This window comes from Aulonocara stuartgranti, assembly GCF_965226115.1.
Source record: "Aulonocara stuartgranti genome assembly, chromosome: 22".
NCBI classification, from domain to species: Eukaryota; Metazoa; Chordata; class Actinopteri; order Cichliformes; family Cichlidae; genus Aulonocara; species Aulonocara stuartgranti.
In genome coordinates, this window is record NC_138957.1 from 23,058,441 (window position 1) to 23,130,529 (window position 72,089).

General features: G+C 39.5%; 6 protein-coding genes across 6 annotated transcripts in view; 5 read left to right on the forward strand and 1 right to left on the reverse strand.

Annotated features, from left to right (window-relative positions):
* Nucleotides 1-8,658: 8,658 nt before the first annotated feature.
* LOC309699659 (kelch-like protein 10) lies at nt 8,659-16,350 on the forward strand (the record flags this gene model as incomplete). The annotated part of the gene is made up of 5 exons (XM_082522777.1): nt 8,659-8,814; nt 10,166-10,649; nt 11,322-11,936; nt 14,445-14,594; nt 15,988-16,350. The coding sequence occupies exons 1-5, from the start codon at nt 8,663-8,665 to the stop codon at nt 16,348-16,350; spliced, it is 1,764 nt and encodes a 587-aa protein (XP_082378903.1). The 5' UTR covers nt 8,659-8,662.
* Nucleotides 16,351-20,959: 4,609 nt separating this feature from the next.
* On the forward strand, nt 20,960-26,650 carry LOC309698131 (kelch-like protein 10; the record flags this gene model as incomplete). The annotated part of the gene is made up of 5 exons (XM_082520447.1): nt 20,960-21,138; nt 22,399-22,882; nt 23,295-23,909; nt 24,740-24,889; nt 26,288-26,650. The coding sequence occupies exons 1-5, from the start codon at nt 20,987-20,989 to the stop codon at nt 26,648-26,650; spliced, it is 1,764 nt and encodes a 587-aa protein (XP_082376573.1). The 5' UTR covers nt 20,960-20,986.
* Nucleotides 26,651-31,293: 4,643 nt separating this feature from the next.
* LOC309698313 (kelch-like protein 10) lies at nt 31,294-37,036 on the forward strand (the record flags this gene model as incomplete). Its single annotated transcript, XM_082520642.1, has 5 exons — nt 31,294-31,445; nt 32,706-33,189; nt 33,602-34,216; nt 35,132-35,281; nt 36,674-37,036. The coding sequence occupies 5 exons, from the start codon at nt 31,294-31,296 to the stop codon at nt 37,034-37,036; spliced, it is 1,764 nt and encodes a 587-aa protein (XP_082376768.1).
* Nucleotides 37,037-39,185: 2,149 nt separating this feature from the next.
* LOC309698453 (kelch-like protein 10) lies at nt 39,186-44,959 on the forward strand (the record flags this gene model as incomplete). Its single annotated transcript, XM_082520900.1, has 5 exons — nt 39,186-39,364; nt 40,625-41,108; nt 41,521-42,135; nt 43,051-43,200; nt 44,597-44,959. Exons 1-5 carry the CDS (start codon nt 39,213-39,215, stop codon nt 44,957-44,959), a joined length of 1,764 nt encoding a protein of 587 aa, XP_082377026.1. The 5' UTR covers nt 39,186-39,212.
* A 2,179-nt stretch (nt 44,960-47,138) lies between these two features.
* LOC309699139 (kelch-like protein 10) lies at nt 47,139-52,914 on the forward strand (the record flags this gene model as incomplete). The annotated part of the gene is made up of 5 exons (XM_082522013.1): nt 47,139-47,317; nt 48,578-49,061; nt 49,474-50,088; nt 51,004-51,153; nt 52,552-52,914. Exons 1-5 carry the CDS (start codon nt 47,166-47,168, stop codon nt 52,912-52,914), a joined length of 1,764 nt encoding a protein of 587 aa, XP_082378139.1. The 5' UTR covers nt 47,139-47,165.
* Nucleotides 52,915-70,681: 17,767 nt separating this feature from the next.
* LOC309698546 (transcriptional repressor scratch 1-like) overlaps nt 70,682-72,089 on the reverse strand; it is an 11,173-nt gene continuing 9,765 nt past the window's right edge. The window contains exon 2 of the mRNA XM_082521069.1: nt 70,682-72,089. This exon is cut by the window's right edge and continues 2,463 nt beyond it. The gene's annotated coding sequence lies outside the window, so the exon portion shown is untranslated.

Consider the following 72,089-nt stretch of genomic DNA (forward strand, 5'->3'; position numbering starts at 1 on the left):
ACCTTTATTGTGAAAATAATCTACTTTAGACTGTGTAAAATAGAGAGATCTGTGAGACTGGATTGTGTGGGAATGTGAAGTTTAAAAGAAAACAATTATGCACTCAGCCGCCATGGCATGTATGCACACTCACCAAGACTCCATTGCTCATGAAAAACCATGCTCGTGCTCAGTTTACTAAACAATATTTAGGCAAGCCTGTGAAATACTGGGAGCATACGGTCTGGTCAGATGAAACCAAAACTGAACTCTTTGGATGCCATAATACACTCTACATTTGGAAGTCAAAAGGAACTGCATGTCATCCCAAAACCCCCATTTCTTTGTACTTGATGATTTGATGGGTTGTTACCAATATCAGGTAAGAATTTAATGTCAAATGCACTTTTAGAAATATAATTACTTGGAAAATTAATGATTATTATTTTACACACTGTATACACTATCTACTATCTATACTATACTACTATTTGGATCAATTCACAGGGTTTATGTGAGTATAGAAATTCTGAGATGGTACAGAGAGTGACAGAGTGAAACAGTTGGTAAAGAAAAGCCTTTCCTGAGTGGAAGTCCATTTACTCCAGCACCTACTGTTTTGGACTTCAGGGCTGTGTTGATGCTACAGTTAATGTGAGCAATGACCGATATATCAGGCATAACCACAGCATTACTCCAGCACAGCCGTCTCCTCTTGCAATTAAGCGCATGCTCACAAACAGACAGTTATTGGGATAATCATGGTTCTAAGGTCCACAGGTGACTGCATGGGTCAGCCCTTTCAACGATGAGATATTTCAAAGACAATACAACAAATTAACAACCCATTCCACCCTCACATGCGGTAAGAGCCTGTTAAACAGTGGGAAACTGTATAGCAAATTTGCTGCCCTACGCAATCAGAGACAATAAATACAGCTGTGCATCCACTGGCTCTTCCACTGCTGCCCACTCGTGTAACAATCAGCCGCTGGATGCAAATCTGTATTTATTGGCTTTGATTGCATAGAGCAGAAAATTTCCTATGCTATCTTCCAAACAGCTCACACACGCAGTCCAGATGTACTGATCTTCATTCATAGAGACTTTCTGGAGGAGAAATAAACTGTTGCATGTCTGGGTTGTTTTTTTTACTGGTAATGCATGTGAATAATCTCTGCTAAAAATGACTGCCCATAGAGCACAAAGGCAAGAAGTCATTACTTAATCCATACCTCATCACGTGTGGAGAGAAACAGAGAAAGACTTTTGCAGTGCCACTGCAATGCAAGTAAGGGCTGCAGAGAGGTGCAACATGTAGTTTCTGATATGGAGCAGGCATGTGATGCACAGTAGAAACATATTCCTCACTCACAGACTCACACAGCCACGGGAAAACCCTTTAACTACATATTTATGCAAAAAAGACTGGTGGGTGCTCCCTCCTAAAAATGAGAAAATGACTGATCCTTCAAAGTGCATCAGCAGTTGTAGAGAGGTCTCTAAAAACAAATTGAAATATGAATATGGATCGAAGTATACTGCCTGTTCTGCCCCATCAGCTTTTCTCTTTTTTAAGAAACATCGCAGCACTACAGACCTACATTTCCTCTTTACACTGCTGCATAGTGCACCACTCTGTCTTTTAAACCCATGTAAAATTGCTCTGAGCAGAGAAAAAACAGATTATTGGAAAACGGATATTTGTGCTGCTGATCATTTCTCTTCTATGCGCACTACTCTAATAAATACGCTGTCATTTTAATTAAAAAGGCAAAAAAAGAGAGAGAAAGAAGCAAAGCCAGAAAATATGCAACAAGAAATGCAAGAAAAAACCCCACTGCTGTGTTATGATGTTCATAAAGCAGAGAAAATGGTTTTAAAATGACATTTATTTTCTAGATTAAGCTTTTTCTCACTTGGCTTCAGGGTTTGGTGTGTATCAGTCATGAAAAAGCTGCAGAAGCCATCCCTGGAAGAAACCATCAGTGGTGTCCTGTCTCAACTAAGTCGGATGTTTTGTGACCCATCAATCCATCCGAACCTCCTCCTGTCTGCACATTTTCTGGCTATGTAACGTCACATCAATTCTGATTGAGGTCACTTCACTGTAAACTTGGTTTTCAGCACTTCCTGATTTTCTGGACAAGCCGACTTGGTTTAAGGCTCAACTTACAGGAAGTCTTCCTTTTTAAAAATATGAATCGAAGTGTCACTTGTCGTGCCTTAAACTTTTATTAACGCCTGACTTTAAGTGACTTTATTTTCTTTCAAATGTGGGTCTGCGTGTTTGACAATAATTCTGTTTCATTTTGACTTTGCTGCAGAGACACAAAGAGTCAAGGCTGCCTGCAGGCTGTTCTTCACACAAAGGTCAGGAGTCGCAAGAGCTTTCTTGTTCCCAGATTTTAGTGACAAGCAGCAAGGTTTGGACCAAAAAAGTAAGGAAAAGAACTGTGTGGAATAGATTGCAATAACTGGTATGTCTCTTTTAACTGCATTTGGAAGCAACAGTAGCTCAGCAAGGTGATAAAGAAAACAGTAATCCGGCGATAATTTATGAATCAGCAGGATGTTGTAATGACACATAGATGCACAGACATGACACGGGTGATAGAGCAATGGAGGCTTTACCAGCTGAATAAATTGTGACTGACAAATGTAATTTTTTTCCTACTCGCATTTATCAAGCTATTTCGTAGGCACTTTAGAGCCCAATGAAGTCCGTTCTCCCGGAGTACACACACACACACACACACACACACACACACACACACACACACACACACACACACACACACCCAGTGATCTGTATTGGCAGCATACATCTTCATTAGTGTCATATCTCTGTTCCTCTCACACTCTGTGGCTCCAGTTTCTTTTGTTTTTTCCTCATGAATGTTAAAATCTCTGAGCATTAACACTCTGTCACATTTAAGCGTAATGACTGAGAGAACCTCGGAGGATTGTTTAGTCAAAATTCCAGTTAATCGTGGATACGCTCGCTTAAACTCACGCAGGAAAACATTCTTGAGAGAGCGAAAAGAGAGAGACACAAATGATGAATATGGCTCTATTTCCATTTTATTGCAATAAGTAAAATTTATGGCAACAATTCTTTTTTGACCGATGTTGCGTTTGAAGGCAGATAGCTCAGGCACAAAACAGCAGATTACGTCTATAGATATGATCTTTCAAATGATTTGCTAAGAGGACAAAAAGCTTTCTCTTTTTTTGCCTTTGAAAGAAAGAGCTTTGAGCGGTTTCACGAGGGACAGGAGGTAACGGATAAGCCTCTTGACAGACTAACATTGTCCCGCTCCGTGTTTCATTAAAAAGTGAAGATTTCTGCAGCTTTCACAACCAAATAGCTTTCCACAGAAACTGCCAATTATCATGTCAGACATTAGAATAAGACTTCAAATAGACACACATCAGTGCTCACACAGCACAAAATCAGACCAGAAAATATGGCAGGAAACTGGCAGATAAAAAAAACCCAAACTAATACGTAAATGACCAGTATAGTGGATTTTTTTTCTTGTTTTACAGTGGACTCTGTGTTCATATTAAAGTCAATCTGGAAGTCCATGCCACGAATAGCTCTGGCTTAACACTGTATACAGTGTTACTTGACTGATAAATGTACTGATAGTAAAAAGAAAAACAATTGCTTCATATCTGAGTTTGCAGCATTTAGAAAATATGCTGTGCCATAATCACTTTTTCTTTTTTTTGTTTTCTTGTTAGATGTGGTAGTCATAAAAACACTCCCAATATAATACTATCATGAAAATATATTACTGTATCACGATATAGAAATTCAGCCTGAGATAAATATAAATCTATGTTATTATACATATATTATACATTATATTAGACATGCCCTAACCCTAAAATGCAGACAGAAGGAATTTATTGACTGTTTATTTGCTGACTTTATGTTGATATTAGTGCTTATGTGTGTGTGTATTATTATTTTTATTCGGTTTTATGTGTGCTGAGTGCTAAATCTGTGATGTTGCGGTGACAACCAGTCAGAAAGACCAAATTAGAGGCTTCCAGGGGTTCACACAGGTGGTTCTACTCCTTTAGACAGAGGGCTCTGGGTTGGGTCGGGATGGGTCTTTTTGTACATGGTTTATGCATGGTTTATTCTAAAATATCGTAGAGAGTAGAAGGTACTGCTGTAGACCTCTGGTGCTGAAACATGGACGAAACGCAAACCCTGAACAGTTAAAACTGTGGCCACTCTTCTGCCTTGGCAGCATATTGGAATTGTTTAAGATGTGAAACAACAGCTGTGCTGCTGAACCGGCTTCTCTTTAATCCTCACTAGTCCTTGAACACAGCCAGAGTTTCTTCCTATAAGTTGGTCACAATTATCGTGCTCTCTTCTCAGTATTTTTTTTAAAATCCAATCAGAAGATCAGTTTTGCTCGAGGGCTTTACATGAAAACACCAAACTCCATTTGAAGACTCAAAGGCTCTTCCTGATTTCAGGTTGTTTTTCTTTTCATCATCTCTGGCTGTTGTGAATTTAATGTGGCAGTTCTCGATGTGATTCAGACTTTTGTTGAGAACGAAGAGGAGACATTTGGTCAATATTTCAGCACCAGAGTGCATCGCCGAACACTTAGATTCTACTATGAACTACTGTAGCCTACTATAGCCACAAGCTAGTTTACCTATTCTTATATAAAAGCACTTCCTCTTATGAATTATAACCTAAAACCTTTTCTTTCAAAGATAGTAGCACAATGAAAGAGTTTAGATTCAGGTAGACGATGCCTTGTATGTAGAAATAACCTCTTTCTCATTTTTCTACTACAATGATTCAAAGAAACAACAAAACAACAAATATGCTGATGTAACACAGGCTGTTGTCCTACACCACAAAATACTGTTAAAAATGACACTTTCAGTATGTGCTGTGTCATTTTTCTTAATATATTTGTGAACGCATCTACACCACACCTTTTTTAGAGTAAATAAAAACTATTTTGCGTAAATAAGCACCGATGTGACTTTGGAGTCTCATTTCTACAAGTGATGATGATGGTGATGGTGATTTGGGGTGCTCATTGTCTTTTTATGCTTTTTGTTATCATCCTCATCATCCTCTCTCCTCTGGTTTATTCTCAAAGCTGATTATTTGCTGAAGGTTTGCTGCAAAAATTTAAACCCAGAGAAGCCGAAGCATGGCAGCTGCTTTATTTCTTCATTGCTGCTATAGCTTTGTTCATTAACCATAGGCTGAGTCGAACCTGGTAGTACATTTCTGAGTCTTGATTACTATTGGTTTAGTTTTTCAGGACTAGTTTTGATGAAAAACCTGAATCCGAAATCCCATTATGCAGCTGATTCGTGTGCTTCTTCCTCTTCTTTGTTTTAGCTAGGGCTCCTGTCTCTTTTGTTCTCTTTGTTCTGTTATTTGAGTAACTGTATTTCTATCAATAAAAGTTTGTTGAAGGGCAGCAGTGCTTTAGCATCTCACATGTTTCTGTGGAACCAGCTCCTGGTTTGGATTCAGGAGACAGACACCCTCTCTAATTTTTAGATTAGGGTTAGGGCTGGATCAGGTGAGCCTGAATCCTCCCTTTGTTGTGCTGACATAGGCTTAGGCTTTTCGGGACTTCCCCAACAGATCGTAGCAGATGGCCATCCATCCCCGAGCCTGGTTGTGCCGGAGGTTTCTTCCTGTTAAAAGGGAGAGTTTTCCCTACCCACTGTCACCTGTGAGTGCTTGCTTAAAGGGGGTTATTTGATTGTTGGTGTTTTTCTATTATTGTAGTGTCTTTACCTTATAATATAAAATGCTTTGAAGTGGCTCTTGTTGTGATTTGGTGCTATATAAATAAAATTGAAATGTTGGGTTTCATTGAGCCATGAATTTAGGCACCTAAATAATGATGGAGCGGAGGAATATAATTGATTTATTTTCTGGTGCTTCCTTTGTTTAGAACTGTCCCTCTGAGGCTTTTTTGAGACCTGAAATGGCCTGTTAGGAACAATATAATGAACAAGATAACACTGGGCATTTTGTTTCACTTTCTAAGGCTTGGTCAAAACGTGGTGTCAACATTATGAAAGCACAGAGCCGTCATGTTTGCACGTTTGGTCAGTCTTCTCCAACCTTTTGCGTGCAAATGGTGCAGTGAGGAAATTCATCAGAAATCTTTCAGTCATGCGTATTGATGAGGCACCATATCAGCCGCATGCAGTTATTTATAGCCACAGTTTTTGCTTTTGGGCCTGTAAAAAAAAGAAAGTATTGCCCCTTTAAATATTCGTCTCACGCTGTGTGTCTGAATGTTTTGACATCTCACTCTGAGTTGTTTTGCCTTCGAGACAGATTAGTGGGCCACTGAATTGAAAACAAGCACAGCGACCCCAGTAAATAAGTTCAAGTAGTTTTGATGAAATCTGTTTGATTACAGTCATTCTTCTATGCTGCCTGTTTGTTTTTTTTTATGAATACCTCCTCAGACACTGTCGTATCAGAAACAGCTTTGTTTGGCAGAAATTCATCAGGACAATGCCCTCTCCTACTGTTCACAGCCGCGAACGTTTCCCCTTTATCACAGCAAAATGTCACGAACTGAGATCTCTGATTTATTTCGGATGGGGTCTTTACTCAGTCAACCAAAGACTAACTAGCTAATTAGATCTCAGGCTACCTGCTGTGTTTGCCTTTGAGGAAGGCAGTAGTATAATAACATGGAGTGGGCACAGATTTTGGGGGTGATAAAGCTTGAGCAAGTGTGCAGCTGCATATCTGAATGCCTCCGTGTAATGATGCGTGTACATGTGAGGTTGGGAGAATGTATTAGACAATCTGTGTGTGAGCTTTAAAAAAAAAAGGATGTTTTTTTTAATGAGTTTGTGTGTGCGAAATAAAACCAAAAACAAAATGTGGTTTGTGTTGAATGTGTTTGCAATAAGATGCTTTATTACCTACTCAGGTGTTCAATCACAGCTGATAGGTTTAAGGGAAGAGAGACCCGTTCCCATTGTTTTCTGTCATACAGTGAAAGCTTGACGGAGCTACAATGGCCTAATTTTCTGCTTAACTTTATAAATTATAACAAGTTCCGCTTTAGTGCTATACCAGTCAGAAAAACAAACAAAAACAAAACAAGGCTTATGTTGCAAATGCAATAAATTGTCAGTCTTTCTTTTAAATGCGTTTCTTAGTACATCATTTTAATATTGTAGAGAACCCAAACATATTCTGCGAGCAGTCTTTGGTTCAAGTTGAATGATTTTAGTCAGTGGCGGGGTTGGGGTTTCTTTGCCAAGCCCAAATAAACTCACTTGTACAGCTCAGAATAGGTTCAAGTTAATGCATTCCCATTCGCGCACACTCATATTCAGACTCCTCAGAATGCAGAAGCCAGTGATCAAGCCACTGACCTGCTAATTTATTGACCACCAGATGTATCTTGTAAGCCACTGCCATCGTGCACACATGTGGCACAGTGGTGCAGTGATTAGCGAACAAAAACGCATATGAGGCTAAACTGGCAATTCTTAATTAGTCATAGGTGTGAGTGTGAATGTCCTTTCTGTCTCTCTGTGACAGACTGGCAACCTGTCTGGATGCATAGACGGGTGCCGCATTCTCAAGGCACGAGTCTCAATATTAGAAGCAGGTGTATGCCTTATACTGTCATCACTGCCACCCTGCTGCATCTGACTGAAGCATCCTGATGCCAGGCTGAGCATGCATGACGCATGATCCCACGTGATCCCTTGCATGACCATCTGACTGTTCTTGGTGGAAGTGACTTGACAGAGCTATCGAGATGAAGTTCTCTAACCTGTACGACAACCCGGCCTGTGGCAGTTTGAGTGTCGCCTCCACATTGCCAGAGATCACTAGCATATCCAGACACTTCCTTGGCCAGCATTTAGTGTTGATATCTCTCCCACTGAATATGCCTGGGTAATTTTGGGCTGGCATGTTCATTAGAGGCAACCAGAACCCATTGCAGCTGGATGCTGCATATATCTATGAATGGAAAGAAATTGCTCAACAACAGATCTGCAGTCTGTGCTCAGACAGGTGACTGCTTGCACCTGTTTGAGGTAATACTGTCAAGCACCGTCATTATAACAGTCTTGTACTATACATACAGTGTATATATGTGTTTTGTTTGTTTGTTTCTTTCTTACTACTATTGTACATCAGTAAAGTGCAGGAGCCCATTTTTCCAACTAGATAAAAGTCTAATACAACCCAAGAAAACAGCTTAGCCACACTTTGTATTATCTGTGTTGGGATATTACAAAGTCATTTTATTAAAAAAATGGCCTATTAAGGTTAAATGTGAGCTAAATATGATATTGTAGTCCATTCGTAAGAGTGTTTTGAAGTGCTTATTTTACTAGTTGACCTCTGTGAGGCAAACATACAAAATGCTGTATGCTATCTGTGAGGCTCATATGCATTTTTTTAAATCCAAATCAAATCAAAACAAAGCTTTTATGCAATGAAAGGTTCATTAAAACAATGTAAATATACATTTCAAAACAATTCTATGGGGCAACTGTTGCCAAGTCATGATGATGTCATAGGCTCCATTCCCCAAATTCCACAGTTAGATTTGATTTTGTGATCTGAACACTTCAAGACAAACTTCAGACAAAAAAACTAAGAAAAACAGTCACAAAACTCAAGATGAGTGAAGAAGGCCAGCCGCCATACAAGTCGAGCTCAGTGTATAATGAACTCCGTTCGGAGGGACAATTTTGTGATGCAATCATCAAAGTGGAGGATGTTGAATTTCCGGTCCACAGGGTCATCCTGTGTAACTGTACGCCGTACTTCAGGTGAGTTGCTTACCTGATAATGTGAAGGACAGTTGACTGGTTTATACCTGTGAAAAATGTAATTCATGTACTTAGTCTGTGAAACAGTGCCAACAAAAAGGAACGGGCTGAATCATAAAACTTTTGTGATAGAAAGACTTTGTCACGGTCAACTGACAGATACACCCAAAACATAATGCAAACATTTGCAGATTTCATCTTTACCTTCACAGAGATTCCACTTCAGTAAATGTGCCATTTAAAAAGCACTGTGAATCACTTGGTGATTGTGTGAAGTCTAATTGAAGTGTTTTATTAAGTTATATTAATATCTTCCCCACTGTTTGATACAGTAAGACACACCAGACTTCCTGATACTAAAAATGTTGAATTTTGTTATACAGTTATACGCTGAGCAAAAGTTTTGAGTTGCCTCTCATTTTTTTATATTTTGCTTTGAAACAGATGATTTTTTAAAAGTCCACTTGAGCAATAGTTCTCAACGTGTTTTTTTGAAGACTTGTAAAGGTTTCGTTTGGACATTTTTCACCCTTTTTAGTCCAGTGCTTGTACCCGAGGAATGGTTTTGTTTTTGTTCATTTGTTTATTTGTTTGTTAAGCCATTTAACGCAGATATATGAATCATTCAAGCATAAAAAGGACACTAAAACTCAAAGGATGAACCATTATTGTTTCTACACATAACGCATACTTAGTGAAGAACCAATTTTAAAGACAAATGGTAAATGGCCTGCATTTGTATAGCGCTTTACTCAGTCCCTAAGGACCCCAAAGCGCTTTACACTACATTCAGTCATTCACCTATTCACACACACATTCACACACTGGCAATGGCAAGCTACGTTGTAGCCACAGCTGCCCTGGGGCGCACTGACAGAGGCAAAACAAGGAGTAGCACGTATTAAAAAAAGTAATGTTCTACAGCAAATGAACAGTATCTGAAAGTCATGTCCTTAAGAAAAAAGAAAGAATGCAGCAAATTCATGACACATTCATGAAACAGACTGAGGTATGCAAAATTATGCAATAACTAGACTAAATATCAGGGCAAACTGGCCTTATGGAGTTGATTTCAATATTTGTCATAGAGGTACAACAGTGAGTGTTTAGAGTTAACTTTAAAACACAGTGGAGGCTCTGTCATGGTGTGGGACTGCATTGTGTTTGGCAATGGCTTCATAAACATGGTGCCAATGTAATAAAGACATTGAAAACCCAACAATCAAGCGCACTAAACATGTACAAACTCTGTTTTGGAGTTACTTGGAGTACTTGTGCATGACATAGTTTATTATCTTGTTGCCTCCACACCTTTTAATATTCTCTACTCTGTCTCCATCTCTACCCTCAGGGCTCTTTTCACCCACTGCAGCGACCCAGACAAACAGGTCTTCAACATACCTCGCGTGCCTCCTGAGATGATGGCACTCATCATTAACTTTGCATACACTGGCTCAGTTTCCATAACGGGGGAAAATGTAATGGAACTTCTCATGGCAGCTGATCAACTCAATGCAATGGACATTGTGAAACTCTGCTCTGACTTCCTCGGGGAGCAACTGTGCCCAGAGAACTGCGTTGGCATTTGGCAGTTCACAAAAGTATGCTTATCACCCGAACTACGCGCCAAGGCCTACCACTACATCATCAATAACTTTAAGCAGGTTGTTCTTGAGGAGGAGTTCCTGCAGCTAACTGTGGAGGAACTTGCTGACATCCTTGATAGAGACGACCTCAATGTGCAGTTGGAGACCACTGTGTATGAAGTGCTTACAAAGTGGATTAGCCATGTACCTGCAGAACGGAAACAACACCTCACCGCTCTGTTGCCCAAGGTCTATAAACTTTCATTACTACATTTAGTTTGGACTTAAATCTTCAGCATTTAAGTCATAGATTGAGTCGATCCATCTGGGTATAAGGATGCTTTAATATCTTGAGATGTTGCTCTTTTCAGCTGTAGCCACACCACATTTAAGAAATTCTCTTCAAGAGCATTAAAACCGTATCAGATCTCTACACACATACTAGCGGGGCGACCGTGGCTCAGGGGGCTGGGAAGCGTATCTGTAACCGGAAGGTCGCCGGTTCGATCCCCGGGCTCTCTGTCCTGGTCGTTTACCCTACCGCCTACTGGTGTTGGCCAGAGGGGTCGATGGCATGATATGGCAGCCTCGCTTCTGTCAGTCTGCCCCAGGGCAGCTGTGGCTACAACCGTAGCTGCCCCCACCAGTGTGTGAATGAATAGTGGCATTGTAAATCGCTATATAAATCCAATCCATTATTATTATAGAATAAATTATATTTATTAAGTATAGTTGCTAGGGCTATGACTAAAAACTGTCCCTGCTGACGAAAAGGCTAATGGTGTCTGACTTTGGTCGCTCTCTTGCTAGCAATAAGAAAATTAAACAACATTAGGAGCATTATCCTAAAGAAGCTTGAGTTTACTAAAACTGATGTAGTTGAAATTCATAGTCATATTCTCTTCTGTCATCTCTCTATAGGTCCGACTGGGATTGATGACGTCAGACTACCTAAAGGACAATTTGCTGTCTAGTGAGCTGGTGGGGGCCAATTCTGAGTGCGTGTCCATGATAAGTAATGTCATCTTAGACATACATGGTCTAGGAAGCAGACCCTTCATGTCTGGCTTGTGTCACCCTCTTGCTCGTCCCCGCCTGCCTCATTCCATCCTGCTGGCCAGTGGGGGGTGGAGTGGTGGTGATCCAACTAACGGCATCGAGGCCTACGATTGCCGGGCTAACCGCTGGGTAAACGTAACGAACAACCTTGAGTGTCCTCGTGCTTATCATGGAGCCGCCTTCCTCAACGGGTACGTCTACTTCATTGGTGGCTTCGATGGGGTGGAGCATTTCAGCAGCGTCCGTAGGTTTGACCTGACCACTCGCGCCTGGAATGAGGTGGGGCCCATGCACTCCCACCGCTGCTATGTGAGTGTGACTGTGTTGAACGGGTTCATCTATGCCCTGGGAGGCTTCGACGGGCATGTACGACTCAGCAGTGCAGAGCGCTATCAACCTGAAATCAACCAGTGGAGTCTTATTGCACCGATGCACGAACAGAGGAGCGACGCCAGCTGCACAACACTTAACAACCGGGTGGGTGAAGTAAAAGAGTAGCAGAGAAATAGAGTAGGGTCTCAGGCACACAGGCCTAGAGACCTGTCAGCAACCTTTGGTAACAACCAGTTGCTAGGGAAAAATGTGTACTCCTCAGCTGGTTAGGCAGTGATTGTATGAAAGACTCTACAGATTTCTACAGCAACTAGTTTGTGAGTATTTGCAGACAAGTCAGAGTACTCCATGCAAACCTCAACAGTCTGCTTACGACCAAAGGAAACACAAGGAGGCTTGTGGTGCAACACCTTCCTGGTTACAATTTCACAGTAGTGACAGCCATCAACCTCCAGCAACCACTTGCCAACCAGTCAGGGAATACACATTTTTACAGTGAAGCGAGGTGCAAGATAGGTCACAAACTGGTTTCTATGTTCATGTTTTCAAATTCAAAAGTATAGTTTAAAAAGTTGAAAAATATACTAATATATATCTATTTTGTTTCTAACTGATCACAAGTGCATCTTTGCATTTATGTACAGTACTTTAGTTGAGTTGACTTGTCAACTAAAATCTAACAGATATTAAAAAAATAGTAAAACACATCAATATTTTATTATATTAAGATCCCAGATTACAATTATTTATCTGCATTCCTGAACAGAAAAATTAGCCTTATTGATTGAATGTTATGTTTGATTCATTTCTGGCTTTCTGACTGAAAGAAGTCCCACATACTCAGGTAAAATTTGGGTGCATAAACATGTTTTTATGACAGGTAATTGTAAAACACACACATTTGTTATTACCAGTGTTGGGTAAGTTACTTTAAATTAGTAACTTAGTTACATTACTAGTTACTTCTATCAAAAGTAACTCAGTTACTTCAAGTTACTCGTTACTTTCAGAGTAACTAGTCACTAGGGAAAGTAACTTTGGTTTAACTCAGAATTCTCTTGTTAATGCGTTGCTTCCGTAACTGGATACCCAGCAAGATTGCCAGTCTTCTAGCTTGCTTACTCACCACAAGTGCACTGTGCCACCTACCAATAGAAAGGAAAAAATAATTTGCACATTTCCACGAGAGAAATCCCACGCCTGATTCTATCCTAGATGTAGGTAACACCAGACTGCAGATGAGCTGCATGCAGAGCTGGACTGGGATAAAAAATCGTCCCGGGCATTTTGACCATTAGGAAAAATCATAAAGCCTTTGAATGAAAATAAATGCTGTTGTGACAGTGATGTACACTGTTCTGATGGTATATATGTATCAATCTATCAATTGTTTGTTGCAAGACTCAGATAATTATTTTTTTAAAAGTGAGACATTTTAAATGAGAATAAGAAAGTATTTCCTTGTGCCCCCCTTTCCCTACATGCCCTACATCAACTCATTCATGTTAACTAAAAGGTAAACCTGTTTCTCCATCACAGCTCTGATGATTCAATAAGGACATCTCCTGGTTTCATCTTCGTGTTTCCCTCTCATCACATAACCAAACCGATATCATGACCAGCAGCTTTACAGCTGTGGCTCCAGCCAACATCAGCTGATACTAGAAATTAATATTAAATAAATTCTAACAACAGCTGATCAAGCTTAAAAGTGCTGTTGTTGTTTACCGCGACATCCGCTGGTTTCCTCTTTCTGGCGCAAAGTGGGCGATAAATAAACAAGAGAGAAAAGCCGATCAGCTGATCATTGATCAGTTTCATGATTGAAGTAGAAACAGGAGAGGGACTGTGAGAGGATGAGAGAAGAAGAGGCAGCTGTGCAGCAAACACAGAATAACTCCAGCTTTGTGTCTTTTTCATTGTAGCTGAAGTCCGGGACAAACTGTTCCTTTTCACCTCAATACGAAACGCGTAATATTTTCTCTGAATACGAGACGATTCAGTTTTTTACGGGACGGTTGGAAACTCTAATAATTAACCTATGAACAAAATAAAGTTCAACATCAGTAACATCATAGCACCCACCCAGCTGTATAGAAACTCCATCATGCTAGCTAGCACGCAGTACGAAAAAGTCAGCACAACGAAAATAAACTCCACCTAAACTTGGTTCATATCTGACCCAGATGGACTGCAGGTTATAACTTCTTACCTGAAGTTCAGTTCACCTGACACTCTCGGACCAGCGGCTGCTTCGGGTCTCTCCTCTTGCCTCCCTTTTCCTTCATCCACCTGCTGGCTTCCACCACTTGCTAATGTTATTGAATCTGTGGAAGCTCCGCGATAGCCACCACACGAAGTAACGAATAACGAGCCCATCTAAATCCCAGTAACGCGTTCCCGGTTTTGGCATAATAACTAGTTATCGTGCTCGTTACCACAATAATAACGTAGTTACTGTAACGCGTTACTTAATAACGCGTTAGTCCCAACACTGGTTATTACACATTTGTATTTTCAGTTGGACACTTGGGTACTGAGTATCGGTCTTACTTCACAAATGATGTGGAAACATTTCACTTACAGGTAACATTGTTTCCAACTGAAATCTAAGAAATGTAAAGATATTTAATGTCCCTTTTTTGTTTTCAGATTTACATTTGTGGTGGATTCAATGGCAACGAGTGTCTACAGACAGCTGAATATTACAACCCAGAGAGCAACCAGTGGACGATGATCAGTCCCATGAACAGCCGCCGCAGCGGGATAGGTGTCATTGCATATGCGGATCATGTCTTTGCAGTAAGACCACAAAGTAGTGCTGACACTCACGTAACATACAAATCAAATCTGTAATGTGCTTCGATCAGCAAGGCTTAACACAGATTTGGCTGACACAGAATTTTGTTAACTTTGTTTTGTATTTATCAATGATCAGATTCCTATCCTGACCACAGGTTCAGAGAAGGCATTCTTACTCATTCTATGTATTAATTTAACCGATTAATGTTTCTGCCTCATTTTTTTTTCATGTGCCTCATTCCCAGAATGTTGTGTCTTTAATGATTTCACTGATGATTTCACATTTCACTCAGTACAACAGAAATACTTATTCAAAACCAACATTGTCATCCTCATCGTTCCATAGAGGACATATGTTAGAGACAATTTCAAACTCATCCTGCAACACCTTTAGAAAAATGAGGGAATAAGCCAAGTGATTAGAACTCATCCTCTGGGGACGGTAGGCATTTTAGCTATAAATTTTATCTTGCTATTTGCCTTAAAACCACTTATTTAGTTGTTTTGCAGCTGCACCCTTTGGTAAAAAGCAAAGATTTTAGTCTCACCTTCTGAGACACCCTTCTTTATTTAGCTAGCTACCGTTTAGTATTTATTTTCTATTCAGACTAAGTCTCTATTCAAATAAAGGAAAAGTTATTATCAGCAGAATGCAGTGACCTTACCCTGGTGCTGACCTCAGGGTCTTTGATCAGGCTTTTAGGCCCCAAGGCCTGTCAGGGCTACTTTAATCTGTTATAGGAAGAAAGGACTGGAACTCAATGTTCCTTTTTGGACTAAAGGCAAAAGAGCTGTGAAGACATTTATACTGAAAACACAAATACTTTTTGTCGAGGGCTATTCATCTTTGTTGATAATAGCGTGGTGTGATAGACAACAGTGCTTTAATAGCTGTAGTTGAGGCTTGAGTGAAAAAAGGTCTCATACAGACTTCCTCAACAGCTGGCTTCTACTTTATTTTACTTTCTCCTTTTAATTCAGAAGTCATTTTCACACACCACTGCACCCTGATCTTTTCTAGACATTCCCAACAAATGTGGGCCTGTGAGGATGCAAATACTGGGACATTAATGGGCCTTTTTTAAACAATTTTTATGTGTAAACTCCATATAACAGCATGAGAATATGTCAGGTGTTCGCTTTATCCAGGTAAAACCCTAAACCAATCAGAGTATTTCCAGTAGTCAGATCACACCTAAGGTAAACAATCTCCTTGTATCTGCTACATATTAAGGGAAACTTTGGACAGTATTGCAACTTAATTCTTCAGTCATTTTCTGGAGTATCTGTGCAAAAACAGCTAAAGACATATAGCAGGTACATTTTCTTACAGGGGTACGGTGAAGCTGGTTACACTTACATTCAATCATTTGACCCACGTATTTACTTTTAGGTTGGTGGCTTCGATGGAAACAACCGTCTGCGCACCGCTGAGGCTTACAACCCACATTCCAATACGTGGAACCTCGTGTCCTCTATGCTGACCCCCCGCAGCAACTTTGGCATTGAGGTAATTGACGATCGCCTCTTTGTCGTCGGGGGTTTCAACGGCTTCACCACCACTTCGAACGTTGAGTACTACGACACTTTAACCAATGAGTGGTATGAGGCGTGCGACATGGAGATTTTCCGCAGCGCCTTGAGCTGCTGTGTGGTGTCCGGACTTTGCAACATGACTGAGTACACCTTTCCTCGTGACTTCCTGCCACTTGCCAATGTGCCAGAAGAAGCAATGGAGTCAGCAGAGTCCACATAACATCTTTAAAGTGCTGTACTGCCATGTGTTAACATCTGAGACTCCAACATGAAGGACTGAAATAAATCTTTAGAGCATTAAACTGCTGGTGAACTGGACATTTTTTGTAGGTATCTCAAAAACTTCCAGTAGGAGAGCCTGCACTGTAGATACTGGGTTTTATTAAGAGAATGCAATTGCAACAATAACAAATTGAAAAGATTTTTTCATTCCCTGTAATGTATGGCTGCTGAGTAGCCATACCAGACATGCACACAGGGTGACTAGATCACAATAAGCCGCATGTCAGACTTTTCAACTCTTGCTAGGTAAACACAATAAGAATAAAGGGAAGTTTTCACTCCCCCTTGTTATTTCAGCTGCGCTTCTGTCTGGTAACAGTCTATAGGTTTGAGTAAGGATGTATCCATAGGTCTTTTTGGAGCACTAGCTGACAATTTATGAATCTTTAGCCAAATATCACACAAATATACTGTGTCGCTTCACACCATTTTTTCTCTTATGTGAAACTGAAAAATAACTCTATTTCTCAGTATATCTGTCATCTGCTTTGTGGTATTTTCCACTATATTGCACAGAATGATATATTTGTTCATGATAAAAGCACCAACTTTATATGTACTGAGGAAAATCCAGTGTTTAGAAAGGTGGATGTCCTGCAGAGCCTGTAAAATGTGGGACATTGGTTCAAGATGTGGGAGAGGGGGGAAAGCATAAAAATGCTGTGCAGTCCCCCTTATAGAGGGACATCTGATCCCCCAACCTGCACAACATGAAGGTTGAAGCAACACCAGTAACACAACACCTTATGGAGGTAAACGTGTAGACAGTGATGTGCAAAGCTGTTCATAGGAACATCCTCCATCCATGGTGGTATCATCTTTATTCTGATGCTGAATTGATTGATTTATGAATTTACTGTAAACATTTCTTACATTTTTCTTATTGCAAGCAGACAAACCTGTCCCAGGATTGTTCCTGCTGCTCCATTTTATAAACACTCTAAATCAAACTCATTCCATTATAATTTTAATTTTAGGATGATGTTTTCATTAAATGCTCTACATCTGCATCAAACCAGGCTTGTCATATACAACCTGCTTTTAGTCGTATATATTATATCTTTGAGCAATTGCTCCGCAACAGAGTTGGACGTGCGTGCAGTTTGTGCTCAGACAGGTGACTGCTTGCACCTGTCTGTGGTAACACTGTCAAGCACCGTCATTATAACAGTCTTGCACTATACATGCAGTGCGTATATCATATTGTGGCTCTATAAAAATCTATTTAGATCATAAACCTGTGTTTTGTTTGTTTGTTTGTTTGTTTCTTACTACTATTGTACATCAGTAAAGTGCAGGAGCCCATTTTTCCAACTAGATAAAAGTCTAATACAACCCAAGAAAACAGCTTAACCATGAATCACACTTTGTAATATCTGTGTTTGGCACTGTCATGTATTTTTAGACTCATATGTTTAATAACAAATATTTTGGCTTGTGTAGTAAGGAAAGTACAGGGGGTATAATGAAGTGTCCACAAAGAATTTTTTCCAATGACCTAGCATGCATAAAAACAGGACCATCACTAATACACAATACTTTGACTCTGTTCATGTTACAGCATTGTGTATTAAAATGTGGGTAAAAACTGATGGTTACAAATGTTTATTTGTGTGTTTGTAGTTTCCTGGGGAGATAAACTGGATTGCATTTTTGTTGGGAACTGTTATTTCAACATAACGGAGTCTAGTACAGCACGTCCCCAACAACTGGAACCTCAGTAATAACAGAGCCAACACACGAAACCATAAAATGCAGAAAAATCTGAAAAAACGTCCTATTAACGTTGAATATGAGCTAAATATGATATTGTAGTCCATTCGTAAGAGTGTTTTGAAGTGCTTATTTTACTAGTTGACCTCTGTGAGGCAAACATACAAAATGCTGTATGCTATCTGTGAGGCTCATATGCAATTTTTTAAATCCAAATCAAATCAAAACAAAGCTTTTATGCAATGAAAGGTTCATTAAAACAATGTAAATATACATTTCAAAACAATTCTATGGGGCAACTGTTGCCAAGTCATGATGATGTCATAGGCTCCATTCCCCAAATTCCACAGTTAGATTTGATTTTGTGATCTGAACACTTCAAGACAAACTTCAGACAAAAAAACTAAGAAAAACAGTCACAAAACTCAAGATGAGTGAAGAAGGCCAGCCGCCATACAAGTCGAGCTCAGTGTATAATGAACTCCGTTCGGAGGGACAATTTTGTGATGCAATCATCAAAGTGGAGGATGTTGAATTTCCGGTCCACAGGGTCATCCTGTGTAACTGTACGCCGTACTTCAGGTGAGTTGCTTACCTGATAATGTGAAGGACAGTTGACTGGTTTATACCTGTGAAAAATGTAATTCATGTACTTAGTCTGTGAAACAGTGCCAACAAAAGGGAACAGGTTGAATCATAAAACTTTTGTGATAGAAAGACTTTGTCACGGTCAACTGACAGATACACCCAAAACATAATGCAAACATTTGCAGATTTCATCTTTACCTTCACAGAGATTCCACTTCAGTAAATGTGCCATTTAAAAAGCACTGTGAATCACTTGGTGATTGTGTGAAGTCTAATTGAAGTGTTTTATTAAGTTATATTAATATCTTCCCCACTGTTTGATACAGTAAGACACACCAGACTTCCTGATACTAAAAATGTTGAATTTTGTTATACAGTTATACGCTGAGCAAAAGTTTTGAGTTGCCTCTCATTTTTTTATATTTTGCTTTGAAACAAATGATTTTTTAAAAGTCCACTTGAGCAATAGTTCTCAACGTGTTTTTTTTGAAGGCTTGTAAAGGTTTTGTTTGGACATTTTTCACCCTTTTTAGTCCAGTGCTTGTACCCGAGGAATGGTTTTGTTTTTGTTCATTTGTTTATTTGTTTGTTAAGCCATTTAAGGCTGATCTGTTTTCTGTCATACAGTGAAAGCTTGACGGAGCTACAATGGCCTAATTTTCTGCTTAACTTTGTAAATTATAACAAGTTCCGCTTTAGTGCTATACCAGTCAGAAAAACAAACAAAAACAAAACAAGGCTTATGTTGCAAATGCAATAAATTGTCAGTCTTTCTTTTAAATGCGTTTCTTAGTACATCATTTTAATATTGTAGAGAACCCAAACATATTCTGCGAGCAGTCTTTGGTTCAAGTTGAATGATTTTAGTCAGTGGCGGGGTTGGGGTTTCTTTGCCAAGCCCAAATAAACTCACTTGTACAGCTCAGAATAGGTTCAAGTTAATGCATTCCCATTCGCGCACACTCATATTCAGACTCCTCAGAATGCAGAAGCCAGTGATCAAGCCACTGACCTGCTAATTTATTGACCACCAGATGTATCTTGTAAGCCACTGCCATCGTGCACACATGTGGCACAGTGGTGCAGTGATTAGCGAACAAAAACGCATATGAGGCTAAACTGGCAATTCTTAATTAGTCATAGGTGTGAGTGTGAATGTCCTTTCTGTCTCTCTGTGACAGACTGGCAACCTGTCTGGATGCATAGACGGGTGCCGCATTCTCAAGGCACGAGTCTCAATATTAGAAGCAGGTGTATGCCTTATACTGTCATCACTGCCACCCTGCTGCATCTGACTGAAGCATCCTGATGCCAGGCTGAGCATGCATGACGCATGATCCCACGTGATCCCTTGCATGACCATCTGACTGTTCTTGGTGGAAGTGACTTGACAGAGCTATCGAGATGAAGTTCTCTAACCTGTACGACAACCCGGCCTGTGGCAGTTTGAGTGTCGCCTCCACATTGCCAGAGAGCATATCCAGACACTTCCTTGGCCAGCATTTAGTGTTGATATCTCTCCCACTGAATATGCCTGGGTAATTTTGGGCTGGCATGTTCATTAGAGGCAACCAGAACCCATTGCAGCTGGATGCTGCATATATCTATGAATGGAAAGAAATTGCTCAACAACAGATCTGCAGTCTGTGCTCAGACAGGTGACTGCTTGCACCTGTTTGAGGTAATACTGTCAAGCACCGTCATTATATCAGTCTTGTACTATACATACAGTGTATATATGTGTTTTGTTTGTTTCTTTCTTTCTTACTACTATTGTACATCAGTAAAGTGCAGGAGCCCATTTTTCCAACTAGATAAAAGTCTAATACAACCCAAGAAAACAGCTTAGCCACACTTTGTATTATCTGTGTTCGGATATTACAAAGTCATTTTATTAAAAAAATGGCCTATTAAGGTTAAATGTGAGCTAAATATGATATTGTAGTCCATTCGTAAGAGTGTTTTGAAGTGCTTATTTTACTAGTTGACCTCTGTGAGGCAAACATACAAAATGCTGTATGCTATCTGTGAGGCTCATATGCATTTTTTTAAATCCAAATCAAATCAAAACAAAGCTTTTATGCAATGAAAGGTTCATTAAAACAATGTAAATATACATTTCAAAACAATTCTATGGGGCAACTGTTGCCAAGTCATGATGATGTCATAGGCTCCATTCCCCAAATTCCACAGTTAGATTTGATTTTGTGATCTGAACACTTCAAGACAAACTTCAGACAAAAAAACTAAGAAAAACAGTCACAAAACTCAAGATGAGTGAAGAAGGCCAGCCGCCATACAAGTCGAGCTCAGTGTATAATGAACTCCGTTCGGAGGGACAATTTTGTGATGCAATCATCAAAGTGGAGGATGTTGAATTTCCGGTCCACAGGGTCATCCTGTGTAACTGTACGCTGTACTTCAGGTGAGTTGCTTACCTGATAATGTGAAGGACAGTTGACTGGTTTATACCTGTGAAAAATGTAATTCATGTACTTAGTCTGTGAAACAGTGCCAACAAAAAGGAACGGGTTGAATCATAAAACTTTTGTGATAGAAAGACTTTGTCACGGTCAACTGACAGATACACCCAAAACATAATGCAAACATTTGCAGATTTCATCTTTACCTTCACAGAGATTCCACTTCAGTAAATGTGCCATTTAAAAAGCACTGTGAATCACTTGGTGATTATATGAACTAAATTCAGACTGTGTTGAACTGAAGTCTAATTTATGTGTTTTATTAAGTTACAACATTTTGATGCACTCTTATAAACCCAATAAAACACACCAGGCTTACTGATACTAAAAAGATTGAACTCTGTTATAAAGTCATACGCTGAGCAAAAGTTTATAGATGAGTTTTTGTTCATTTGTTTATTTGTTTGTTAAGCCATTTAATGCTGATCTATGAATCATTCAAGCATAAAAAGGACACCTACCATAACTCGAAGGATGAACCATTATTGTTTCTACACATAACACACAACTTAGTGAAGAACCAGCGTTAAAGACAAAACAAGGAGTAGCACACATAAAAAAGTAATGATCTACAGCAGATGAACAGTATCCGAAAGTCATGTCCTTAAGAAGTCCAGCAAATTCCTGACACAAAACCATTTAATCCATCTACTTATCATGAAACCTCATCAGAAATGGTTGTGGAAGGAAAACAGAGACTGTAATTAAGCAACATGCACTGGAACTTCCATAAGGAAAGGAAACAGACTGAGGTATGCCAAATTATGCAATAACTAGACTAAAGATCAGAGCAAACTGGCCTTATGGAGTTGATTTCAACATTTGTCATAGAGGTACAACAGTGAGTGTCTAGAGTTAACTTTAAAACACGGTGGAGGCTCTGTCGTGGTGTGGGACTGCATTGTGTTTGGCAAAAGCTTCATAAACATGGTGCCAATGTAATAAAGACATTGAAAACCCAACAATCAAGCGCACTAAACATGTACAAACTCTGTTTTGGAGTTATATACTCTATGGCAATATGGACTAGACATTACAAGACTATCACAGTAATCACATAGCAACACATGTAATTAGGAAATCATTTCCATTCCTGTCAACAGATTTTATATATTTATCTTGCTTGTGCATGACATAGTTTATTATCTTGTTGCCTCCACACCTTTTAATATTCTCTACTCTGTCTCCATCTCTACCCTCAGGGCTCTTTTCAGCCGCTGGAGCAACCCAGACAAACAGGTCTTCAACATACCTGGCGTGTCTCCTGAGATGATGGGACTCATCATTGACTTTGCATACACTGGCTCAGTTTCCATAACGGAGGAAAATGTAGTGGAACTTCTCATGGCAGCTGATCAATTCAATGCAATGGACATTGTGAAACTCTGCTCTGACTTCCTCGGGGAGCAACTGTGCCCAGAGAACTGCGTTGGCATTTGGCAGTTCACAAAAGTATGCTTATCACCCGAACTACGCGCCAAGGCCTACCACTACATCATCAATAACTTTAAGCAGGTTGTTCTTGAGGAGGAGTTCCTGCAGCTAACTGTGGAGGAACTTGCTGACATCCTTGATAGAGACGACCTCAATGTGCAGTTGGAGACCACTGTGTATGAAGTGCTTACAAAGTGGATTAGCCATGTACCTGCAGAACGGAAACAACACCTCACCGCTCTGTTGCCCAAGGTCTATAAACTTTCATTACTACATTTAGTTTGGACTTAAATCTTCAGCATTTAAGTCATAGATTGAGTCAATCCATCTGGGTATAAGGATGCTTTAATATCTCAAGATGTTGCTCTTTTCAGCTGTAGCCAAACCACATTTAAGAAATTCTCTTCAAGAGCATTAAAACCGTATCAGATCTCTACACACATGCTATAGAATAAATTATATTTATTAAGTATAGTTGCTAGGGCTATGACTAAAAACTGTCCCTGCTGACGAAAAGACTAATGGTGTCTGACTTTGGTCGCTCTCTTGCTAGCAATAAGAAAATTAAACAACATTAGGAGCATTATCCTAAAGAAGCTTGAGTTTACTAAAACTGATGTAGTTGAAATTCATAGTCATATTCTCTTCTGTCATCTCTCTGTAGGTCCGACTGGGATTGATGACGTCTGACTACCTAAAGGACAATGTGCTGTCTAGTGAGCTGGTGGGGGCCAATTCTGAGTGTGTGTCCATGATAAGTAATGTCATCTTAGACATACATGGTCTAGGAAGCAGACCCTTCATGTCTGGCTTGTGTCACCCTCTTGCTCGTCCCCGCCTGCCTCATTCCATCCTGCTGGCCATTGGGGGGTGGAGTGGTGGTGATCCAACTAACGGCATCGAGGCCTACGATTGCCGGGCTAACCGCTGGGTAAACGTAACGAACAACCTCGAGTGTCCTCGTGCTTATCATGGAGCCGCCTTCCTCAACGGGTACGTCTACTTCATTGGTGGCTTCGACAGGGTGGAGCAGTTCAGCAGCGTCCGTAGGTTTGACCTGACCACTCGCGCCTGTAATGAGGTGGGGCCCATGCACTTCCGCCGCTGCTATGTGAGTGTGACTGTGTTGAACGGGTTCATCTATGCCCTGGGAGGCTACGACGGGCATGTACGACTCAGCAGTGCAGAGCGCTATCAACCTGAAATCAACCAGTGGAGTCTTATTGCACCGATGCACGAACAGAGGAGCGACGCCAGCTGCACAACACTTAACAACCGGGTGGGTGAAGTAAAAGAGTAGCAGAGAAATAGAGTAGGGTCTCAGGCACACAGGCCTAGAGACCTGTCAGCAACCTTTGGTAACAACCAGTTACCAAGTCAGACAAGTCAGAGTACTCCATGCAAACCTCAACAGTCTGCTTACGACCAAAGGAAACACAGGGAGGCTTGTGGTGCAACACCTTCCTGGTTACAATTTCACAGTAGTGACAGCCATCAACCTCCAGCAAACACTTGCCAACCAGTCAGGGAATACACATTTTTACAGTGAAGCGAGGTGCAAGATAGGTCACAAACTGGTTTCTATGTTCATGTTTTCAAATTTAAAAGTATAGTTTAAAAAGTTGAAAAATATACTAATATATATCTATTTTGTTTCTAACTGATCACAAGTGCATCTTTGCATTTATGTACAGTACTTTAGTTGAGTTGACTTGTCAACTAAAATATAACAGATATTAAAAAAATAGTAAAACACATCAATATTTTATTATATTAAGATCCCAGATTACAATTATTTATCTGCATTCCTGAACAGAAAAATTAGCCTTATTGATTGAATGTTATGTTTGATTCATTTCTGGCTTTCTGACTGAAAGAAGTCCCACATACTCAGGTAAAATTTGGGTGCATAAACATGTTTTTATGACAGGTAATTGTAAAACACACACATTTGTTATTACACATTTGTATTTTTCAGTTGGACACTTGGGTACTGAGTATCGGTCTTACTTCACAAATGATGTGGAAACATTTCACTTACAGGTAACATTGTTTCCAACTGAAATCTAAGAAATGTAAAGATATTTAATGTCCCTTTTTTGTTTTCAGATTTACATTTGTGGTGGATTCAATGGCAACGAGTGTCTACAGACAGCTGAATATTACAACCCAGAGAGCAACCAGTGGACGATGATCAGTCCCATGAACAGCCGCCGCAGCGGGATAGGTGTCATTGCATATGCGGATCATGTCTTTGCAGTAAGACCACAAAGTAGTGCTGACACTCACGTAACATACAAATCAAATCTGTAATGTGCTTCGATCAGCAAGGCTTAACACAGATTTGGCTGACACAGAATTTTGTTAACTTTGTTTTGTATTTATCAATGATCAGATTCCTATCCTGACCACAGGTTCAGAGAAGGCATTCTTACTCATTCTATGTATTAATTTAACCGATTAATGTTTCTGCCTCATTTTTTTTTTCATGTGCCTCATTACCAAAATGTTGTGTCTTTAATGATTTCACTGATGATTTCACATTTCACTCAGTACAACAGAAATACTTATTCAAAACCAACATTGTCATCCTCATCGTTCCATAGAGGACATATGTTAGAGACAATTTCAAACTCATCCTGCAACACCTTTAGAAAAATGAGGGAATAAGCCAAGTGATTAGAACTCATCCTCTGGGGACGGTAGGCATTTTAGCTGTAAATTTTATCTTGCTATTTGCCTTAAAACCACTTATTTAGTTGTTTTGCAGCTGCACCCTTTGGTAAAAAGCAAAGATTTTAGTCTCACCTTCTGAGACACCCTTCTTTATTTAGCTAGCTACCGTTTAGTATTTATTTTCTATTCAGACTAAGTCTCTATTCAAATAAAGGAAAAGTTATTATCAGCAGAATGCAGTGACCTTACCCTGGTGCTGACCTCAGGGTCTTTGATCAGGCTTTTAGGCCCCAAGGCCTGTCAGGGCTACTTTAATCTGTTATAGGAAGAAAGGACTGGAACTCAATGTTCCTTTTTGGACTAAAGGCAAAAGAGCTGTGAAGACATTTATACTGAAAACACAAATACTTTTTGTCGAGGGCTATTCATCTTTGTTGATAATAGCGTGGTGTGATAGACAACAGTGCTTTAATAGCTGTAGTTGAGGCTTGAGTGAAAAAAGGTCTCATACAGACTTCCTCAACAGCTGGCTTCTACTTTATTTTACTTTCTCCTTTTAATTCAGAAGTCATTTTCACACACCACTGCACCCTGATCTTTTCTAGACATTCCCAACAAATGTGGGCCTGTGAGGATGCAAATACTGGGACATTAATGGGCCTTTTTTAAACAATTTTTATGTGTAAACTCCATATAACAGCATGAGAATATGTCAGGTAGCTGTTCGCTTTATCCAGGTAAAACCCTAAACCAATCAGAGTATTTCCAGTAGTCAGATCACACCTAAGGTAAACAATCTCCTTGTATCTGCTACATATTAAGGGAAACTTTGGACAGTATTGCAACTTAATTCTTCAGTCATTTTCTGGAGTATCTGTGCAAAAACAGCTAAAGACATATAGCAGGTACATTTTCTTACAGGGGTACGGTGAAGCTGGTTACACTTACATTCAATCATTTGACCCACGTATTTACTTTTAGGTTGGTGGCTTCGATGGAAACAACCGTCTGCGCACCGCTGAGGCTTACAACCCACATTCCAATACGTGGAACCTCATGTCCTCTATGCTGACCCCCCGCAGCAACTTTGGCATTGAGGTAATTGACGATCGCCTCTTTGTCGTCGGGGGTTTCAACGGCTTCACCACCACTTCGAACGTTGAGTACTACGACACTTTAACCAATGAGTGGTATGAGGCGTGCGACATGGAGATTTTCCGCAGCGCCTTGAGCTGCTGTGTGGTGTCCGGACTTTGCAACATGACTGAGTACACCTTTCCTCGTGACTTCCTGCCACTTACCAATGTGCCAGAAGAAGCAATGGAGTCAGCAGAGTCCACGTAACATCTTTAAAGTGCTGTACTGCCATGTGTTAACATCTGAGACTCCAACATGAAGGACTGAAATAAATCTTTAGAGCATTAAACTGCTGGTGAACTGGACATTTTTTGTAGGTATCTCAAAAACCTTCAGTAGGAGAGCCTGCACTGTAGATACTGGGTTTTATTAAGAGAATGCAATTGCAACAATAACAAATTGAAAAGATTTTTTCTTTCCCTGTAATGTATGGCTGCTGAGTAGCCATACCAGACATGCACACAGGGTGACTAGATCACAATAAGCCGCATGTCAGACTTTTCAACTCTTGCTAGGTAAACACAATAAGAATAAAGGGAAGTTTTCACTCCCCCTTGTTATTTCAGATGCGCTTCTGTCTGGTAACAGTCTATAGGTTTGAGTAAGGATGTATCCATAGGTCTTTTTGGAGCACTAGCTGACAATTTATGAATCTTTAGCCAAATATCACACAAATATACTGTGTCGCTTCACACCATTTTTTCTCTTATGTGAAACTGAAAAATAACTCTATTTCTCAGTATATCTGTCATCTGCTTTGTGGTATTTTCCACTATATTGCACAGAATGATATATTTGTTCATGATAAAAGCACCAACTTTATATGTACTGAGGAAAATCCAGTGTTTAGAAAGGTGGATGTCCTGCAGAGCCTGTAAAATGTGGGACATTGGTTCAAGATGTGGGAGAGGGGGGAAAGCATAAAAATGCTGTGCAGTCCCCCTTATAGAGGGACATCTGATCCCCCAACCTGCACAACATGAAGGTTGAAGCAACACCAGTAACACAACACCTTATGGAGGTAAACGTGTAGACAGTGATGTGCAAAGCTGTTCATAGGAACATCCTCCATCCATGGTGGTATCATCTTTATTCTGATGCTGAATTGATTGATTTATGAATTTACTGTAAACATTTCTTACATTTTTCTTATTGCAAGCAGACAAACCTGTCCCAGGATTGTTCCTGTTGCTCCATTTTATAAACACTCTAAATCAAACTCATTCCATTATAATTTTAATTTTAGGATGATGTTTTCATTAAATGCTCTACATCTGCATCAAACCAGGCTTGTCATATACAACCTGCTTTTAGTCGTATATATTATATCTTTGAGCAATTGCTCAGCAACAGAGTTGGACGTGCGTGCAGTTTGTGCTCAGACAGGTGACTGCTTGCACCTGTCTGTGGTAACACTGTCAAGCACCGTCATTATAACAGTCTTGCACTATACATGCAGTGCGTATATCATATTGTGGCTCTATAAAAATCTATTTAGATCATAAACCTGTGTTTTGTTTGTTTGTTTGTTTGTTTGTTTCTTACTACTATTGTACATCAGTAAAGTGCAGGAGCCCATTTTTCCAACTAGATAAAAGTCTAATACAACCCAAGAAAACAGCTTAACCATGAATCACACTTTGTAATATCTGTGTTTGGCACTGTCATGTATTTTTAGACTCATATGTTTAATAACAAATATTTTGGCTTGTGTAGTAAGGAAAGTACAGGGGGTATAATGAAGTGTCCACAAAGAATTTTTTCCAATGACCTAGCATGCATAAAAACAGGACCATCACTAATACACAATACTTTGACTCTGTTCATGTTACAGCATTGTGTATTAAAATGTGGGTAAAAACTGATGGTTACAAATGTTTATTTGTGTGTTTGTAGTTTCCTGGGGAGATAAACTGGATTGCATTTTTGTTGGGAACTGTTATTTCAACATAACGGAGTCTAGTACAGCACGTCCCCAACAACTGGAACCTCAGTAATAACAGAGCCAACACACGAAACCATAAAATGCAGAAAAATCTGAAAAAACGTCCTATTAACGTTGAATATGAGCTAAATATGATATTGTAGTCCATTCGTAAGAGTGTTTTGAAGTGCTTATTTTACTAGTTGACCTCTGTGAGGCAAACATACAAAATGCTGTATGCTATCTGTGAGGCTCATATGCAATTTTTTAAATCCAAATCAAATCAAAACAAAGCTTTTATGCAATGAAAGGTTCATTAAAACAATGTAAATATACATTTCAAAACAATTCTATGGGGCAACTGTTGCCAAGTCATGATGATGTCATAGGCTCCATTCCCCAAATTCCACAGTTAGATTTGATTTTGTGATCTGAACACTTCAAGACAAACTTCAGACAAAAAAACTAAGAAAAACAGTCACAAAACTCAAGATGAGTGAAGAAGGCCAGCCGCCATACAAGTCGAGCTCAGTGTATAATGAACTCCGTTCGGAGGGACAATTTTGTGATGCAATCATCAAAGTGGAGGATGTTGAATTTCCGGTCCACAGGGTCATCCTGTGTAACTGTACGCCGTACTTCAGGTGAGTTGCTTACCTGATAATGTGAAGGACAGTTGACTGGTTTATACCTGTGAAAAATGTAATTCATGTACTTAGTCTGTGAAACAGTGCCAACAAAAAGGAACGGGTTGAATCATAAAACTTTTGTGATAGAAAGACTTTGTCACGGTCAACTGACAGATACACCCAAAACATAATGCAAACATTTGCAGATTTCATCTTTACCTTCACAGAGATTCCACTTCAGTAAATGTGCCATTTAAAAAGCACTGTGAATCACTTGGTGATTGTGTGAAGTCTAATTGAAGTGTTTTATTAAGTTATATTAATATCTTCCCCACTGTTTGATACAGTAAGACACACCAGACTTCCTGATACTAAAAATGTTGAATTTTGTTATACAGTTATACGCTGAGCAAAAGTTTTGGAGTTGCCTCTCATTTTTTTATATTTTGCTTTGAAACAAATGATTTTTTAAAAGTCCACTTGAGCAATAGTTCTCAACGTGTTTTTTTTGAAGGCTTGTAAAGGTTTCGTTTGGACATTTTTCACCCTTTTTAGTCCAGTGCTTGTACCCGAGGAATGGTTTTGTTTTTGTTCATTTGTTTATTTGTTTGTTAAGCCATTTAAGGCTGATCTGTTTTCTGTCATACAGTGAAAGCTTGACGGAGCTACAATGGCCTAATTTTCTGCTTAACTTTGTAAATTATAACAAGTTCCGCTTTAGTGCTATACCAGTCAGAAAAACAAACAAAAACAAAACAAGGCTTGTGTTGCAAATGCAATAAATTGTCAGTCTTTCTTTTAAATGCGTTTCTTAGTACATCATTTTAATATTGTAGAGAACCCAAACATATTCTGCGAGCAGTCTTTGGTTCAAGTTGAATGATTTTAGTCAGTGGCGGGGTTGGGGTTTCTTTGCCAAGCCCAAATAAACTCACTTGTACAGCTCAGAATAGGTTCAAGTTAATGCATTCCCATTCGCGCACACTCATATTCAGACTCCTCAGAATGCAGAAGCCAGTGATCAAGCCACTGACCTGCTAATTTATTGACCACCAGATGTATCTTGTAAGCCACTGCCATCGTGCACACATGTGGCACAGTGGTGCAGTGATTAGCGAACAAAAACGCATATGAGGCTAAACTGGCAATTCTTAATTAGTCATAGGTGTGAGTGTGAATGTCCTTTCTGTCTCTCTGTGACAGACTGGCAACCTGTCTGGATGCATAGACGGGTGCCGCATTCTCAAGGCACGAGTCTCAATATTAGAAGCAGGTGTATGCCTTATACTGTCATCACTGCCACCCTGCTGCATCTGACTGAAGCATCCTGATGCCAGGCTGAGCATGCATGACGCATGATCCCGCGTGATCCCTTGCATGACCATCTGACTGTTCTTGGTGGAAGTGACTTGACAGAGCTATCGAGATGAAGTTCTCTAACCTGTACGACAACCCGGCCTGTGGCAGTTTGAGTGTCGCCTCCACATTGCCAGAGATCACTAGCATATCCAGACACTTCCTTGGCCAGCATTTAGTGTTGATATCTCTCCCACTGAATATGCCTGGGTAATTTTGGGCTGGCATGTTCATTAGAGGCAACCAGAACCCATTGCAGCTGGATGCTGCATATATCTATGAATGGAAAGAAATTGCTCAACAACAGATCTGCAGTCTGTGCTCAGACAGGTGACTGCTTGCACCTGTTTGAGGTAATACTGTCAAGCACCGTCATTATATCAGTCTTGTACTATACATACAGTGTATATATGTGTTTTGTTTGTTTGTTTCTTACTACTATTGTACATCAGTAAAGTGCAGGAGCCCATTTTTCCAACTAGATAAAAGTCTAATACAACCCAAGAAAACAGCTTAGCCACACTTTGTATTATCTGTGTTCGGATATTACAAAGTCATTTTATTAAAAAAATGGCCTATTAAGGTTAAATGTGAGCTAAATATGATATTGTAGTCCATTCGTAAGAGTGTTTTGAAGTGCTTATTTTACTAGTTGACCTCTGTGAGGCAAACATACAAAATGCTGTATGCTATCTGTGAGGCTCATATGCAATTTCTTAAATCCAAATCAAATCAAAACAAAGCTTTTATGCAATGAAAGGTTCATTAAAACAATGTAAACATGCATTTCAAAACAATTCTATGGGGCAACTGTTGCCAAGTCATGATGATGTCATAGGCTCCATTCCCCAAATTCCACAGTTAGGTTTGATTTTGTGATCTGAACACTTCAAGACAAACTTCAGACAAAAAAACTAAGAAAAACAGTCACAAAAGTCAAGATGAGTGAAGAAGGCCAGCCGCCATACAAGTCGAGCTCAGTGTATAATGAACTCCGTTCGGAGGGACAATTTTGTGATGCAATCATCAAAGTGGAGGATGTTGAATTTCCGGTCCACAGGGTCATCCTGTGTAACTGTACGCCGTACTTCAGGTGAGTTGCTTACCTGATAATGTGAAGGACAGTTGACTGGTTTATACCTGTGAAAAATGTAATTCATGTACTTAGTCTGTGAAACAGTGCCAACAAAAGGGAACAGGTTGAATCATAAAACTTTTGTGATAGAAAGACTTTGTCACGGTCAACTGACAGATACACCCAAAACATAATGCAAACATTTGCAGATTTCATCTTTACCTTCACAGAGATTCCACTTCAGTAAATGTGCCATTTAAAAAGCACTGTGAATCACTTGGTGATTATATGAACTAAATTCAGACTGTGTTGAACTGAAGTCTAATTTATGTGTTTTATTAAGTTACAACATTTTGATGCACTCTTATCAACCCAATAAAACACACCAGGCTTACTGATACTAAAAAGATTGAACTCTGTTATAAAGTCATACGCTGAGCAAAAGTTTATAGATGAGTTTTTGTTCATTTGTTTATTTGTTTGTTAAGCCATTTAATGCTGATCTATGAATCATTCAAGCATAAAAAGGACACCTACCATAACTCGAAGGATGAACCATTATTGTTTCTACACATAACACACAACTTAGTGAAGAACCAGCGTTAAAGACAAAACAAGGAGTAGCACACATAAAAAAGTAATGATCTACAGCAGATGAACAGTATCCGAAAGTCATGTCCTTAAGAAGTCCAGCAAATTCCTGACACAAAACCATTTAATCCATCTACTTATCATGAAACCTCATCAGAAATGGTTGTGGAAGGAAAACAGCGACTGTAATTAAGCAACATGCACTGGAACTTCCATAAGGAAAGGAAACAGACTGAGGTATGCCAAATTATGCAATTACTAGACTAAAGATCAGAGCAAACTGGCCTTATGGAGTTGATTTCAACATTTGTCATAGAGGTACAACAGTGAGTGTCTAGAGTTAACTTTAAAACACGGTGGAGGCTCTGTCGTGGTGTGGGACTGCATTGTGTTTGGCAAAAGCTTCATAAACATGGTGCCAATGTAATAAAGACATTGAAAACCCAACAATCAAGCGCACTAAACATGTACAAACTCTGTTTTGGAGTTATATACTCTATGGCAATATGGACTAGACATTACAAGACTATCACAGTAATCACATAGCAACACATGTAATTAGGAAATCATTTCCATTCCTGTCAACAGATTTTATATATTTATCTTGCTTGTGCATGACATAGTTTATTATCTTGTTGCCTCCACACCTTTTAATATTCTCTACTCTGTCTCCATCTCTACCCTCAGGGCTCTTTTCAGCCGCTGGAGCAACCCAGACAAACAGGTCTTCAACATACCTGGCGTGTCTCCTGAGATGATGGCACTCATCATTGACTTTGCATACACTGGCTCAGTTTCCATAACGGAGGAAAATGTAGTGGAACTTCTCATGGCAGCTGATCAATTCAATGCAATGGACATTGTGAAACTCTGCTCTGACTTCCTCGGGGAGCAACTGTGCCCAGAGAACTGCGTTGGCATTTGGCAGTTCACAAAAGTATGCTTATCACCCGAACTACGCGCCAAGGCCTACCACTACATCATCAGTAACTTTAAGCAGGTTGTTCTTGAGGAGGAGTTCCTGCAGCTAACTGTGGAGGAACTTGCTGACATCCTTGATAGAGACGACCTCAATGTGCAGTTGGAGACCACTGTGTATGAAGTGCTTACAAAGTGGATTAGCCATGTACCTGCAGAACGGAAACAACACCTCACCGCTCTGTTGCCCAAGGTCTATAAACTTTCATTACTACATTTAGTTTGGACTTAAATCTTCAGCATTTAAGTCATAGATTGAGTCGATCCATCTGGGTATAAGGATGCTTTAATATCTCAAGATGTTGCTCTTTTCAGCTGTAGCCAAACCACATTTAAGAAATTCTCTTCAAGAGCATTAAAACCGTATCAGATCTCTACACACATGCTATAGAATAAATTATATTTATTAAGTATAGTTGCTAGGGCTATGACTAAAAACTGTCCCTGCTGACGAAAAGACTAATGGTGTCTGACTTTGGTCGCTCTCTTGCTAGCAATAAGAAAATTAAACAACATTAGGAGCATTATCCTAAAGAAGCTTGAGTTTACTAAAACTGATGTAGTTGAAATTCATAGTCATATTCTCTTCTGTCATCTCTCTGTAGGTCCGACTGGGATTGATGACGTCTGACTACCTAAAGGACAATTTGCTGTCTAGTGAGCTGGTGGGGGCCAATTCTGAGTGCGTGTCCATGATAAGTAATGTCATCTTAGACATACATGGTCTAGGAAGCAGACCCTTCATGTCTGGCTTGTGTCACCCTCTTGCTCGTCCCCGCCTGCCTCATTCCATCCTGCTGGCCATTGGGGGGTGGAGTGGTGGTGATCCAACTAACGGCATCGAGGCCTACGATTGCCGGGCTAACCACTGGGTAAACGTAACGAACAACCTCGAGTGTCCTCGTGCTTATCATGGAGCCGCCTTCCTCAACGGGTACGTCTACTTCATTGGTGGCTTCGACAGGGTGGAGTATTTCAGCAGCGTCCGTAGGTTTGACCTGACCACTCGCGCCTGTAATGAGGTGGGGCCCATGCACTTCCGCCGCTGCTATGTGAGTGTGACTGTGTTGAACGGGTTCATCTATGCCCTGGGAGGCTACGACGGGCATGTACGACTCAGCAGTGCAGAGCGCTATCAACCTGAAATCAACCAGTGGAGTCTTATTGCACCGATGCACGAACAGAGGAGTGACGCCAGCTGCACAACACTTAACAACCGGGTGGGTGAAGTAAAAGAGTAGCAGAGAAATAGAGTAGGGTCTCAGGCACACAGGCCTAGAGACCTGTCAGCAACCTTTGGTAACAACCAGTAGCTAGGGAAAAATGTGTACTCCTCAGCTGGTTAGGCAGTGATTGTATGAAAGACTCTACAGATTTCTACAGCAAATAGTTTGTGAGTATTTGCAGACAAGTCAGAGTACTCCATGCAAACCTCAACAGTCTGCTTACGACCAAAGGAAACACAGGGAGGCTTGTGGTGCAACACCTTCCTGGTTACAATTTCACAGTAGTGACAGCCATCAACCTCCAGCAACCACTTGCCAACCAGTCAGGGAATACACATTTTTACAGTGAAGCGAGTTGCAAGATAGGTCACAAACTGGTTTCTATGTTCATGTTTTCAAATTTAAAAGTATAGTTTAAAAAGTTGAAAAATATACTAATATATATCTATTTTGTTTCTAACTGATCACAAGTGCATCTTTGCATTTATGTACAGTACTTTAGTTGAGTTGACTTGTCAACTAAAATATAACAGATATTAAAAAAATAGTAAAACACATCAATATTTTATTATATTAAGATCCCAGATTACAATTATTTATCTGCATTCCTGAACAGAAAAATTAGCCTTATTGATTGAATGTTATGTTTGATTCATTTCTGGCTTTCTGACTGAAAGAAGTCCCACATACTCAGGTAAAATTTGGGTGCATAAACATGTTTTTATGACAGGTAATTGTAAAACACACACATTTGTTATTACACATTTGTATTTTTCAGTTGGACACTTGGGTACTGAGTATCGGTCTTACTTCACAAATGATGTGGAAACATTTCACTTACAGGTAACATTGTTTCCAACTGAAATCTAAGAAATGTAAAGATATTTAATGTCCCTTTTTTGTTTTCAGATTTACATTTGTGGTGGATTCAATGGCAACGAGTGTCTGCAGACAGCTGAATATTACAACCCAGAGAGCAACCAGTGGACGATGATCAGTCCCATGAACAGCCGCCGCAGCGGGATAGGTGTCATTGCATATGCGGATCATGTCTTTGCAGTAAGACCACAAAGTAGTGCTGACACTCACGTAACATACAAATCAAATCTGTAATGTGCTTCGATCAGCAAGGCTTAACACAGATTTGGCTGACACAGAATTTTGTTAACTTTGTTTTGTATTTATCAATGATCAGATTCCTATCCTGACCACAGGTTCAGAGAAGGCATTCTTACTCATTCTATGTATTAATTTAACCGATTAATGTTTCTGCCTCATTTTTTTTTTCATGTGCCTCATTCCCAGAATGTTGTGTCTTTAATGATTTCACTGATGATTTCACATTTCACTCAGTACAACAGAAATACTTATTCAAAACCAACATTGTCATCCTCATCGTTCCATAGAGGACATATGTTAGAGACAATTTCAAACTCATCCTGCAACACCTTTAGAAAAATGAGGGAATAAGCCAAGTGATTAGAACTCATCCTCTGGGGACGGTAGGCATTTTAGCTATAAATTTTATCTTGCTATTTGCCTTAAAACCACTTATTTAGTTGTTTTGCAGCTGCACCCTTTGGTAAAAAGCAAAGATTTTAGTCTCACCTTCTGAGACACCCTTCTTTATTTAGCTAGCTACCGTTTAGTATTTATTTTCTATTCAGACTAAGTCTCTATTCAAATAAAGGAAAAGTTATTATCAGCAGAATGCAGTGACCTTACCCTGGTGCTGACCTCAGGGTCTTTGATCAGGCTTTTAGGCCCCAAGGCCTGTCAGGGCTACTTTAATCTGTTATAGGAAGAAAGGACTGGAACTCAATGTTCCTTTTTGGACTAAAGGCAAAAGAGCTGTGAAGACATTTATACTGAAAACACAAATACTTTTTGTCGAGGGCTATTCATCTTTGTTGATAATAGCGTGGTGTGATAGACAACAGTGCTTTAATAGCTGTAGTTGAGGCTTGAGTGAAAAAAGGTCTCACAGACTTCCACAACAGCTGGCTTCTACTTTATTTTACTTTCTCCTCTTAACCCAGAAGTCATTTTCACACACCACTGCACCCTGATCTTTTCTAGACATTCCCAACAAATGTGGGCCTGTGAGGATGCAAATACTGGGACGTTAATGGGCCTTTTTTAAACAATTTTTATGTGTAAACTCCATATAACAGCATGAGAATATGTCAGGTGTTCGCTTTATCCAGGTAAAACCCTAAACCAATCAGAGTATTTCCAGTAGTCAGATCACACCTAAGGTAAACAATCTCCTTGTATCTGCTACATATTAAGGGAAACTTTGGACAGTATTGCAACTTAATTCTTCAGTCATTTTCTGGAGTATCTGTGCAAAAACAGCTAAAGACATATAGCAGGTACATTTTCTTACAGGGATACGGTGAAGCTGGTTACACTTACATTCAATCATTTGACCCACGTATTTACTTTTAGGTTGGTGGCTTCGATGGAAACAACCGTCTGCGCACCGCTGAGGCTTACAACCCACATTCCAATACGTGGAACCTCGTGTCCTCTATGCTGACCTCCCGCAGCAACTTTGGCATTGAGGTAATTGACGATCGCCTCTTTGTCGTCGGGGGTTTCAACGGCTTCACCACCACTTCGAACGTTGAGTACTACGACACTTTAACCAATGAGTGGTATGAGGCGTGCGACATGGAGATTTTCCGCAGCGCCTTGAGCTGCTGTGTGGTGTCCGGACTTTGCAACATGACTGAGTACACCTTTCCTCGTGACTTCCTGCCACTTGCCAATGTGCCAGAAGAAGCAATGGAGTCAGCAGAGTCCACATAACATCTTTAAAGTGCTGTACTGCCATGTGTTAACATCTGAGTCTCCAACATGAAGGACTGAAATAAATCTTTAGAGCATTAAACTGCTGGTGAACTGGACATTTTTTGTAGGTATCTCAAAAACTTCCAGTAGGAGAGCCTGCACTGTAGATACTGGGTTTTATTAAGAGAATGCAATTGCAACAATAACAAATTGAAAAGATTTTTTCATTCCCTGTAATGTATGGCTGCTGAGTAGCCATACCAGACATGCACACAGGGTGACTAGATCACAATAAGCCGCATGTCAGACTTTTCAACTCTTGCTAGGTAAACACAATAAGAATAAAGGGAAGTTTTCACTCCCCCTTGTTATTTCAGCTGCGCTTCTGTCTGGTAACAGTCTATAGGTTTGAGTAAGGATGTATCCATAGGTCTTTTTGGAGCACTAGCTGACAATTTATGAATCTTTAGCCAAATATCACACAAATATACTGTGTCGCTTCACACCATTTTTTCTCTTATGTGAAACTGAAAAATAACTCTATTTCTCAGTATATCTGTCATCTGCTTTGTGGTATTTTCCACTATATTGCACAGAATGATATATTTGTTCATGATAAAAGCACCAACTTTATATGTACTGAGGAAAATCCAGTGTTTAGAAAGGTGGATGTCCTGCAGAGCCTGTAAAATGTGGGACATTGGTTCAAGATGTGGGAGAGGGGGGAAAGCATAAAAATGCTGTGCAGTCCCCCTTATAGAGGGACATCTGATCCCCCAACCTGCACAACATGAAGGTTGAAGCAACACCAGTAACACAACACCTTATGGAGGTAAACGTGTAGACAGTGATGTGCAAAGCTGTTCATAGGAACATCCTCCATCCATGGTGGTATCATCTTTATTCTGATGCTGAATTGATTGATTTATGAATTTACTGTAAACATTTCTTACATTTTTCTTATTGCAAGCAGACAAACCTGTCCCAGGATCTAAATCAAACTCATTCCATTATAATTTTAATTTTAGGATGATGTTTTCATTAAATGCTCTACATCTGCATCAAACCAGGCTTGTCATATACAACCTGCTTTTAGTCGTATATATTATATCTTTGAGCAATTGCTCAGCAACAGAGTTGGACGTGCGTGCAGTTTGTGCTCAGACAGGTGACTGCTTGCACCTGTCTGTGGTAACACTGTCAAGCACCGTCATTATAACAGTCTTGCACTATACATGCAGTGCGTATATCATATTGTGGCTCTATAAAAATCTATTTAGATCATAAACCTGTGTTTTGTTTGTTTGTTTGTTTGTTTCTTACTACTATTGTACATCAGTAAAGTGCAGGAGCCCATTTTTCCAACTAGATAAAAGTCTAATACAACCCAAGAAAACAGCTTAACCATGAATCACACTTTGTAATATCTGTGTTTGGCACTGTCATGTATTTTTAGACTCATATGTTTAATAACAAATATTTTGGCTTGTGTAGTAAGGAAAGTACAGGGGGTATAATGAAGTGTCCACAAAGAATTTTTTCCAATGACCTAGCATGCATAAAAACAGGACCATCACTAATACACAATACTTTGACTCTGTTCATGTTACAGCATTGTGTATTAAAATGTGGGTAAAAACTGATGGTTACAAATGTTTATTTGTGTGTTTGTAGTTTCCTGGGGAGATAAACTGGATTGCATTTTTGTTGGGAACTGTTATTTCAACATGACGGAGTCTAGTACAGCACGTCCCCAACAACTGGAACCTCAGTAATAACAGAGCCAACACACGAAACCATAAAATGCAGAAAAATCTGAAAAAACGTCCTATTAACGTTGAATATGAGCTAAATATGATATTGTAGTCCATTCGTAAGAGTGTTTTGAAGTGCTTATTTTACTAGTTGACCTCTGTGAGGCAAACATACAAAATGCTGTATGCTATCTGTGAGGCTCATATGCATTTTTTAAAATCCAAATCAAATCAAAACAAAGCTTTTATGCAATGAAAGGTTCATTAAAACAATGTAAATATACATTTCAAAACAATTCTATGGGGCAACTGTTGCCAAGTCATGATGATGTCATAGGCTCCATTCCCCAAATTCCACAGTTAGATTTGATTTTGTGATCTGAACACTTCAAGACAAACTTCAGACAAAAAAACTAAGAAAAACAGTCACAAAACTCAAGATGAGTGAAGAAGGCCAGCCGCCATACAAGTCGAGCTCAGTGTATAATGAACTCCGTTCGGAGGGACAATTTTGTGATGCAATCATCAAAGTGGAGGATGTTGAATTTCCGGTCCACAGGGTCATCCTGTGTAACTGTACGCCGTACTTCAGGTGAGTTGCTTACCTGATAATGTGAAGGACAGTTGACTGGTTTATACCTGTGAAAAATGTAATTCATGTACTTAGTCTGTGAAACAGTGCCAACAAAAAGGAACGGGTTGAATCATAAAACTTTTGTGATAGAAAGACTTTGTCACGGTCAACTGACAGATACACCCAAAACATAATGCAAACATTTGCAGATTTCATCTTTACCTTCACAGAGATTCCACTTCAGTAAATGTGCCATTTAAAAAGCACTGTGAATCACTTGGTTATTATATGAACTAAATTCAGACTGTGTTGAACTGAAGTCTAATTTATGTGTTTTATTAAGTTACAACATTTTGATGCACTCTTATCAACCCAATAAAACACACCAGGCTTACTGATACTAAAAAGATTGAACTCTGTTATAAAGTCATACGCTGAGCAAAAGTTTATAGATGAGTTTTTGTTCATTTGTTTATTTGTTTGTTAAGCCATTTAATGCTGATCTATGAATCATTCAAGCATAAAAAGGACACCTACCATAACTCGAAGGATGAACCATTATTGTTTCTACACATAACACACAACTTAGTGAAGAACCAGCGTTAAAGACAAAACAAGGAGTAGCACACATAAAAAAGTAATGATCTACAGCAGATGAACAGTATCTGAAAGTCATGTCCTTAAGAAGTCCCGCAAATTCCTGACACAAAACCATTTAATCCATCTACTTATCATGAAACCTCATCAGAAATGGTTGTGGAAGGAAAACAGAGACTGTAATTAAGCAACATGCACTGGAACTTCCATAAGGAAAGGAAACAGACTGAGGTATGCCAAATTATGCAATAACTAGACTAAAGATCAGAGCAAACTGGCCTTATGGAGTTGATTTCAACATTTGTCATAGAGGTACAACAGTGAGTGTCTAGAGTTAACTTTAAAACACGGTGGAGGCTCTGTCGTGGTGTGGGACTGCATTGTGTTTGGCAAAAACTTCATAAACATGGTGCCAATGTAATAAAGACATTGAAAACCCAACAATCAAGCGCACTAAACATGTACAAACTCTGTTTTGGAGTTATATACTCTATGGCAATATGGACTAGACATTACAAGACTATCACAGTAATCACATAGCAACACATGTAATTAGGAAATCATTTCCATTCCTGTCAACAGATTTTATATATTTATCTTGCTTGTGCATGACATAGTTTATTATCTTGTTGCCTCCACACCTTTTAATATTCTCTACTCTGTCTCCATCTCTACCCTCAGGGCTCTTTTCAGCCGCTGGAGCAACCCAGACAAACAGGTCTTCAACATACCTGGCGTGTCTCCTGAGATGATGGCACTCATCATTGACTTTGCATACACCGGCTCAGTTTCCATAACGGAGGAAAATGTAGTGGAACTTCTCATGGCAGCTGATCAATTCAATGCAATGGACATTGTGAAACTCTGCTCTGACTTCCTCGGGGAGCAACTGTGCCCAGAGAACTGCGTTGGCATTTGGCAGTTCACAAAAGTATGCTTATCACCCGAACTACGCGCCAAGGCCTACCACTACATCATCAATAACTTTAAGCAGGTTGTTCTTGAGGAGGAGTTCCTGCAGCTAACTGTGGAGGAACTTGCTGACATCCTTGATAGAGACGACCTCAATGTGCAGTTGGAGACCACTGTGTATGAAGTGCTTACAAAGTGGATTAGCCATGTACCTGCAGAACGGAAACAACACCTCACCGCTCTGTTGCCCAAGGTCTATAAACTTTCATTACTACATTTAGTTTGGACTTAAATCTTCAGCATTTAAGTCATAGATTGAGTCGATCCATCTGGGTATAAGGATGCTTTAATATCTCAAGATGTTGCTCTTTTCAGCTGTAGCCAAACCACATTTAAGAAATTCTCTTCAAGAGCATTAAAACCGTATCAGATCTCTACACACATGCTATAGAATAAATTATATTTATTAAGTATAGTTGCTAGGGCTATGACTAAAAACTGTCCCTGCTGACGAAAAGACTAATGGTGTCTGACTTTGGTCGCTCTCTTGCTAGCAATAAGAAAATTAAACAACATTAGGAGCATTATCCTAAAGAAGCTTGAGTTTACTAAAACTGATGTAGTTGAAATTCATAGTCATATTCTCTTCTGTCATCTCTCTATAGGTCCGACTGGGATTGATGACGTCTGACTACCTAAAGGACAATTTGCTGTCTAGTGAGCTGGTGGGGGCCAATTCTGAGTGCGTGTCCATGATAAGTAATGTCATCTTAGACATACATGGTCTAGGAAGCAGACCCTTCATGTCTGGCTTGTGTCACCCTCTTGCTCGTCCCCGCCTGCCTCATTCCATCCTGCTGGCCATTGGGGGGTGGAGTGGTGGTGATCCAACTAACGGCATCGAGGCCTACGATTGCCGGGCTAACCGCTGGGTAAACGTAACGAACAACCTCGAGTGTCCTCGTGCTTATCATGGAGCCGCCTTCCTCAACGGGTACGTCTACTTCATTGGTGGCTTCGACAGGGTGGAGCATTTCAGCAGCGTCCGTAGGTTTGACCTGACCACTCGCGCCTGTAATGAGGTGGGGCCCATGCACTTCCGCCGCTGCTATGTGAGTGTGACTGTGTTGAACGGGTTCATCTATGCCCTGGGAGGCTACGACGGGCATGTACGACTCAGCAGTGCAGAGCGCTATCAACCTGAAATCAACCAGTGGAGTCTTATTGCACCGATGCACGAACAGAGGAGCGACGCCAGCTGCACAACACTTAACAACCGGGTGGGTGAAGTAAAAGAGTAGCAGAGAAATAGAGTAGGGTCTCAGGCACACAGGCCTAGAGACCTGTCAGCAACCTTTGGTAACAACCAGTAGCTAGGGAAAAATGTGTACTCCTCAGCTGGTTAGGCAGTGATTGTATGAAAGACTCTACAGATTTCTACAGCAAATAGTTTGTGAGTATTTGCAGACAAGTCAGAGTACTCCATGCAAACCTCAACAGTCTGCTTACGACCAAAGGAAACACAGGGAGGCTTGTGGTGCAACACCTTCCTGGTTACAATTTCACAGTAGTGACAGCCATCAACCTCCAGCAAACACTTGCCAACCAGTCAGGGAATACACATTTTTACAGTGAAGCGAGGTGCAAGATAGGTCACAAACTGGTTTCTATGTTCATGTTTTCAAATTCAAAAGTATAGTTTAAAAAGTTGAAAAATATACTAATATATATCTATTTTGTTTCTAACTGATCACAAGTGCATCTTTGCATTTATGTACAGTACTTTAGTTGAGTTGACTTGTCAACTAAAATATAACAGATATTAAAAAAATAGTAAAACACATCATTATTTTATTATATTATGATCCCAGATTACAATTATTTATCTGCATTCCTGAACAGAAAAATTAGCCTTATTGATTGAATGTTATGTTTGATTCATTTCTGGGTTTCTGACTGAAAGAAGTCCCACATACTCAGGTAAAATTTGGGTGCATAAACATGTTTTTATGACAGGTAATTGTAAAACACACACATTTGTTATTACACATTTGTATTTTTCAGTTGGACACTTGGGTACTGAGTATCGGTCTTACTTCACAAATGATGTGGAAACATTTCACTTACAGGTAACATTGTTTCCAACTGAAATCTAAGAAATGTAAAGATATTTAATGTCCCTTTTTTGTTTTCAGATTTACATTTGTGGTGGATTCAATGGCAACGAGTGTCTGCAGACAGCTGAATATTACAACCCAGAGAGCAACCAGTGGACGATGATCAGTCCCATGAACAGCCGCCGCAGCGGGATAGGTGTCATTGCATATGCGGATCATGTCTTTGCAGTAAGACCACAAAGTAGTGCTGACACTCACGTAACATACAAATCAAATCTGTAATGTGCTTCGATCAGCAAGGCTTAACACAGATTTGGCTGACACAGAATTTTGTTAACTTTGTTTTGTATTTATCAATGATCAGATTCCTATCCTGACCACAGGTTCAGAGAAGGCATTCTTACTCATTCTATGTATTAATTTAACCGATTAATGTTTCTGCCTCATTTTTTTTCATGTGCCTCATTACCAAAATGTTGTGTCTTTAATGATTTCACTGATGATTTCACATTTCACTCAGTACAACAGAAATACTTATTCAAAACCAACATTGTCATCCTCATCGTTCCATAGAGGACATATGTTAGAGACAATTTCAAACTCATCCTGCAACACCTTTAGAAAAATGAGGGAATAAGCCAAGTGATTAGAACTCATCCTCTGGGGACGGTAGGCATTTTAGCTGTAAATTTTATCTTGCTATTTGCCTTAAAACCACTTATTTAGTTGTTTTGCAGCTGCACCCTTTGGTAAAAAGCAAAGATTTTAGTCTCACCTTCTGAGACACCCTTCTTTATTTAGCTAGCTACCGTTTAGTATTTATTTTCTATTCAGACTAAGTCTCTATTCAAATAAAGGAAAAGTTATTATCAGCAGAATGCAGTGACCTTACCCTGGTGCTGACCTCAGGGTCTTTGATCAGGCTTTTAGGCCCCAAGGCCTGTCAGGGCTACTTTAATCTGTTATAGGAAGAAAGGACTGGAACTCAATGTTCCTTTTTGGACTAAAGGCAAAAGAGCTGTGAAGACATTTATACTGAAAACACAAATACTTTTTGTCGAGGGCTATTCATCTTTGTTGATAATAGCGTGGTGTGATAGACAACAGTGCTTTAATAGCTGTAGTTGAGGCTTGAGTGAAAAAAGGTCTCATACAGACTTCCTCAACAGCTGGCTTCTACTTTATTTTACTTTCTCCTTTTAATTCAGAAGTCATTTTCACACACCACTGCACCCTGATCTTTTCTAGACATTCCCAACAAATGTGGGCCTGTGAGGATGCAAATACTGGGACATTAATGGGCCTTTTTTAAACAATTTTTATGTGTAAACTCCATATAACAGCATGAGAATATGTCAGGTAGCTGTTCGCTTTATCCAGGTAAAACTCTAAACCAATCAGAGTATTTCAAGTAGTCAGATCACACCTAAGGTAAACAATCTCCTTGTATCTGCTACATATTAAGGGAAACTTTGGACAGTATTGCAACTTAATTCTTCAGTCATTTTCTGGAGTATCTGTGCAAAAACAGCTAAAGACATATAGCAGGTACATTTTCTTACAGGGGTACGGTGAAGCTGGTTACACTTACATTCAATCATTTGACCCACGTATTTACTTTTAGGTTGGTGGCTTCGATGGAAACAACCGTCTGCGCACCGCTGAGGCTTACAACCCACATTCCAATACGTGGAACCTCGTGTCCTCTATGCTGACCCCCCGCAGCAACTTTGGCATTGAGGTAATTGACGATCGCCTCTTTGTCGTCGGGGGTTTCAACGGCTTCACCACCACTTCGAACGTTGAGTACTACGACACTTTAACCAATGAGTGGTATGAGGCGTGCGACATGGAGATTTTCCGCAGCGCCTTGAGCTGCTGTGTGGTGTCCGGACTTTGCAACATGACTGAGTACACCTTTCCTCGTGACTTCCTGCCACTTACCAATGTGCCAGAAGAAGCAATGGAGTCAGCAGAGTCCACGTAACATCTTTAAAGTGCTGTACTGCCATGTGTTAACATCTGAGACTCCAACATGAAGGACTGAAATAAATCTTTAGAGCATTAAACCGCTGGTGAACTGGACATTTTTTGTAGGTATCTCAAAAACCTTCAGTAGGAGAGCCTGCACTGTAGATACTGGGTTTTATTAAGAGAATGCAATTGCAACAATAACAAATTGAAAAGATTTTTTCATTCCCTGTAATGTATGGCTGCTGAGTAGCCATACCAGACATGCACACAGGGTGACTAGATCACAATAAGCCGCATGTCGGACTTTTCAACTCTTGCTAGGTAAACACAATAAGAATAAAGGGAAGTTTTCACTCCCCCTTGTTATTTCAGCTGCGCTTCTGTCTGGTAACAGTCTATAGGTTTGAGTAAGGATGTATCCATAGGTCTTTTTGGAGCACTAGCTGACAATTTATGAATCTTTAGCCAAATATCACACAAATATACTGTGTCGCTTCACACCATTTTTTCTCTTATGTGAAACTGAAAAATAACTCTATTTCTCAGTATATCTGTCATCTGCTTTGTGGTATTTTCCACTATATTGCACAGAATGATATATTTGTTCATGATAAAAGCACCAACTTTATATGTACTGAGGAAAATCCAGTGTTTAGAAAGGTGGATGTCCTGCAGAGCCTGTAAAATGTGGGACATTGGTTCAAGATGTGGGAGAGGGGGGAAAGCATAAAAATGCTGTGCAGTCCCCCTTATAGAGGGACATCTGATCCCCCAACCTGCACAACATGAAGGTTGAAGCAACACCAGTAACACAACACCTTATGGAGGTAAACGTGTAGACAGTGATGTGCAAAGCTGTTCATAGGAACATCCTCCATCCATGGTGGTGTAATCTTTATTCTGATGCTGAATTGATTGATTTATGAATTTACTGTAAACATTTCTTACATTTTTCTTATTGCAAGCAGACAAACCTGTCCCAGGATTGTTCCTGCTGCTCCATTTTATAAACACTCTAAATCAAACTCATTCCATTATAATTTTAATTTTAGGATGATGTTTTCATTAAATGCTCTACATCTGCATCAAACCAGGCTTGTCATATACAACCTGCTTTTAGTCGTATATATTATATCTTTGAGCAATTGCTCAGCAACAGAGTTGGACGTGCGTGTAGTTTGTGCTCAGACAGGTGACTGCTTGCACCTGTCTGTGGTAACACTGTCAAGCACCGTCATTATAACAGTCTTGCACTATACATGCAGTGCGTATATCATATTGTGGCTCTATAAAAATCTATTTAGATCATAAACCTGTGTTTTGTTTGTTTGTTTGTTTGTTTCTTACTACTATTGTACATCAGTAAAGTGCAGGAGCCCATTTTTCCAACTAGATAAAAGTCTAATACAACCCAAGAAAACAGCTTAACCATGAATCACACTTTGTAATATCTGTGTTTGGCACTGTCATGTATTTTTAGACTCATATGTTTAATAACAAATATTTTGGCTTGTGTAGTAAGGAAAGTACAGGGGGTATAATGAAGTGTCCACAAAGAATTTTTTCCAATGACCTAGCATGCATAAAAACAGGACCATCACTAATACACAATACTTTGACTCTGTTCATGTTACAGCATTGTGTATTAAAATGTGGGTAAAAACTGATGGTTACAAATGTTTATTTGTGTGTTTGTAGTTTCCTGGGGAGATAAACTGGATTGCATTTTTGTTGGGAACTGTTATTTCAACATAACGGAGTCTAGTACAGCACGTCCCCAACAACTGGAACCTCAGTAATAACAGAGCCAACACACGAAACCATAAAATGCAGAAAAATCTGAAAAAACGTCCTATTAACGTTGAATATGAGCTAAATATGATATTGTAGTCCATTCGTAAGAGTGTTTTGAAGTGCTTATTTTACTAGTTGACCTCTGTGAGGCAAACATACAAAATGCTGTATGCTATCTGTGAGGCTCATATGCATTTTTTTTAAATCCAAATCAAATCAAAACAAAGCTTTTATGCAATGAAAGGTTCATTAAAACAATGTAAATATACATTTCAAAACAATTCTATGGGGCAACTGTTGCCAAGTCATGATGATGTCATAGGCTCCATTCCCCAAATTCCACAGTTAGATTTGATTTTGTGATCTGAACACTTCAAGACAAACTTCAGACAAAAAAACTAAGAAAAACAGTCACAAAACTCAAGATGAGTGAAGAAGGCCAGCCGCCATACAAGTCGAGCTCAGTGTATAATGAACTCCGTTCGGAGGGACAATTTTGTGATGCAATCATCAAAGTGGAGGATGTTGAATTTCCGGTCCACAGGGTCATCCTGTGTAACTGTACGCCGTACTTCAGGTGAGTTGCTTACCTGATAATGTGAAGGACAGTTGACTGGTTTATACCTGTGAAAAATGTAATTCATGTACTTAGTCTGTGAAACAGTGCCAACAAAAAGGAACGGGTTGAATCATAAAACTTTTGTGATAGAAAGACTTTGTCACGGTCAACTGACAGATACACCCAAAACATAATGCAAACATTTGCAGATTTCATCTTTACCTTCACAGAGATTCCACTTCAGTAAATGTGCCATTTAAAAAGCACTGTGAATCACTTGGTTATTATATGAACTAAATTCAGACTGTGTTGAACTGAAGTCTAATTTATGTGTTTTATTAAGTTACAACATTTTGATGCACTCTTATCAACCCAATAAAACACACCAGGCTTACTGATACTAAAAAGATTGAACTCTGTTATAAAGTCATACGCTGAGCAAAAGTTTATAGATGAGTTTTTGTTCATTTGTTTATTTGTTTGTTAAGCCATTTAATGCTGATCTATGAATCATTCAAGCATAAAAAGGACACCTACCATAACTCGAAGGATGAACCATTATTGTTTCTACACATAACACACAACTTAGTGAAGAACCAGCGTTAAAGACAAAACAAGGAGTAGCACACATAAAAAAGTAATGATCTACAGCAGATGAACAGTATCCGAAAGTCATGTCCTTAAGAAGTCCAGCAAATTCCTGACACAAAACCATTTAATCCATCTACTTATCATGAAACCTCATCAGAAATGGTTGTGGAAGGAAAACAGAGACTGTAATTAAGCAACATGCACTGGAACTTCCATAAGGAAAGGAAACAGACTGAGGTATGCCAAATTATGCAATAACTAGACTAAAGATCAGAGCAAACTGGCCTTATGGAGTTGATTTCAACATTTGTCATAGAGGTACAACAGTGAGTGTCTAGAGTTAACTTTAAAACACGGTGGAGGCTCTGTCGTGGTGTGGGACTGCATTGTGTTTGGCAAAAGCTTCATAAACATGGTGCCAATGTAATAAAGACATTGAAAACCCAACAATCAAGCGCACTAAACATGTACAAACTCTGTTTTGGAGTTATATACTCTATGGCAATATGGACTAGACATTACAAGACTATCACAGTAATCACATAGCAACACATGTAATTAGGAAATCATTTCCATTCCTGTCAACAGATTTTATATATTTATCTTGCTTGTGCATGACATAGTTTATTATCTTGTTGCCTCCACACTTTTTAATATTCTCTACTCTGTCTCCATCTCTACCCTCAGGGCTCTTTTCAGCCGCTGGAGCAACCCAGACAAACAGGTCTTCAACATACCTGGCGTGTCTCCTGAGATGATGGGACTCATCATTGACTTTGCATACACTGGCTCAGTTTCCATAACGGAGGAAAATGTAGTGGAACTTCTCATGGCAGCTGATCAATTCAATGCAATGGACATTGTGAAACTCTGCTCTGACTTCCTCGGGGAGCAACTGTGCCCAGAGAACTGCGTTGGCATTTGGCAGTTCACAAAAGTATGCTTATCACCCGAACTACGCGCCAAGGCCTACCACTACATCATCAATAACTTTAAGCAGGTTGTTCTTGAGGAGGAGTTCCTGCAGCTAACTGTGGAGGAACTTGCTGACATCCTTGATAGAGACGACCTCAATGTGCAGTTGGAGACCACTGTGTATGAAGTGCTTACAAAGTGGATTAGCCATGTACCTGCAGAACGGAAACAACACCTCACCGCTCTGTTGCCCAAGGTCTATAAACTTTCATTACTACATTTAGTTTGGACTTAAATCTTCAGCATTTAAGTCATAGATTGAGTCGATCCATCTGGGTATAAGGATGCTTTAATATCTCAAGATGTTGCTCTTTTCAGCTGTAGCCACACCACATTTAAGAAATTCTCTTCAAGAGCATTAAAACCGTATCAGATCTCTACACACATGCTATAGAATAAATTATATTTATTAAGTATAGTTGCTAGGGCTATGACTAAAAACTGTCCCTGCTGACGAAAAGACTAATGGTGTCTGACTTTGGTCGCTCTCTTGCTAGCAATAAGAAAATTAAACAACATTAGGAGCATTATCCTAAAGAAGCTTGAGTTTACTAAAACTGATGTAGTTGAAATTCATAGTCATATTCTCTTCTGTCATCTCTCTATAGGTCCGACTGGGATTGATGACGTCTGACTACCTAAAGGACAATTTGCTGTCTAGTGAGCTGGTGGGGGCCAATTCTGAGTGCGTGTCCATGATAAGTAATGTCATCTTAGACATACATGGTCTAGGAAGCAGACCCTTCATGTCTGGCTTGTGTCACCCTCTTGCTCGTCCCCGCCTGCCTCATTCCATCCTGCTGGCCATTGGGGGGTGGAGTGGTGGTGATCCAACTAACGGCATCGAGGCCTACGATTGCCGGGCTAACCGCTGGGTAAACGTAACGAACAACCTCGAGTATCCTCGTGCTTATCATGGAGCCGCCTTCCTCAACGGGTACGTCTACTTCATTGGTGGCTTCGACAGGGTGGAGTATTTCAGCAGCGTCCGTAGGTTTGACCTGACCACTCGCGCCTGTAATGAGGTGGGGCCCATGCACTTCCGCCGCTGCTATGTGAGTGTGACTGTGTTGAACGGGTTCATCTATGCCCTGGGAGGCTACGACGGGCATGTACGACTCAGCAGTGCAGAGCGCTATCAACCTGAAATCAACCAGTGGAGTCTTATTGCACCGATGCACGAACAGAGGAGCGACGCCAGCTGCACAACACTTAACAACCGGGTGGGTGAAGTAAAAGAGTAGCAGAGAAATAGAGTAGGGTCTCAGGCACACAGGCCTAGAGACCTGTCAGCAACCTTTGGTAACAACCAGTAGCTAGGGAAAAATGTGTATTCCTCAGCTGGTTAGGCAGTGATTGTATGAAAGACTCTACAGATTTCTACAGCAAATAGTTTGTGAGTATTTGCAGACAAGTCAGAGTACTCCATGCAAACCTCAACAGTCTGCTTACGACCAAAGGAAATACAGGGAGGCTTGTGGTGCAACACCTTCCTGGTTACAATTTCACAGTAGTGACAGCCATCAACCTCCAGCAACCACTTGCCAACCAGTCAGGGAATACACATTTTTACAGTGAAGCGAGGTGCAAGATAGGTCACAAACTGGTTTCTATGTTCATGTTTTCAAATTTAAAAGTATAGTTTAAAAAGTTGAAAAATATACTAATATATATCTATTTTGTTTCTAACTGATCACAAGTGCATCTTTGCATTTATGTACAGTACTTTAGTTGAGTTGACTTGTCAACTAAAATATAACAGATATTAAAAAAATAGTAAAACACATCATTATTTTATTATATTAAGATCCCAGATTACAATTATTTATCTGCATTCCTGAACAGAAAAATTAGCCTTATTGATTGAATGTTATGTTTGATTCATTTCTGGCTTTCTGACTGAAAGAAGTCCCACATACTCAGGTAAAATTTGGGTGCATAAACATGTTTTTATGACAGGTAATTGTAAAACACACACATTTGTTATTACACATTTGTATTTTTCAGTTGGACACTTGGGTACTGAGTATCGGTCTTACTTCACAAATGATGTGGAAACATTTCACTTACAGGTAACATTGTTTCCAACTGAAATCTAAGAAATGTAAAGATATTTAATGTCCCTTTTTTGTTTTCAGATTTACATTTGTGGTGGATTCAATGGCAACGAGTGTCTACAGACAGCTGAATATTACAACCCAGAGAGCAACCAGTGGACGATGATCAGTCCCATGAACAGCCGCCGCAGCGGGATAGGTGTCATTGCATATGCGGATCATGTCTTTGCAGTAAGACCACAAAGTAGTGCTGACACTCACGTAACATACAAATCAAATCTGTAATGTGCTTCGATCAGCAAGGCTTAACACAGATTTGGCTGACACAGAATTTTGTTAACTTTGTTTTGTATTTATCAATGATCAGATTCCTATCCTGACCACAGGTTCAGAGAAGGCATTCTTACTCATTCTATGTATTAATTTAACCGATTAATGTTTCTGCCTCATTTTTTTTTTCATGTGCCTCATTACCAAAATGTTGTGTCTTTAAAGATTTCACTGATGATTTCACATTTCACTCAGTACAACAGAAATACTTATTCAAAACCAACATTGTCATCCTCATCGTTCCATAGAGGACATATGTTAGAGACAATTTCAAACTCATCCTGCAACACCTTTAGAAAAATGAGGGAATAAGCCAAGTGATTAGAACTCATCCTCTGGGGACGGTAGGCATTTTAGCTATAAATTTTATCTTGCTATTTGCCTTAAAACCACTTATTTAGTTGTTTTGCAGCTGCACCCTTTGGTAAAAAGCAAAGATTTTAGTCTCACCTTCTGAGGCACCCTTCTTTATTTAGCTAGCTACCGTTTAGTATTTATTTTCTATTCAGACTAAGTCTCTATTCAAATAAAGGAAAAGTTATTATCAGCAGAATGCAGTGACCTTACCCTGGTGCTGACCTCAGGGTCTTTGATCAGGCTTTTAGGCCCCAAGGCCTGTCAGGGCTACTTTAATCTGTTATAGGAAGAAAGGACTGGAACTCAATGTTCCTTTTTGGACTAAAGGCAAAAGAGCTGTGAAGACATTTATACTGAAAACACAAATACTTTTTGTCGAGGGCTATTCATCTTTGTTGATAATAGCGTGGTGTGATAGACAACAGTGCTTTAATAGCTGTAGTTGAGGCTTGAGTGAAAAAAGGTCTCATACAGACTTCCTCAACAGCTGGCTTCTACTTTATTTTACTTTCTCCTTTTAATTCAGAAGTCATTTTCACACACCACTGCACCCTGATCTTTTCTAGACATTCCCAACAAATGTGGGCCTGTGAGGATGCAAATACTGGGACATTAATGGGCCTTTTTTAAACAATTTTTATGTGTAAACTCCATATAACAGCATGAGAATATGTCAGGTAGCTGTTCGCTTTATCCAGGTAAAACCCTAAACCAATCAGAGTATTTCCAGTAGTCAGATCACACCTAAGGTAAACAATCTCCTTGTATCTGCTACATATTAAGGGAAACTTTGGACAGTATTGCAACTTAATTCTTCAGTCATTTTCTGGAGTATCTGTGCAAAAACAGCTAAAGACATATAGCAGGTACATTTTCTTACAGGGGTACGGTGAAGCTGGTTACACTTACATTCAATCATTTGACCCACGTATTTACTTTTAGGTTGGTGGCTTCGATGGAAACAACCGTCTGCGCACCGCTGAGGCTTACAACCCACATTCCAATACGTGGAACCTCGTGTCCTCTATGCTGACCCCCCGCAGCAACTTTGGCATTGAGGTAATTGACGATCGCCTCTTTGTCGTCGGGGGTTTCAACGGCTTCACCACCACTTCGAACGTTGAGTACTACGACACTTTAACCAATGAGTGGTATGAGGCGTGCGACATGGAGATTTTCCGCAGCGCCTTGAGCTGCTGTGTGGTGTCCGGACTTTGCAACATGACTGAGTACACCTTTCCTCGTGACTTCCTGCCACTTGCCAATGTGCCAGAAGAAGCAATGGAGTCAGCAGAGTCCACATAACATCTTTAAAGTGCTGTACTGCCATGTGTTAACATCTGAGACTCCAACATGAAGGACTGAAATAAATCTTTAGAGCATTAAACTGCTGGTGAACTGGACATTTTTTGTAGGTATCTCAAAAACTTCCAGTAGGAGAGCCTGCACTGTAGATACTGGGTTTTATTAAGAGAATGCAATTGCAACAATAACAAATTGAAAAGATTTTTTCATTCCCTGTAATGTATGGCTGCTGAGTAGCCATACCAGACATGCACACAGGGTGACTAGATCACAATAAGCCGCATGTCGGACTTTTCAACTCTTGCTAGGTAAACACAATAAGAATAAAGGGAAGTTTTCACTCCCCCTTGTTATTTCAGCTGCGCTTCTGTCTGGTAACAGTCTATAGGTTTGAGTAAGGATGTATCCATAGGTCTTTTTGGAGCACTAGCTGACAATTTATGAATCTTTAGCCAAATATCACACAAATATACTGTGTCGCTTCACACCATTTTTTCTCTTATGTGAAACTGAAAAATAACTCTATTTCTCAGTATATCTGTCATCTGCTTTGTGGTATTTTCCACTATATTGCACAGAATGATATATTTGTTCATGATAAAAGCACCAACTTTATATGTACTGAGGAAAATCCAGTGTTTAGAAAGGTGGATGTCCTGCAGAGCCTGTAAAATGTGGGACATTGGTTCAAGATGTGGGAGAGGGGGGAAAGCATAAAAATGCTGTGCAGTCCCCCTTATAGAGGGACATCTGATCCCCCAACCTGCACAACATGAAGTATGAAGTAACACCAGTAACACAACACCTTATGGAGGTAAACCAATATGTAGACAGTGATGTGCAAAGCTGTTCATAGGAACATCCTCCATCCATGGTGGTGTAATCTTTATTCTGATGCTGAATTGATTGATTTATGAATTTACTGTAAACATTTCTTACATTTTTCTTATTGCAAGCAGAAACCTGTCCCAGGATTGTTCCTGCTGCTCCATTTTATAAACACTCTAAATCAAACTCATTCCATTATAATTTTAATTTTAGGATGATGTTTTCATTAAATGCTCTACATCTGCATCAAACCAGGCTTGTCACATACAACCTGCTATTAGTCCTGTATATTATTTATTTTAGGACTTCCTGTGACCTCTGTGTTGGTATATGATAACATTACACGTATTGATGCATATACTTGTGATGCTTAGAGGCACTGTAAACTTTAATAAATAGTGCATTAAAGTTTATACCAAAACTGCGATGCTAGCTCACACATTGCTCATTGCAATTCCTGTTTTCATAGCCATTGCTATGAAAAGGTAGAATGGGAGGGAGAGCCTTCAGTTTTCAGGCACCTCTTATCTGGAACCAGCTTCCAGTTTGGATTCAGGAGACCGACACTATCTCTACTTTTAAGATTAGAGTTAAAACTTTCCTTTTTGGTAAAGCACATAGTTAGGGCTGGATCAGGTGACCCTGAATCCTCCCTTAGTTATGCTGCAATAGGCATAGGCTGCTGGGGGACTCCCATGATGCATTGAGTTTTTCCTTTTCAGTCACCTTTTTCACACAGTATGTGTTAATAGACTTCTCTGCATTGAATCATATCTGTTATTAACCTCTGTCTCTCTTCCACTGCATGTCTTTTATCCTGTCTTCCTTCTCTCACCCCAACCGGTCGTAGCAGATGGCCCCGCCCCTCCCTGAGCCTGGTTCTGCCAGAGGTTTTCTTCCTGTTAAAAGGTAGTTTTTCCTTCCCACTGTTGCCAAAGTGCTTGCTCATAGGGGGTCATATGATTGCTGGGTTTTTCTCTGTATCTATTATTGTAGGGTCTACCTTACAATATAAAGCGCCTTGAGGTGACTGTTGTTGTGATTTGGCGCTATATAAATAAAATTGAATTGAATTGCTCATCTTCCTCCAGATCTACACACTTCAATCACAAGAACTTACTATTTTTGCCACTATGGTTCTCCTTCTGCACTTAAAGCCCCGACAGAGCCGTGGAAAAGGGTGCTTTATTCCCTCTGACATTTCCATCCATCCATCTGTCCATTTCCTTTGGCAGTGAGACTTTTTGTGATTAAATAAATCTTGAGATAATTGAAACTAGAGAGACTGAGAAACAGAGAAAAATGCAAACATGCTCAAGAAAAAAAAAGTCAGGCAGCGATTCAGTCTCAGTAGAAGTCGATGCTTTTACATGACTTTCTGGCTGATGTCAAGGACTGGATGTTCCACAATCTCCTCCAACTAAATTTGGACAAAACTGGGATTATTCAGGGGGAAGAAAAGCTTGAATGACTTCAGTCCGTCCTCTGTTTTGCCGCATGCACTCCCCTCTCTCTGCCTCTCCCTTTCTCTCTCTCTTAATCTCTCTCTTCTTCTCTTTCCCTCCTCTGCACTTTCTCTCTTTTTGTCTTCTTCTTTATCTCACAGACAAAGCACTGGTTGCTCGTTTTTGGTCAGAGTCACCTTGAGGCAAACAGAGCTTTGTGTGCATTCGAGTGCATCTGCATAGGAATTTATATATATACACTGTGTGTACATAAAGGTCACGTCCAATTATTCATAAATACTGATACATAGAGTGATACATTTTAGGCTGGGAGAGGGGTGTATCGTTGTTCCTTTTCATACACTTAGACCATGAAATGACTGAAATGAAGGTGTAGTGAGTTGTTTCAGTGCAGAACATTATTTGTTAAAGTTTTACTTTTTGGTTGCTGTTGTTTAGTGACTGATTTTCACACTCTGTGAGTTTATTCATGAGCGAAGCACTTGTACTGTACACTGAGCCCTACATCTGCTCCATGCTGCATTTATCACTGAAAACATCTCAACACTTAAGGCCACAGCAAGGGGATGCAGTGGAGATGTCTTTGTGGTCTGACCATGACTTAGGAGTATCCACACTGATGGGCTTCACAGGCAAATCCCAACCACAGATACTGGAAGAATACCTTAAGAGTTGGGTTATATTATGTGCTGTCATTTTCTATGTTAGTGCTGTGGTCATATTGGGAATAAGTGAAGATTAGGGTATGTTAGGAGTAAAGCTACTAGTATAGACTTTGGTTAATAACAGGCAAACATTAAAGCTAAACTCCTAAGTATGTTCCAGTCCATGTTGTGAGGTGTTAGAAACCTGCGAAGAGGAGCTTGCCTGTTTTTTCAGATCAGTATGGAGGGCAAAAATGCAGGAAGTGCAATAGTGTGCAAAAGTTTTTTCAGCCACATCTCATTTATTTATATTCTGCTTATAAAATGAGAAATAGGAGCAGCAAACATAAAATTTTATCTCTGCAAACATACATGGAAAAACAGAGGCTTTACAATTCTAATTAGATTGAAGGTCAATATTTGTTAGTCTATTGCAGGCCGTGGACCGCCATCGTGGGTGATAAACTACCAGTCTGTGACCTACACTGGTGACCTGTGCAGGGTGTACCCTGCCTCTCGCCCTGTGAGGGCTTGCATCAGCTCCAGTCAAAGCGCAACCCTGCATTGGATAAACACAAGAAAATACATGAATGCATCTTTCCTTCAAGATCCAATGCCACTGGCTGATATGCAGCTTCAAACTATGAAAGAGCCTCAACTGTGTTTTACAGATGACTGTAGGCACTCCCTGTTGTTTCCATTTCTCTTCCTTAAGAATGGCTTCTTTGCAGCCCTTCTACTGACACGATTTCTGAGGCATCAGCAGAAATTCTTTGCAACTGACTGTTATTAACAACATTTCTAAAGAAACTGTTCAAAATGGGCTCCTTGCTAAGCTATCTGTTGTTCATCGTCACAAAACTGGTTCATCCCTTTACATGCCACAATGTTGAGTGGCTTAACAAACAAACAGCAAAAAAACAAACAGCCTCAACTGACTGAAAATGAAAAAGCAGACAAAAACTGGAAAAACTGCATTGTATAAAGAAATCAGGGTGGCTCTAGACTTTTGCACAGGAATGGTGCAAGCAGAGGACTTTCATCTGGGAGAGCAAGGTCTGACTGTGCTGATTTATCTTTAGCCTGTGTGACGTAAATGCGTATGCTTCTGCTCTCCTGTTAGCAGGGACTCAGAACAGAGAGGAAGGAGTGCTAAAATGCTGCATTTTAATCTATTTTACTTTGTTTTATTCATGTTTTTATTTGCTTCGCTGTCTTCTTTCAGGTCTGGGACACAAGTTAAGGTCCAAGTTGTGTGTGCTTAAAGAAGACTGACTCTTCAATAATTTCCATCACTCTGGATTGATTTACTCAACTACTGCATGTAATAGTACTTAAAACTGATGTGGGCCAACACAGTGGTCAGCAACTTCCCCAATTAGTGTAACATATAGTGAAGTAACTTTAATGAGCTTCTTGGACTTAATGAGAACAACATTTCATAAAACACATTGCTTGGGAAATTAACTACTTCATCATGTACCACTGTAGTGACAACAGGGGGAAATAGCTGATTATGTAAATTAGGTTCTCAACATTAAACTTGCCCATGTGCCTCAGGCTTCACAGAGAGGGCCTGCTACTTTGAGGCCATGGTGTTAGCTTTACTTTTAACCTCTCTCCATGAAGCTCTCGCCGCTTCCTCCATTAGCACCGGATGCCGGCACTGGATATAAATTGCGCAGCGTAAAATCACCCAGTATGAACACAGTTGCTGGGAACAGTGCCAAATTTTTTTACAGTATTCACATGTGGTCTAGCATCTACAGTTTGCAATAACTGTCTAAAAAGGCTCGTATGCATGCACGTGCCCTTACACGATGTAACGAAAGACTCGCGCAAGTACATACTGACGATCCAAACCACCCAAACACACACTAACATGGATACACACACACACACACATACACACACACGTTGGGAAGCCCTGACATGCACAAAGCACAGAGGTTTTGAAAAAATTATTAGCTAAAGTTACTCGGCTGATGGCTGATGCTCTAAAAGCTCTGTGCAATACAACTTTAATAGCACTGGCGACAGGGTACACACACATCCACGCACACACATATACACAGAGCCATTTTCTCTCCCCTTATTTGCAATGTCTGGTTTGTCTGTCTCCTCCACTTTCTGTCTCTGTTTCTCTTTTGTATGTCTGCCCACTCTGTAGCCGAGGACTTACAGTAAAATACAGCTACTCGCTCATAAAACCAGTTAAAAAGACACAAACAGTGATTGTTCTGTGTGAGCGACTGTCAGCAAACTGACAAACGACACAGAATTATTGCTTTACTGACACTTACATCATGGCATCAGCTGTGTAAAGACTACTTATGCACACAAGTAGGTGTATGTTTAAGACTGTATGTGTGTGTGTGTGTGTCCTACATATTGTGTAATCTGTTACCATTAAGCCAAACGTACATTACTATGTGTCCCGTTGTGTGTGTGTGTGTGTGTGTGTGTGTGTGTGTGTGTGTGTGTGTGTGTGTGTGTGAGGTACAGAGAGGCGGCAGAGAGTGTGTATGTGCAGCGCCTGAGGGCTTTGTTGTGTACTGGTGCAATAAAAGACACATTAGAGAAAGAGAGAGATTACAGAAAAAAATATTATCAACCATAAAATGGTCTTTTTTTGTTTTGTTTTTTGTTTTTTTTGCTCACACAGAAAAAACAACAAAAAACACAATAAATCTGTGTGGGTGTGAGAAGCAACAGAGCAGGGTTCACATGATGCATCTGCCTGAGAGTCCTGTAAATGCAACCAGTCTGCAGCAACAGAGAGGAGTCTGACATTCATTGATATTTGTTGTAAGGTACTGAGGCAAACACACATTTTGAAGCCTTTAGTGTAACAACGAGTGCCCTTTAAGAGCTGTGACACCGCTAGAGGGAAGAAATATCAGAAGAAAAGTCTGCAAAGGAGAATCTGGAGGATGAAGAAAGGGACTAGAAGGGGAGCGAGAAGAGGGTGGTGGCTTAAAGATAAGGGAGGAAGGACAGAGTAGAGGAGGAGAAGGTTCGTGGTGTGTTTTGAGTAAAAGGGTGGAATCAATTTCCCTGTCGTGCTTAACACCTGTTTCACCCTCGCAGCATCTGTGAGGCAGGTGTGTTTGTGTTTGTGTGTGTTTTAGAGGTGATGAGCAGACAATAGATTCTCAGTTAGAAAGGATTCGATTTATTCCCAATCTATCCTCTTTCTGTCCCTCTGTCTCTCTCTCACACACAGACACGCTATAAAATAGCTTTTACGCTCTCTCCTGAAACAAAACTGGCAACGCCGATCGTCTCTGGCCCAGTTTATGTCGGAGGGTTAAGTCTTTTCCCCAGTGCATTGCGGAATATTGCACACCAAGCTGAGATGATTACTGAGGAGTTTCCCAATAAAGTAAAGCCACAATGTGATGATGAACATCGCAGGCTGCGAACAGAGATGGTCAAAGAAGTGTTAGGATGAGTGGTTTTGACATGCCCTCTTACTGGTAATAATATTGCTGAGATCTGGAAACTAAACTCCCCCAAAGCCAAAAGACTGAGACACTTGAGCGGTCAGACAATGAGAAAGGTTTTAAATAAACCTGCAGGCTAGATAAATGGAGGAAATGACCAAAACATTTCCTAAACTGTCCATCACATTACAAAACTGTACCTTCCATACTCAGTCATTCCAATGTAAATGCTGTTTGGTGTCTGAGTAGCTTCTGTTGTTCAACTCATTGCACATGTTCCCTCTGTGAGCCAGCTAACTCAACCAGTCGTGGATAATCAGACAGTCAGTGACACTGAAGAAATGATAAATTGCAGCATCTAGGTTTTAAAAATATTAAACATTTATGATTTTAAAATCCATGATCGTAAGAGAAATGGATTTTATAACCATAAATAAAACCATCCTGGAAAACAGGATGGTCAGACCTGCTCTCGAGCTTAACTTAGACATGCACTCATCAGCCACTTGATTAGTTACACCTTGCCACTTCCTTCTGCTTTCACAACAGAAGATACAAGGTGCTGGAAACATTCCTCAGAGATTTTGGTCCACTCTTACATGACATCATCACATAGTTGCTGCAGATTTATTGGCTGCAAATCTGTGACGCACATCCCAGAGTTGAGGATGCCATTTGGGTGCAGTTAACAGACTGTCAAGGTCATCAAGTTTTAGATGACCTGAGCTTTGAGAAATGGCGCATTTATCACAAAGTGTGCCAAGAATCCCCATCATTACATCCACAACCTCAACCGTTAACACAAGGCAGAATGGATCCATGCTTTCGTGCTCAGTTTGAACTTCATGGGGTTGTCTTGACCATCTCTACATGCCTAAATGCATTTAGTTGCAACCATATGATTGGCTAATTAGATATTTTCCCTGAATAGCAGTTAAACAAGGGCATTTTTTTGTTGTACTTGTGCTTACATTTTGTTTCTGCACAGTCAGGGATTATTGCTAAAGTGGTTTAAATTTATAATCCTTCTCTTTTAATTTGACTTCCTCTCAGCATCTGACAGCTCATTTCTCCTTTTACCACTGCTATTCTGTCTACTCTGTGCACTTGACTCTTTGCATGCTAGCCTGTTAGTTAAAAGAAAAAAAAAGGTTCAAGCTCAAATAATCAGTTTATTGCTTTTGGAGTTGATAATTATGCAACTGAAGCTACCCAGTGGCATTCATATTCTACTTTATGTGCCTGGTAGAATGGGTGGCTGCTGGACCTCCTATTCTTCCAGTCTTCAGCACACTTGTATCCAGGGAAAGATTCTTCTATTCAGGCCGTCTGTGCAACAGCCTCCCCTGACAACCCGTGAGGTCAAAGTGCTGTCACTCACAGTGATATGGAGAGAAAGAAAGACAGAAGAAGAGAGAGAGAGAGAGAGAGAGAGAGAGAGAGAAAGGAAAGTGACTATACGGGAGGAGGTGCGCAGAGAAAGAGGAAGAGTGAAAAGAAAGGGCACACACAGAAGGGAAGAGGAAAGAGGAGAGATGAGAATCCAAATGAATCTTCCTCACCCAACGGACAGACTGTCAAGCCGTGTGTGCATGTGTGTGTGTGCGTGTTTGTGAGTATGTGTCTGTCTTACCTACTAATTGAAATGCGATGAGGTGTGAAATACCCCTTTAAAAGACCTATCACTGTGTGTAAAGTTAAATGTGCGTTTGGGGGGGTGGGTGTGCGTTCATGTGTGTGCGTGTGCAGTGCATATCAGCTCCTTTTGACAACAGATACAATGTGGAGTGTGTGTGTGTGTAAAGAGAGTGTTAATGCAAATGTGTGCATGGCATACCAAAGTCAGGATACACCTTACATCCTAAAAATGTACATAAGGATGTGTGTTTGCGTGCAAACACGCATGTGAATGCACGATGGCAATATGAGCACATGTGTACTGCACAGGATAAACAAGTGAGTCTGCATGTTTGTCCACATGTACACAACAATAAAGTGGGGAAGCTTTATATTTCCAGTGCATGTCTGTGTGTGTGATTGAATGTGCCTCTGTGTGTGCATGTGTGGGTATAATTTCATTTTGCTGTCTCAGCCTCTTGTTAAGGAGCCATTTAGAGCTCAGGTTGAGTTTCTTCAGCGTTTCCTGACACTTCTTTCCCCCTCACTGCCTCTCTGACTTTCACCATCTTTTCTCCATCTCTGTCTCATTATCTCTGTCTATTCCTCTGTCTTCTTTTCTCCTCTGTTCTTTCGGTCTCATCCTGCAAGGTTAGCGCACCACATAATCTTGTACCTGTTAATCAGCAAGTCATCCCAGTGGTAATTATTAGACTCCATTCGTTCCCTACAGCTGGAGAGCAATCCTGACATGTGTACTGTTTGCTATTTGACCTAAATTATACTGGCTGAGCATGTTAAATAAAACAGAAATTTCAGCAGTCGGTGCAGATTTTCATTATGCAGTATTAGGTTTTCACCACAGACTGTATATAAAGCATGGATGTGGGTTCCAGGCGTGAAACATAGAAGCAGTGTTTTCTAATGGCCAGGGTGGGTGTGGCATCTCCTCTCTGTAAATAAGTTTATGATCTCTTATGTTGAATACAATGTGATGTTCATTTTGTAAATTATGGTTCCAGTTGGAGTAGAAAGGACAATAGAACAAGATATGATTTATGGCGGACCTAGCTTGTGAGTGATATGTCAGTGCTTATCATATATCATGCAGGATCCCCTTTTTCTTCACCACATCCACACCTTGCTCATCATATCCTGTTTCAGACTACAAAGACAAAGATGGCCAAAGTACTGGTTGAGTCTTCAGGACGGCACTTCAAAAACCTGTTGGTATGCCTTCATCTGTCTTTTATATACAGACTGTCTTTTAGCTTCTCAATGCAAATATTTTGGGCTAATTTCTAGAACAGCGATGGATGACATTCAGTCTAGGAGCATGTACTTCAAGTGTTCGCTGTGCTTGATGATAACGCTAAATAAATGTGTTTCTGCTGCATGTAAAGGTGACTGCACTGATTAAATGTTTGTGTTTGCAAGTTTATGAGTGTATATATGCATACAACCTTTATGCTTCGGGTGTTTGCATATAGATGTGCATGCATGTATATGTGCATATAAAAAGACTACTATATGTTCCCTATCAGACTGGTGAACCATGAGATTACACAGTAAGCTTTTATACACACAAACACATAAACACACACAGTGAACGTAACTTGCCCTCAAAAGCACTATTAAAACCACACTTTGATATCATCAGGCATAAATATCCACATGTTAGAGAAGAAATGGCACTTGTGTCAGCACAAATTGCTAACGGCCCAGCTAAAAGAAAGTGTTGACTGTGTTTAAAACTGTGCAATTATTTGAGGTTTAAAATTAAGATGTTAAATTTGTAGTTTAAAGAAGTTTAAATATTAAATTTGTAATGTAAATTTCTTTGTTATTTCATGTAGGCACCCTCTGTAGGAAGCTAAGCTCACAGATTCTATTATAAAATCACAAGACGAGGCTCTGCTTTGTAGCCAACCTAGAGTTTTACAAATCCAAGTCCTGCATATTACAAACTACGCGGTCCAGCCAACAAGCAAAGCACTCGTTTACTTGTATATCACTTAAAATTAGTGCTGATGATAAAGTTCACACAGGTTTTGGTTGTTATCATTGAATATATATAGTAATATAATAGTTTATTTGATATATCGGTGCAAATACCCTCCAAATAACAATTTTACACTTAAGCATTTCCTCTAATACTAGGCTTTAAATGCCGCATGTTTAAATCTTTTTCACATGTTGAAAAAAGGTAAATAAAAGATAATAATGATGGTTCTACTTCTTTGCCAGACTTAAGTGTGACAAACAAGGGATTTTTTCCCATTCTGCACTTTGACAAGTGGGCTGGAAGAGAGCAACAGCAGAGTTCTCCAGGAATGGGAGAATCATGAAAAAACACTTCAAAAATCATAAAATATAGTATGGAAAGCACAGGGGGAGTTTTCATTGTTTTTAACACACTGTTTCACTTGAGCTGTTTGTATGTTATAACTTTGCTCTTCTCCGGGGCTGGCTAATGGACCAACAACGGTACAAGCAAGAGTGACCCACAGACTGGTTGTACCACATAATTTGTACACTGCCTACATCCAACAACAAGCCTCTCTCCAGGCAGCGAATGCACCACCCATGCTGGAGCATAAATCCCGCTTCACCATTTACTGGTGTATAAAAATAAAGAAATACACCAAATTTTCATAAACGGTTCCCTTCAAAAAAATTTTTTAATTAATTATAAATATATCGGAAAATTTCACACCCTATTTCACATTGATAAAGTTACAGAAATAGAAATTAGTATATAACAAACCAATTTTTTCCCATATTGCACAGCTTTTGGCTGTTTGACTGGAGCTGACCCAAAGAGCTTTTTCTTTTAGGATAATAAAACCTTTTTTAGTGTCATTTTAAACTATTAGAAGTCATGACCCGTGAGACAGAATCAACTAATGCTGATTATTGGTACACTAAGAAACCAGATGTAAAGAGGGTCGTCCAGTGTCAAGCTCCCTCTGTGGTATTTATGGCTCTATAATAATGACACTGTGACTTCCTCCCCCACGCTTGGTGGGAATTCTTACTGCCATTAGAGAGTTTTGTTATTTAAGCATCAATATTTGTCATTTGGGGCATGTGCTAAAACAACCTGCGCTGCTCTTTTTCTTGCAGCTGCACTCACAAAGTGTCTGGAGGCAAGATTTTAAAACTCATGGCAGTTAATAGGATGCTTTAGGCTTTTCCAGATTTTTTATTTTTTTTTAGACTCAAGCCCTTTGGCTCCTACAGAGCAGTGTGGAGCAGGGCAATATATATGGTAACAATGCTGTTGATGACTATAAGCCTTGCAGCACACACTACTTCATAACAACAGGAAGCTAATGTATATATATGCAATCCTAGTGACATAAGTCACTAGGATTGCATTAAAGTGATGCCTGTATGTTAAATGCAGCAGCTAAGGTGCAAACTCTGGGATTGTACTCGATGCCTCCACTTGCATCATGGATGACTGGGCAGATCATGTAGCATGTGGCCTATTCCCATTCCTTTACATCTTAGATATGAATAAATATGAGACAAATCACCCAGCAGCATCTGAAGCCCACTTCACTGTGGGGTGAGCTTTCAGCTGTTAACCACAAGGGATGTTACAGGTGTGCAGGCAAATTTTAGCCTGTGATACTAAAACCAAAGACTGCTTTAGGAAAATATATGAGCTCATAAAGTGAAGGGAAGAAAAGTCCTCTACTTTTATATTGAAAACTTAACAAGCTGGAAATATAAGACAGTCCTGTTTATAGGGTCCACTGAGTTTCACTGTATTTTTGATTTATGGATGATTAAAAATGAGAAGTACACAGGGTCAGGGTATGAACTATTTAAACCACCACCTGCTGAAGGCTGTGAGGTCAGCCACCACAGGAAACAGGAATTAACATATTTAAACACTTTGGGGCATTAAATAAAATATTCTCTCTATGTGGTTTTTCCTTCATTTTTATGTCTCTTTCAGTGCTTATGAATACAGATTAAGTGCAGCTGGAAATATCTTCTACCAAATATAATGGATATATAATATTTCACAAATATGAACCTTATGGTATTATTCTTTTGTGCTTTTGAGTATTCTTATGGTTCTTGGTTCTCATCTTGTAATCTTAGTCCTTCTATCTTGCTCTCTGTCCGTCTGTCCCTCTCCCCTGGCTCAGTCAAATCTCTGTTTGTTTACCCTTTTCTTGTATCTAGTTGTGTGTCTTAAGTCTGGGTTTCAGTCCAAAGTAGTGGAAGAAAAGACTGACTGACCAACCAACAAACCAAAATCCATTTCCAGAAGCATGCTGTTAAGGTGCTGTTAGTGTGGCTAAAAGCAAGGAAAAATAGCTCTTTTAAAGCACCAGTGCACTGTAGCATCTGTTAACATTTGTTATGTCAAGCTGAGCCTTGAGCACACATGGACCAGAAGTAATTGCTGTTGTGTGCTCATATTCATAAATCATACACTCCTTTTCAACTCATTTGTTTGAAACATAACATAAATGATAAACGCATCTGTATTCTTTCTAAAAAAAAATGTTTCATACAATTATTTTTATGACAAGGCAGTTTATTACTTAAGTATTCATTCACCTACTTATTGTGATTTACTGTAGATATTAATGCACTATAGCCTATGTTATAGTACTGGCCTCCATTTATTGTCACTGTGATGCTCCATCTCTGGCAATTCAAACGGTTGTGCAATGTGCAAATAAAACAGTTCTCATATGGATTTCATAAATGTGAAGTACACACACATAGACAGTAGCTATTATAGCGAGGAAGCATTCTTTAAGGTCCACTGGATTTTAGAATTAGTACAATAAGTGAAACAAAGCTAATATAACAAAAATCAATACCTTTAGTAGCAATAGGAGAAAATCAATCACCTTTAATAAAAGCTCATTTGTCTTCACAGTTAAAATACTGTCGGCAGATGGTAGCCAGATGCAGTCAATGGGAGCTTCCATATGGCAGATAATGGTCTAAGTTTCACTGTTAAGGAGTTTATTGGATTCCAGTAAAAGCATCTGAGAGTTAGTCATGCTAAATTTAGACTAGAGCTAAAAATAATGTGGTGCTGGAGCTTGGGTGGATTATAGTTAGTAAATGATGCATTATGGATTTTAGATTTAGCAGCAAATCTGGCAAAGGAAGATAGAATTTAAAACCATATTAGAAGTTACCTTGATAACACCTACAAAGTACACATTACTAATGTGCCAGTTTGCATAATTAGGACAACTACTCATGAGCATATGGCAAACTCGTGTTTGCCATATGCTCATGTGATGTCTTGTGTACACTGCGTAGTATTGGGTGTCACAAATCTCAGTGTTTGACCATAATTGTTGTGTTAGCTGTGAAAATTTATTTGCAGAAAATAGTGTGGTAGTACCTTCACTTCCATGTACCCAAAGTGGTGCCCACTAAGGGAAAGTGTGCAGCATTGCACACACAACCTTTGGACCATTGGGAGTAAACCTTCTACCTACATTGAACTGCATAAAGTCACACTTCTCAATTTCAACCACTTCTGAATGTGAATAGTGAGTGCAAGTAAATAAGCATCTGATTTAAGACACTGGTGCATATCAGTTAAATATCAGCATGATATAAGTGTCTCTGTGAACATGCTCGGATAGTTGTTCATATCAGAGTCCTGATGGCTCAGTCATATTACAGTAAAAATAGGATGACTAACTCTTTGCAACTAGGAAAAAATGTTGTTTGCCCACTGATTACATTTCAATAAGGGGAGATCATTTGGAAGAATTGAAGATGATTTATTGTGATAGAGAAATTAATTAATGTATTTGGCAATTAGACTCTGATGACCCATCATAGCAGAATGAAATCCCAGCAATGATAGGATTTAGGACTGGATCCCGAGGATTCTAGATGTGGTGGTGAAGATGAAAACTGAGGGATGGATGAAGCCCTGAGTAACTCAGGTGAGGTGGAGATGGAACCAGGTGGGTTGCACAAATAAGAGTCTGAAAGGGAGAATGACAGAGAGCACAGATTTTAAACCACCAAGTGGACGCTGACTGGCTCAAAAAGGCAGACAAGAATATGACTGGACTAGAGAAATGATGTCAGCACTGAGATTGTCTGAGTGGCAAAGCAATACTTATGTAAAGAACAGGCTTGCAGCCGAAAAACCGGGAAAGGAGCCATAAGCTTAATTAAATTTTTGTTTATTTATTTTGCTGTACTTGCAGCAAACAACTAGTCACAGAGAGGTTTAGCATGCAACACCCTCAAACTCTGTGTTGAGGCAAATGTTTGCAAACAACTGCCATTTATAAATAACAGTAACAATAAGTAACAATAAGTCAAAATCACTCTCTTAGCACAACTAGTTGCCGACTGGTTGTCAATTGGTTGTCAGCCTGTGAAATTTCTATATAAAAGCAAGGTTGCTGAGAGCTTACATGCCATTTTGCAGACAAATGACCATCCTGCAGCAACAAATATGTCAGTATTTGTTGAGGAATTTCTGAAATTTTCTTTCTACTCTATGATGGTTAGATAAATTTGAATTTCCGTGTATGTAGATGGAAGCAAATTTTTGATTTTCACAGATTTCTTAGTTAACTACTATATTATCACAAGCAGTAGTCCTTTTTGGGGGAAATAACCTGATCAGTCTGTAAAAATTACAGAATATGAGGATATGCCTCAGAATGACTGCAGTCTTTTAGGTACGCACATGTTTATGTGTATGCATGCTTAACTCAGGCAAATGTTCTTCTTAATCGATTTATGTCCATGGTGGCAGCACCTCATTACAATTCACTGTACATTTACTCTGACTTTAAGTGCTTACAGTCTACACAACACAAGCACTGTTCTTGTGGTTATGGTAAAAGAAATGTTATTGCATCATGATTTTTTACAAAGAGTATTTTATAATGAGTTTCCAACATTTCTGTTGTTATTTAAATTATTTCAGACAACACAACTAGCAGAGCAACAAATAGTAGTGCATCCATTACAGTATGTGTTTGTTACTTCGATAATACAACATGCTGTTAAACCCTATTACTGTCAGAATCCTTCTAAGGTTAAAAATGTTTTTTATGTCCAAAATCCTTGAGGCAAATTACAAATCCTCTGCTTTTGTTTTTTGTTTGCTTGTTTGTTTTTTTGTTTTTTGAGCAAAGACATTCACAAGCATTGTGGACACATGCACAAATTCTGCATCCTTGTTGTCAAGGTTAAAGACATTGCACTGACATCAGCTTCTGTGATTGGGAGTGAGATCCAGTTTGAACAGTAAAAAAAATTACACACATACACAAACAGAGCTGAGATTTTGACCTCTGCAGAGACGCCATGGGGTAAAAAAAAAAAAAAAAAAAAAAGCAAGAGGGCTTTGTAGACGATAATCAGCTGCAGTTTTTAAAACTGCAGGCAAATCAAATTGATTAATGTTTTATAAAAACTAATTAACTGTTTACTTGGAAATGAATGCACTGGGGCCAAAGACAATATTTATTCAACTTTTACTATATTTTTTTAGCGAACATGTTCTCACTGGGCTCAAGCTGTTTCTTTACATGACTGATGATTTGTCAATTGGCTAATCTCACCATGTCATATCACTCTAAAGATAATCGTGATGGGGAATAGGTTTTTTTTTATAGTGTGCTCTTTAAAGGGTCATTGCAACTCATTTATAGATAAAGCTCAGTGTGGACATTGTGAGACACAGTATTCAGCCCTCTTAAGGATACATAAGCTTTGCTAAAATCCTTCCATCTTATCACTGGCTCAGAGACTACTGAAATCAGTGTTACAAACTTAGGTCATAGTCTTTGAAGGGCATGGGGACTTACCTATAAGGAGTGTATAAAAAGAAACTATGAGCAAGTTACAGCTTGCTAAGTTGGACCACTTTTGCCTTCTGAAATGCTTTAATTCTTCATGACACAGATTCAACAGGTGGCTGGAAAGAACATGATAGCATCACAGAGTTGCTGCAGGTTTGATGAAAATCAACAATGTAAATTTGCTGTTCCCAAAGGTGCTCTTCTGGATTGAGATCTGGTGACTGTGCTGGCCATTTGAGCACAGTGAACTCATCGTTACCTTCAAGAAGCCAGTTTGAGATCATTTGAGCTATGTGGCGTGAGGCACTGTCCTATCCATCAGAAGATGGGTACACTGTAGTCATAAAGGGATCGACATGTTCTGTAATAATAGTCAGGGAGGCTGCGGTGTTTAAACAATTCTCAGTTGGTCCTACGACAGACTATTCTTCGCACCATTACACCACCACCATATTGAACTAACTATACTAAGCAGGATGGATCTATGCTCTCATGTCTTCACCAAATTCTGACCCTGCCATGTGACTCTCACAGAGGAATCAAGACTCATTACAAAAGGCAACGTTTTTCTAATCTTCTAGTTTTGGTGAGCCTGTGTGAACTGTAGCCTTAGTTTGCTGTTCTTAGTTGACAGAAGGGGAATCTGCTGCTGTAGTCGGAAATACTGTAGTGCCAGACAAAATAGATTATTTATGGAAAAATTCTATATGGGAATAGAAATTCTTTATGATTAAAAACAGAAAATTTCTGTAAAATAAACACCAAAATCCAAAGTCCATTTGTCATGCTTTACCTGGTTCTTTGAACTTGCTGCTGGCTATGTTTCCTTGCTGTGTCTTTATTGATTTAAAAGTTAACTGCTGTTGATATTGTAAAATGAGGTGACTCTGCTATATGAATAAAACTGAATTAAATAGAACTAAAAAAAAGATTCAAAAATTATAGAAATTCTATTGATCGTATTTTTAATGACTCTGGACTGTAAAGGTATTTAATAAATATTGTTTAAACTAAGATATCTGAAGACTAAAATAAAATAAAATTTCTATCTTCTATTATTCTTTTCTGTAATTTTACCAATTTGATCAGTAATATTAAGGAATATACAACTAATAAAAAATCTTCCATTGGTGAAATTAATTATAATTACTTCAGTTTACTAATACTTCAACATGACATATACTCATTAAAAAAATATATAAAATCTTTAAAACTTTGTGGGGAGTAAAAACTTCTATAATTACATAACAATGGACAATCAAATCTATATAAATTACTGAAACTTCTCTGCTCTATTTAAAATGTTTAAATATTTGTATGTACAGCATAAAAAAGTGGATATTTGTGAAATTTGATTCAATTTTATTCTTTTTATAAGGAAAAATACAATTTATGAATCAAAAAAGTAAGTAAATTAAAATAAATTTCATGTTTATTTACAGTTATGGGCATTTTACACTAGACATGTTGATTAAGAACCAATTTTTGGGAATTTTTTATGATCTGTATCAAAACTTTTTTTTTAACAGTAAACAGAACTGTTGCTCATTGGATGTTTTTTCTTTTTCTCTTATTCTGTGTAAACTGATGTGTGGGAAAGTCCCAGTACATCAGAAGTTTACGAAATAGTCATCTGATACCAAAACAAAGTCACTTAAATTACATTTATTCCCCATTAGGATCCCAGTTTGAACTTCAATTCGTTGTCTTGAGATGCCTAAATGCACTGAGTTGTTGTCATGTGATCGGCTGATTAGATATTTGTGTTACCGTAAATAGTTCAGCAGGTGTACCTAATGAAGTTCCAGTGTTTTTATGTCTGATTCAGCCTAATGGCATGATGACTAAAGGCTATCATAATGATCGGGGGGGGGGGGGGGGGGGAGGAGAAAACAAACAGAATTGTTTTTAAAGTATTTTTTTATTTAGGAAGTGAAACAAAATGCCCAGTGTTGTCTTTGTGCTTTACATGGTTTCAAACCGGCCATTTGAGGTCTCTAAAAAAAAAACCTCAGAGGAAGAATTCAAAACAAAGCAGGAAGCTCCAAACGAATTCATCATTCTCCCCTTCATCATTATCATCATCACTGCCAACATCATCATCATCATCATCATCATCATCATCACTCGTTACAGTTCTGTAGAAATAATCAGACTCCAAAGTCACATCAGTGCTTATTTACAAGGCCTCTTGCTGCAAAATAGTTAGGTTTTTATTTACTCTAAAAAAGGTGTGGTGTAGATGCGTTCACAAATATATTAAGAAAAATGACACAGCACATACTGAAAGTGTCATTTTTAACAGTATTTTGTGGTGTAGGACAACAGCCTGTGTTACATCGGCATATTTGTTGCCGTTTCTATCTTTGAATCATTGTAGTAGAAAAATGAGAAAGAGGTTATTTCTACATACAAGGCATCGTCTACCTGAATCTAAACTCTTTCATTGTGCTACTATCTTTGAAAGAAAAGGTTTTAGGTTATAATTCATAAGAGGAAGTGCTTTTATATAAGAATAGGTAAACTAGCTTGTGGCTATAGTAGGCTACAGTAGTTCATAGTAGAATCTAAGTGTTCGGCGATGCACTCTGGTGCTGAAATATTGACCAAATGTCTCCTCTTCGTTCTCAACAAAAGTCTGAATCACATCGAGAACTGCCACATTAAATTCACAACAGCCAGAGATGATGAAAAGAAAAACAACCTGAAATCAGGAAGAGCCTTTGAGTCTTCAAATGGAGTTTGGTGTTTTCATGTAAAGCCCTCGAGCAAAACTGATCTTCTGATTGGATTTAAAAAAAAATACTGAGAAGAGAGCACAATAATTGTGACCAACTTATAGGAAGAAACTCTGGCTGTGTTCAAGGACTAGTGAGGATCAAAGAGAAGCCGGTTCAGCAGCACAGCTGTTGTTTCACATCTTAAACAATTCCAATATGCTACCAAGGCAGAAGAGTGGCCACAGTTTTAACTGTTCAGGGTTTGCGTTTCGTCCATGTTTCAGCACCAGAGGTCTACAGCAGTACCTTCTACTCTCTACGATATTTTAGAATAATAATACGAGGCAGGCAGTGCATAAACCATGTACAAAAAGACCCATCCCGACCCAACCCAGAGCCCTCTGTCTAAAGGAGTAGAACCACCTGTGTGAACCCCTGGAAGCCCCAGCAGCTGCTAATACTCATACAGACACAACTGTCTATAAGATTATAATGATACCAATATAAAATTGTAACTAGGAGGCAACGTTTTCCACACTGTGTACCAAAGCAGCTGAGTTTGAAAAACAGACTCCCTGCTCACTCCAATTTGGTCTTTCTGACCGGCTGTCACAGCGGCGTC